Source organism: Bubalus kerabau, chromosome 9 (assembly GCF_029407905.1).
Source record: "Bubalus kerabau isolate K-KA32 ecotype Philippines breed swamp buffalo chromosome 9, PCC_UOA_SB_1v2, whole genome shotgun sequence".
Taxonomy (NCBI): domain Eukaryota; kingdom Metazoa; phylum Chordata; class Mammalia; order Artiodactyla; family Bovidae; genus Bubalus; species Bubalus kerabau.
In genome coordinates this window covers 76,030,164-76,102,252 of record NC_073632.1, presented here as the reverse complement: position 1 = coordinate 76,102,252, position 72,089 = coordinate 76,030,164, and the positions used below count along the sequence as shown (strand labels likewise).

Genomic DNA, 72,089 nt, shown 5'->3' with positions numbered 1-72,089 from the left:
AACTGTCAGGAATTAGTCATTGGACATTCAATTAAGTTAAACCATGAATTTATATACTGATTACCAAAGTGAGGCTACGATCAGTTGCCCACTTAGATGGTTTGTGTTGAATTCACATTTATTGTCAAGGGTTTTCTGTGTTGTCTATGCTGACATTCAGCCTTCCCTGCAAGGAAAGCCTGAAATCAAGAAGCACGTTGAGCCTTGATGTCTCACAGTATCTTTGAGGGTAGATCATACTGTGTAGATGATAAAAGTGAGCACAGAGAAATCAAGTAATCTTGCTCAAGGTTATAACAAAGCTAGAAAGCATGAGTGGACAAAATTGGAAAGCTAGTGCTTTATATTCCAGAACTCTCTGTGACTTCCTGTTATTGTTGTGACTCGTTTACTTCCTATGGTTTGTATGCTGCAGCGATTTGCAACAATCCAAGGAAGATAAATTGAAGGCCTATCTGTGCCAACCTCCAAATGTTTCAATTCAACCAGCATTTCCTGAGCCTAAATGGCAAATGTTAACTCTCATTGTTTTGTCCATTCTACTTAATCCTCCCTTATTCTTCTTCCTGATAACTGGAAATCTACCACTGGAAATTACACTTTAGATAAATGGTTAGCTCTCTGTTAAAATACAGACTTTTTTTTCCAAATCAGTATCTATTTTCCCCCCACCATATCAGTAATCTGTGCCTTAAAGTGAATTAGCTTGGCTGCATTTGTATAATGACGAGCAAGGGATGTCACAGGCCAGTAAAAAATGAAAAGGGAGGCTGTGGAAACATGTGCAGGGCTTCCTCACACAACACCCTGGCTTGATTCTCGGTTCAACTAGGGCTGTTTTGTCCCATAAAACAGTCCAGGAAAGGATGTGGGATGTGTACATGGTAGAACATCATGCACTTGTTAAAATGATATTTTCCAAAGAAAATTTAATGAAATGGTAGAATACTCCTAAAGAATCATTAGCTGAAAAAAACAGTGACAAAAATTTGTGTTACCACTTGATTGTAATTTTGTACCATATGTGTATATGTATGCATATATGTGAGTATGCATGTGAGTGTACATGAATGTGTGTGTCTGTGTGTGTGTGTGTGTGAATACTGATATGTTGGCTGAGTCAGAGATGAGATTATGTGAGCTTGGCCTGTGGCATTCAATCCACCACGACCTGGCAGAAGTCCTCTGTGAGTTTGGGGCAAACCAGTCTTCTGCCTTTCATAAAATCTGTCAAAACCAGGAGCTGTTGCTGATGAAATACAAACAAAAGAACTCCAAACTGTAAGAAGGGTGAAGATGAAAGGGCTCTGAGACCATCTATCTCCTTTCCATATCCCAGGGGTAAATGCGACGTTTCTTGTGGTGGCTTCCAGAAATGTATTCTCATGCAAGTATGGATCTCACCCTTATCGTTTTTTTTTTTAGATATATGGAATTACAGTCTTCTGAATCATTTTACTTTATACTCCATGTACTTTAGCTTTTCATATCAGTATTTGTTTTATTTCATAAAAATTTATGTAATGCTTTCTATGTGTCAAGCCATCATCTAGCACTTTGCAAACACTGAATCCTTTAATCCTCATAAAAACCTATGAGATGGGTACAGTTCTTGTGTCCACTTAACAGACAAACAAAGTGAGGCACACAGAGATTGTAATACATGCTGTAGTGGCGGAGCCAGGTTTTGAATGAAGGTATGGCTCCAGAGGCTGCACTGAGGTTTCAAAATCTATTTCTAATCACTAAGCTGAGCCTCTGTTTGGTATGTACAGACAGTATATACAAATCTTAGTATATACATGGGATTCCCTGGTAGTTCAGTCAGTAAAGACTCTGCCTGCAGTGCAGGAGACCCAGGTTTGATCCCTGGGTAGGGAAGATCCTCTGGAGAAGGAAATGGCAACCCACTCCACTATTCTTGCCTAGAAAATCCTATAGACAGAGGAGCCTGGCAGGCTGCAGTCCACGGAGTCGTAAGAGTTGGACATAACTTAGCAGTCAACTAAACCACCACCGGTGTATACATAGACATCATCTTTCTTAATACCTGAGTGATATTTCATTTCATGAACAACCATGATCCAATAAATCTATAAATCTGATCTACTATTTATAGGTACTTCGCTTGTTTTCAGTTTTATATTATAAAAAAGTTACCAAAAATTACATTTATCATCTATCTCTGTATAAACACACAAGATAGCCTCAGGATAAATGCTTGGCAGTGATGTTGCAAAATCAAAAGGCCAATTCTTTGAATATTTGATAAATAATGCCAAATTATCTCAGAAAAAATTGCTATCAACCATTCTCTTATTAAAAGTTATGAGAATGCTTATTTTCTTCACACCCAAATGCTCTGGCTTGCCAGTTTATCAACAGGGAAGGGAGGAAGCTGAGATTGGTTTCTATTTGTACTTGCATTTTAAAAATTAAAAATGAGGTTGGACACATTTCTATATGTTTATTGAACAGATAATATTTTTCCTTCTATGAACTTCCTTTTATGCATTTTATCCTTTGTGGTTTCTCCAGTGAGTTTTTTTCTTATTGATTATCAAGTGCTTTTTGTTTTTGAAGGCTATTAGCCTTTTTCTGTCATATGTAATACATATGTATTTCCCCAGGTTGGAGGAAATCAGTGTCAGCCAAGTGAATATTGTGGAATCAGTAGTCTGGACACTTCCAGCAACACAGTATCAAGATGTGCAGTAGTGAATGACACAATGAATAAGTCATGGTGTCCCCTAGCATGTGAAAGTACAGAGTCGAAGGCAGGGGCTCTGAATATGTGCAGCAAGGCATCATGCCCAACCCTCCTAGAAGTTTCCAGAAGGGTAATGTCACGAGATTCATCTCAGGAAAAGACTGAGCTTCCAGTTAATCAGGTACATTGAAAGAGGTTTAAGTACATTGAACTTAGAAGGATTTTCAATAAATGTAATACTTGTTCTAATGGTAGCTCAGGGCAAGGCATATACTTTCAAGTCAGTCCGCCTAGGCTGAAACCAGAGTTTAAATACTATTAGCTCTAGGCCAATTACATAATCTCTCTGGGTCTCAGTTTCCTCACTCATGGTTGGTGGGCAGAGGGTAGTACTCCTCGCCCAGGTGCGAGAATGATATGATAGTGTATGGGAACTGCCCAGGGCAGGACCTGTACCTCAGGAGTGTTGAGTAAAGGATGGCTCTACAGATGGCCACAGAGGAGGCCAAGCGGTCTATCTGATGCATATTCTTCATGGAGACAAGGTATTAAGGAGAATGACACGAAAAAACTAACAGCACGTATCTCTGGCTGGTGAAAAATGAACAGCACGTATCTCTGGCTGGTGAAAAATGAAAGTGTTAGTCACTCAGTTGTGTCTGACTCTTTGCAACCCTATGGACTGTAGCCCTCCAGGCTCCTCTGTCCATGGAATTCCCCAGGCAAGAATACTGCAGTGGGTTGCCATTTCCTCCTCCAGGGGATCTTCCCAACCCAGGGATCAAACCTGGGTCCCCCGCATTGCAGCAGATTCTTTGCCATCTGATCCACCTAGCTGGTAGGATTGTGGAAATTCTATGTTTTTCTCATTTGTCTGCATTTTCACTAGTGAACAAACATACACTTTTACCATTGACATAAAATATTACTTTTAATAACCTGTTCTCTCCCAGTAGACTTTGTTTATTAACCTCAACTAACTCTGATTCATACCAGTAGACTTTGTTTATTAACATCAACTAACTCTGATTCCTACCATGTTCCTCAGATCTATCAATCACATCTAGCTAGCTAGCTAGCTCTCCAGCCATGACCTTTCTACAAAGAATTCATTACATTCTAAAGTGAAAACAGGTCCAGGGGAGGAAAAAAGAGAACACAATGGAAAATACATTAAGTAGGTTCTAAGATCCAACAGAGCTGTTATATTTTGAGAACAACTTTGGCTCTGAGCTTCCAGGAAGACAAAGCAAAAAAAGGAAGAAAAAAAAAAAAAAGATCTCATTTCCTTTACAGAAGAAAAAAGTTCCCCAGGGAACTTTTCTAGTTGAAGAGGCAGTAGGAGATAAAGAAGGCAACATTTTCAGAAATGTCAGCTCATACTAGTATTTCTTGAAATGTCTCTCAGTAAGAAGTAAGGTAACAATGAAACCCAGTTAAGACAATCTGGGGACTTATCCGATGGCTCCTGGGCTTCCCTGGTGGCTCAAAAGGTAAAGCGTCTGCCTACCTTGTGGGAGACCCAGGTTGGAACCCTGGGTCGGGAAGGTCCTCTGGAGAAGGAAATGGCAACCCACTCCAGTACTCTTGCCTAGAAAATCCCATGGACTGAGAAGCCTGGTAGGCTACAGTCCATGGGGTCGCAAAGAGTCAGACACGACTGAGCGATTTCACTTACTTCACTTATCCGATGGCTCAGCGGTAAAGAATCTGCCTCCAATGCAGGAGATGTGGGTTTGATCCTTGGGTCAGGAACATCCCCTGGAGGAGAAAATGGCAACCCATTCCAGCAATCTTGCCTGGGAAATTCCATGGACAGAGGAGTCTGGCGGGCTACAGTCCATGGGGTGGCAAAAGAATCAGACATGACTTAGGGGCTGAACAACAAGACAATTTTGCAAGTCAGTAAAATAGCATGGTCCCAAAACATGGTTTTTGTAAAGTCAGAAATGATTAGAACTGGACTATATAGTGACATGGAGACACTGCTTGTCCTTCAAAGAAACCCACGTAATGAGCATTTTGCAACACCTTCACCATAATGTGTGCATCTTTCTACTGGTGAGGTATTGGCTTGAACCACAGAATTTATACATGTATGAATTATCTTGAGAACTAAATTATGTTTTCTACTTTTGTTTTGTTACACCACACCTAATACACTTGGCATTTATAACTCACTAACTGCTTTGATCCAGTGTCGTATATACATTCCTTTTCATCTTTAGCTGTTGATATATGAATTTCAAACACAATTTATTTTTAAATTTACTTTGGATAAAATCTATTTGGTGGTTTGAATCACATAAAGTTTTATGAGAAAATGTTACAAGTAAGGTCCTTTTATTGCATGAAATTCAGAAATGCTTTACTATCAAAAATTGGGACTGAGAGAGGCATCGGCGACCGCAGCGGTAGAAGCAGCAATTTATCTGTGTGCAGCCCCAAACGGAGAGGAAGATGCTAATTAAAGTGAAGACGCTGACCAGAAAGGAGATTGAGATTGACACTGAACCCACAGACAAGGTGGAACAAATCAAGGAGTGTGTGGAGGAGAAAGAGGGAATTCCCCCAGAGCAGCAGAGGCTCACCTACAGTGGTAGACAGATAAACGTCAAGAAGACATCAGCTGATTACAAGCTGTTAAGTGGTTCAGTCCTCCATCTGGTATTGGCTCTGAGAGGAGGGGGTGGTCTTCAGCAGTGGTGGACCCTGCTCCATTTTACCTCCTTGCCCTGTCACTCATAATGAGGCATCATATATCCTCTCACTCTGTGGGACTCTAGAGCCACTGCCCCTCCCCTGGCTGCCCAGTCTGTTGGTGGGAGACTGTGAGGACCCTAGGAAGCAGTGTTCCTGGCCCAAAGGGCCCTTGCTGGCTATTAGGTTTTAGTTTGCAGTCCTGTGTGCTTCCCTCTCTTATGGCTGCGTCCCTGATTCTCAATAAAATATTCTTTGGCCAAAAAAAAAAAAAAAAATTGGGATTGAAATGCTCCTTTTAACTTATATCATTTAATCACTTTGCATATTTAGAAAACACTTCAAATTGATGAGATGCTGTCCTCATCAGAATGCTTGATGTTCAAATTTAGTCATTGCTCTGATTTCCCTGCATTGTGTGTTTTAAATATGAAATTTAAAGTAATCCCCAGGTTTACTTAGGTATGATAAAAAGAGAGAGAAAAACACACAAAATCACCCCTTTTTACATGCAGGTTGAGGCAAATAATCATAAATTACAACTACTTCAGTAACTCACTTCAAAAATGTATTCTGAATAAAAATCTATTCTTAACTAACCAAGTTGGGGTAAGGAGGATTGATTTTTTTTTTTCCAGAAATGGTTTTGTTTCTTTACCTTGTTGATATACATCCAAGAAAAACTAAAAGATCACAAATGTGAGAGAGTGACAGATTTACCTTTTCAATTGCTAGTATAATTAGATAGATAGATAATGATAGAAGATAGGCAGAAAGAAGGAAAGAAAGAAAGAAAACAGATTTCTTTTGTGTCTATTTTATTAGTTGCCACTCTTTCATCAACTCAAACAATGGAGTTTTTTAACAGCTTATACTATGGTTTTCTTTTTTCCCAATTGGTCTTTAATCTGCTTCTAAGACTTAGAAAGAAAGTTACAGCAATGTACTATACCTAGTAAACTCTTATTATCTTCATTAGTGGCTTGTATTGTTTTAACATATTTCCCCTTGACATGGAAGACTATTCCACTATCAAAATATTAAAGCCTTTGCTGGGACCTATCTGAATTTATGTTGGCAGCTTATTATTTAATTTGACTTTTACCACATGAAAACTGAAGCAATGTAAGATATGGCATTAACTTTTGGATACTAATACATATTCTTTTTACATTTGTGAAAAGCCTTGCTTCTTAGTCTAAGTGCCCTCTGAGAACAACTGAAGGACCCTTTTAGGGTGAATCATGCTGTAATGAGGCTTCTCTTCTTTTCTGATAACTAATCTCCCTTAGAGGCTGACCCAAATGTAGTCACATAAAGATAAACTTCACTGTAGTAGAGTGTGTAGTCTAAACTATTATTAACAAAATAATGTGAATCAAAGTAATTTTTCAAAACTAAGTTACAAATTTTAGGCTCTTGTGAAATTTGAAGCACATTTTAAAAGCTAATTGAATAGTTATATTGTTAATGTAAGCAATTTTTTCAGTGTTTTTCTGAAAGCAGCTTTGAAACAAGAAGACAAAGATAAAATGATGCTCTAAGTAAAAAAGGTTATTCAGAAAATGAAGCAAATTTAACGACATAAACAAATCATTACTGCTAGTAAAGATAGCAAGCTAGACTAAATAGTGCTCAAATAGATGCAATAAAAACATTAGTCCAAATAATTTCTACACTAGATGAATTAAAGGGTCCTATGTAATAAATTTCTACCAAACTATGCTGAGTATACACTGTTGATGGCTAACAGTTAGTGGGTGCTTGTCAGATGACACACTCGAACAGTATCATTGAATTCTCACATGAACTCTTAGAAGTAGATTCTATTATAATTGTGTTTTATCAGTGAGGAGACTGACATACAGAGAGGATACAAAGTTACATGGTTATTAAGTGGTATACAGCCAGGATTTGAACCTATAATTAGGCATCATTGTCAAATATCTTAATCACCATATAGGCTGACCTGGCTCCTATCTATATTAATTAGTGGTATTTGCTTGTTATAAACATAAGTTACTACATGACAAGCTAAGTAACAGTGGACTAGAAAAGTTAAGGGAATTATCCCAAGTCTTTGGGTTACTTAGTAGCAAAGCCAAGGATCTCGGTTTCCCTGTTCAGTGTGTTTCTCAAACCTGTGCTGCCTCCCAGTTATATAATATGTGAAGAAAGCCAGAAAGTAAATTTAGAAAGATAATCTGTGGTCAGATGACCACAGAATAATTAAACATCATCAAAGTCATTCAACCATTTCAATTTACAGTGCCTGTCTAGGTGCTTCCTCCCAACCCCACCCCCACCCTCCAGTTTTCTATTCATCGGGGCATTTAAAAAAATCACAAGATATTGATCTAACTGAATTTCTTAGACATGTGAAATTCTGCCACAAGTTCTGAGTTATGGCCGTGAAGAAGACACAGTTCTAGCTCACTCGTGCATTATTTTATTAGAAGCTAGCTATTGTTTGGATCACAGATTTACAAGGTAGGAGCCTTCTGAGCTACTCACCTAACATCTTTTATTCATTTTAAATTAACCTAGAAATTAAAGGGAATTACTTTTATTAGAAAGAAAAATTGGTTGGTGATTATCTGAATAGTCACCAGCTTGCATTTTATTCTCAGGTCAAGGCTTGAGTTGCTTACATAACCTTCAGAAACTCAATAAATTTCTCCCAGTCTTAAGATAAAAATTATGAACCTTAATTTCATCCTGCTTTCTGCCACTTAACACTGTCCAGTAGTTCTCCTATCTGTACTGTGTTCCCCTTATCAGATGATATGGGATAAGCAGAGAAATCTGAGGAGGTGTGATTGCATTCAAGTGTGGGTGGACTTTTCCCTTTCTTTCCCAAATGCTGAGCCGTGGGTACTACCCCTGTAAGAAGCACTGAGGCACAGCTGCAAGGAATGGGGCTGAGGCCTTGGAAGGAGACCCACACGACTACACTGCTGGTTATCAGTCACATAATCTTCCCAGGAGAACGCTTTCAATACTCGACAGATGCCCAAAAATAATGTGCAAACCCACAAGCCTAGCAATTTCACTTTTAGCAACTCACCCTGGTGTCTCAGTGGTAAAGAATCTGGTAGAGACAGGGTTTCAATCACCAGGTCAGGAAGATCCCCTGAAGAAGGAAATAGAGACCTACTACAATATCCTTGCCTGGGAAATCCCATAGACAGAGGAGCCTGGTGGGCTACAGTCCATGGGGCTGCAAAAGAGTTGGACATGACTTAGTGACTAAACAACAATAACAACAATTCACCATATACAAAGATTTATTCACAATCATAAAAGAATCCAAACCACAGCATCACTTCAAATAGTGAAAAAGCAACAATTCCAAATTATATACAGTACAACCAAATCTGTATATGGTAAAAGTCTAGCAATAAAGTATTTGTTAAATACTTTAATGCCATGAAATATTTTATAGCCATTCTAAACACAGAATAACTGTTGGTACAAGAAAATGGCAATAAAGAGTTCACAAAATATGATCTCTATTTTTAAAAATTTTATATTAATACTCTGAAATGTAATAAAGATTATAGTTGAGAGGTGCAATTACTGGTAGATTTTACTTTTTTCTTTGTGAATTTTCATATTCCCTTAATTTTCCTAAATGAATTTGACATATTCCCCCAGTCTCATCTGTAAGTATTAACTCTTGAATTACCACTAAATTTGATTCATTTCTTATCTAGATTCCCCTCCTGGCCAGGTGCTGTGGCCATGACATCTGTCATAGGTAATGGTGACCCATCACTATTTCCTAGTCTCAGTTTGACCTATTTTTTGGGGTTTGGTTTTGGTTGCCATTGTTTTGTCAATATTCTCTTGGTAAGGTCAAGGGGAAGGCCTGATAGGATAAAACCTTTTTCCTTTCAGTCATTCTTGAGCATCTTACTCACTGCTGTGAGTTAAATGATTAATAACTTATTCAAAGCAAAGCTCTGATGTTACAGAAAAGAGAAATCTTTCTCAAATCAATTTTACTAATGTTATGTATGTCAGAGTATGTTATGTCACAAGGATAATCAGGCCTGTGAATGAATATTTATATAAACACTGACAAACAGAATGGTGTGTATAATATGATGACTTTCTCCAAATTCTCTTTCTTACATAATAAATGTGTCTCCAAAGTAAACAGGCATAAAGAAAAAATTGTGACCTTGTAGTTGAAAGGAGAAGAAACAAAAACCTTCTTATAAGATAAATATTCTATTTGTAAAGTTTTTGACTGAAAAGTTTATCTCACATTTGTACTAAACATTCAATGTCTATAGAAGGGTATAGGAGAGTTTTCCTGGAGGAAACTGTTTATCTGAACAGTTTAAGTTTTGTGTGGGCTCGGTTTCATGCAATCAGGTTTCACTTCCTGTAATAGATTGCTATTTTTTTTAACCCGTGATGAAGAAGCTATGTCAGTTTATATCACAACAACTTGTTCAAGCTAGCCAACTTTAATTAATAATTGGGTTAAAAATAACTTCAGATCATCCAGGAACGTCATTGCTATGTGGAAACATAAATATCTTGTGTAGGCACAAAACTTTCAGTATAAGTTTGCATATATTTAACTGTGCTCAAAAGCCATTCTGACTGAATTTCAGAAGAACACCATGGTGGAAATGCAAATACAGAGCTTATGGACTTACTTATGGAACACCTGTCTGCAATGTGGCCGTCTCCAATGCTATTATTGAATGGTTCTTTTCATAAATTTTGAATATGCTCAATTCTGTAACATAGCATCTATTATAAATCCAGTAGTAGTTTGGGCTCCTTTATTTCCAGGTAGTTCTCAAATGCTTCTGGTTTGGTAAAATTCAAAAGAACTTCACCAAACACCCCCTTACTCTCATCCATCTGGAGCTATTCATACCTTGAAGGGTAATGAAATCCTTCTACAGATCCTTGCTAAAATTTTAAGTGAGTTATCAGAGTGTTGCTTTATCTGCACTGCTTAAGTTCTGAGAAGCTGCAGAAGTTAGTTCTCAAACTTATTCTGCTTTGAAAGTATTGGAAAGATGATCTCCCTGGTGTTAGGCAAAGCAAAATTTGGAGAGATCTGGAAAATTTGGTTTATTCCAAACATATTCCATGAAGTTTCAGAGTGGGTCTACATTTGTTCAAACCTGTTCTCTCCTTCCTACAGTCAGCTTAGTTCACAGTCATCTGGACTTGATTTTCAGAGAAGAACCTGGAGATCAAAATGCAGCCGCACAACTTGTGTCAACCCGACGCTTTATAAGTTGTGTGTATGCATGTGGGGCATGTGTGTGCATGCACGTTTGTGTGTGTATGCTAGTGTGTGTCTTTAGATCAAAACTACACTATACATTAAAACTAGGGATTGTTCAAATCAAGTTTTAAGGCTCCTCCCCCTCCTCCCTAACTGTGGGTTTGCACTGGAAGGAACAGTGGAAAACTGTCAGGAAATAGATCTAAATGTTCCAAAACTTTTTTTGGAACTAATTTTTTTTTAAAGCAGCAATCTATGCAGAGTCATTCCTTTCTGTAATTTCTTGGTCAAAGCACCAATACATTTATTGGCCTAAGTTCTTTTAGAAAAGAGGATAATAAAAATCATTTTTTTACAGCTGCTTTCACAGGACTATGTATAGAGCAGTTATTCAAGACATTTCAGTAAAATGAATGTTTGGCTAAATGAATGAATGAAAGATGCTATCTAAAAGATATCTGGACTTCTTATGATTAGTACAATTTTGTATTCTTTTGTATAATTATGGTCCCTGGGCATCCTCTAAGCATATTATCTACCCCAAAAGCAAATATTTAATGAAATTTGCTTTAGCAAGCCTCCAAAATGGCCCACAACGATCCACATCCCTTGTTATCCACATCCTTGTGTCATTGTCTCTCATGAATTCAGACTGGCTGTGTGTTGCCAACAGAATATAGGAGCAACAGTGTGTGACTCTCAAGGGTGTCTGATCTCTTGACTCACTCACTCTGGGGGAAGCCAGGCACATATTATGAGGACACCAAAGCCGTACTCTGAAGAGGCCCCTATGGAGAGAACTGGAGCACCTGGTCAACTTGTCACACCTGTGAGGGAGCCACTTTGGAAGTAGGCCCTCAAGCCACAGTCAAACTTTCAGATGAATGTCACCCTAATCTGACTCCCATTACAAAAGAGTCCTAAGTGAGAACTAACCAACTGTGTCTTTCTTGAATTACTGACCTAGAATTTGTGAGCATAATAACTCATTATTTTATGCCATTAAATTTTGTGGTTATCTGTTATACTGTTGTAGTAACTGGAATAATATTTAAATACGCAGCTAATTTACAGATTTAGTTCTCACTTTTAAGAGTATAGAAAATCAATAGAAATTCTAAGATCAATTAAAAGACTAAATTTTAAAGACTTAAATCTTTCAATAATCTTCTATCAAATTTCTTGTCTTAGAAAAGTTTATATATTAAGTAAATTCAATTCTGGACCACTGAAGTTCTGGGCTGGCTTTTCTGGCCTTTAGCCCCTTGTTGGATTTATATCTTATTCCTCTTTGAAGACCTGCCCCTTTTACTATCAGTATCTACTGGTGCTCCTTGGTTTGGTGGATGACCTCTACTGAGTGAATGTATAAAGCTATTAGTGAATAATGTGTGATAAATATGCAAACCTATGAGCAGATTTTGGTTCCTAATATGTGTCAGGCACTGTGTTAAATGTTTCACATTTTATGTTCCATGTTTTCACTCTCATTACCCCTTTGTATATGTGCAGTCCTTTTTGTAGTATTTCATACCCACTTTACCTTTCTAATAACCCAATGTATTTCGTGACAATATTTGCTGACAAAGGGAGTTTGTCAGCGTTTAGAATCTCCTTGACATGATTTTCTTTTTAAGGATGTAATCAGCTTTTGGTTTGTGGAAAGAAAATCTGAGAACTACCCATTAACCAATGGCTTCCACTTACCCAAGAGACACAGACAGGTTCCTGCTCTCAAAGAGCTTCATGCTTATGAGAAACTTGACAATCAACAACCAAAAGGAAAATTAGTACAGAACAATGACTTCCAGGCAAGATGCAAAATAAGAGAGCTGGCTGCTTTAGAGGACAGATAGCCTGAGATCTGAAAAAAAAAAGCAGGGGGCGCAGTGAAGAGGAAAGGAAAACGTTACAGGCAGCGGGAGCAGAGCATTAAGGTATCCCCTTGGCATTTTGGGGACAAAATGAAGACCAATGGGCAGGAGAAGAGAACACAAGAATGGTGCAGGATGATGTCACAGAGGCAGACTGGCCCAATCAGCAAGGCCTTTGTGCAACAGAGTAAGAAATCAGTTTTATTTCTAAAAAACAATGAAAAGCCAATGAGGATTTTAAGCCAATGACATATTTCTAAAGGATCCTTCTGGCAGCTCTGTGGTATATGGGATACTCTATGGGGGCAGAACTCAAAGCAAGGGTTGTTAGGAGACTAATACAGCAAGATAGGGAGGGGTGATGGTGCCTTGACTATGGAGGCTGTAACAGGGTGGAAAAGAAGTGGATATATAAAAGGCATGCTTTGGAAGAAGATCACGAGGCACTTGCTGATGGATTGCATGTGGGGGTCTACTGCTGCCTGCCAAACCTCAGCTGTTCTGGCACAGTCACCTTTCTGGCCCATACAGCACTGTTTGTACAATCATTTAAATCTTCACTAACCTTTACCTTATTATCTTATAAAATAAAAATTGGAAAAAAATGAAAAAATGTTGGTGTTAGTGATAAAAAGCATGGATCTCTTTAATGTGACATCTTGAGACAGAGATGGATATCATTTGGCATGCTGAAAGCAACAAGTTTTAGCCTCAGTGGTTTCTCAATGAACTCTAAAGCAGTCAATGGTGTATTCGACACTGAAGAATACAAGAAAATTAAAGACTGAAGAAAATGGATTAATGTATTGTTGAATATTGTTTCTAAAGGAAAAGGTACACAGCTTCCCAGGTGGCTCGATGGTAAAGAATCCACCTGCAGGAGATGCCAGAGACACAGGTTTCATCTCTGGGTCGGGAAGACCCCCTGGAGAAGGAAATGACAACCCACTCCAGTATTCTTGCCTGGAGAATCCCATGGATAGAGGAGCTTGGTAGGCTATGTCCATGGGGTCGCAAAGAGTCAGAAATGACTGAGCAACTTCACTTTGATACCAGTCATGTTTTCATACTTTTAAATGTATTCAGCCTTTAGTAAATATCACATCTCATTTACTATCACATTATATATACTGTCGCCCAGATACATTTATTCAAATATTAAAACATATTGAGTTTCTGCCTTGTCCCAGACACCTTTCTATGTGCTTCAGTTACAGAAATGAATAAACTAGGTCAAATATAGTACTTTCCTTCAAGAAGCTTATAATCTATATGATAGAAACATAAGTAAACAGACAATCTCAATGAAAACTGACAAGAGCTGTGATGGGCAATATTCAGGTTGCCATAGGAACACACAGGTATAAGCACAAACTAATAAGAAGGTGGGCAACTTGGGGTGGGAGATAGTATTGGAAAATCCTGCTAGAGGAGGTGACTTCCAGGCTGAAACCTATGCTATGAAACTTATTGGTAAGAACTGGTCACTTTCCTAAGAATGAGCCCAGTCATTCATTCAGCAGACACACCTCAATGTAGCATCTTTTCTTCTCCTAATGTGGAACATGCCAGAAATGTTCTAACGTGATAAAGAGACAAAAATTGTATTCATTTTTAAAAACAGGCCCTGAAAAGAAAGTCAATTGTCAAGGCCAAAGATGGAGGTGCAGATGAAACAAACTGGTATAAAAAATCCAAGGCTTTCAGCCAAGACATAGAAATCTCTGATGTATTGAAAAGTGGCATGTTGGGGTTCACAAAGGTTCTACTCTATAAGGCAGCTGAGCTCCCCTGTTGAGTTCTACATGGAAACACATAAAAGCTGACTGCAAAACAGACTCAGCAAGTGCCAGAAATAGTAAAATGTACTGATTAGGTGAGAGAGATAAATCACTGAGTGTCTGAAAAGGTATACTGATGTCCATTTGTGGTTTTGCTTTTGTTTTGTGAGAAAATATGAACAGTATATTATGATGAACTTTGCATATTTTGACAGTCATGAAGGGCTCGGGCCTTCCTCTTTGGAAATTATCCCCTTCAGCTGGATACAATATTTTCTCTAAAGAAAGACTTACAGAAACCCAGAATTCATATCTTGGGTCTCTGTTACCGTCTTCTGAGCTAACTTTTGCATTGTGTCTCATTTACAAGTTCCCTTTCCCTACATATGATATGGTATTACTGGAGTTAAAAAGCCGGAGGGACTAAGTTTCAAGTATTTTAAATGTTATTTATACAACTAATTTAGTCTGCCTAAGTAATAATGTACACACCTAGCAGGATCTGCTCTGTAAATGACTCCCCAGTTCACCTTGGTTTCCACTTAAAAACGGCCCTTATTCCTAGCTTATTAGTCAGATAAAGTGAAGTGCTTATGTTAGATCTTATTATGCTCACAGGAGCCTTTCTTCTGAGGAGCTAGCACCTATCTGCAAGGTAAGAAAAAGTGAGTTTACTTACCGGGGATCAAGAGCAAGTCTGAAGAAAGTCAAGGTTTCTAACGTCCTTGCTTGTTTCTATAGAGTAAGTTCAAATTTTAAGTCCATGGATTAAATACTATATCCTTTTGGATCTCCATATCCATAAATGCTTCCCCTTCTTTAACTCTCTTTACAGCCATTTAGAAATTTATTTAGAAAATGTATGTCTTCATATAGTAGTTACTTTCTAAGCTATTACACAAATGTAATTATTGAATAGGATCTCATATGAGTCCTATATGAATGGGACATTAGTATTTGATCCTCTGGAAAAAGGCATGGGGAAAAAATGTTACATGAAGAACTTTTCTGAGGCTGAAAAAATACTTAGCACAATGAAAACCATAAAACTGAGATTTTAAATGTATTTTCCTCATAAACATTTTGTTAATGACTTTGTAAATGCTTATAAAGTAACTCAAAGCTTGTTTTGTCTTGTTAAAGTGCCAATGTCTGTACAGATCTGACTTTGTCTTACCTGATACTAACTAGAAACACCAGAGGCACTTACAGTGGTCTGAGCCCCAGACTTCGATCTTACTGACATGCTGTGTAAGAAAAATACCAAAACAAACAAACAAACCAAAAGCTAGTAATATAAATAGGCACCACTATGTGTTCTTCTTAAAATTATATTTTAGTTATTGTTGTTGTTGATCTTAATTTCCTTTAGGTGAGGAAGAAAAATGTCCAGCAAATAAAAGGTTCCCTCCCAGCCTCAGCTTGTGTTCAGGCTGTATCTGCAGGCCTAAAGCATTTGTAGCTTGCAAAACTATTGCTCCTACCTGATTGAGATTTGTTCTCAAACACCCAAGAGTTGGACAGTACTTAGCAACTAAACCACCACCACCCATATCCTGATCTCTTAAAAAGCTGGTGCTTATCTGCAGAGCTTACTAGCTGCTGTACAAGCAGTATTTCATGTCTTCATTAAATTACAATTAGGTCATTTTCTTTTTCATTTTTATTGTAGTACAGTTTATAAAAGTGAAAGAATTTGGCACTGTTTTGTGTCCACCAAAGCACCTCAGATTATTTCTCAAATGTTTTTGGTTGGATAAAATCTCAAAGGTATTTTGCCAAGTGCCCTTTTCTCCATGACTTCCAAATCCATGTAAATTTCAGGGAAAATTTAATCCGTATGTTTCTGATTCATTCACTCTTAACTCATCATAATGTTGTTTTCAAAAAACAATTTTATGTCCAAGAAACCCTAGGGGCATTTTTTTTTTTTTAATATTCTGTTTTTGGTCAAAATTTCCCCCTGTTGGAGCATGGAAGTTGTGCATTTTCAAGTATTAAGCATTCAACTTGAACTTCTCCCCACCCCTAGTTAACTTCAAATTATTCTTATAGGAGGTAAGTTCCAATCAGAACACAGAGAATGTGAAATGAGTGCACATTTCTGCCAGCAGCTGCCTTGCCAGAACCGAGGCTGACTCAATCAGCCAGAGCCTGCTGAACAAAGCCAAGTTCACCCCTTAAGTCTCAGGCGAACTTCCCTCTGCTGAGTCACCCCTTAAAGAGCTGCACCTGTGGGTCTGAACCTGCCATTTTGTAAAACGTGTGAGTTTAGGCAGATCTGAACCCTTTGGGAACAATGGAACATCACACTTGGTAACCACTATCTCTGGAAGTGGAAAAGGAAAAAGTCTTTCTGTGAATCATGTACTGTTTGTCTTCCACAGTGTTGTTTGTTTACTTCTTTACACACCATTGTAGGGGCATCAAGTCACACTATAGAGGACTTTAGGTTTCATGTGAAAAACATCAAAATATGTCAAGATGCCGAACACATTAACAAGTAAATAACAAACACATGTTTATGCATCGGCTTCTAGTTGAAGCAATCTGGTTGGCATTTTCTCAAAAGAGTTATTTAAATTTTAAATGGAACAACATCTCATTTAGATTTCTGCAAATATGCAAGGGCACAGAAGTAATTTATATGTACATGAAACTCTTCACTGAAGCACCTGGGTACTTGACAATAATTAAAATACAAAGTAGACTTATTAAGTTTTCCTTTTAACTTTCTACCTTTTGCTTCTTCATGGAGAGTGAAAGGAATTTTCTAGGGTAGACTGCCCCACTCCAGTACTCTTGCCTGGAAAATCCCATGGGCAGAGGACCCTGGTAGGCTGCAATCCATGGGGTCGAGAAGAGTCGGGCACGACTGACCGACTTCCCTTTCACTTTTCACTTTCATGCATTGGAGAAGGAAATGGCAACCCACTCCAATGTTCTTGCCTGGAGAATCCCAGGGACGGGGGAGCCTGGTGGGCTGCCGTCCATGGGGTCGCACAGAGTCGGACACGACTGAAGGGACTTAGCAGCAGCAGCAGCAGCAGCAGCCAAGTGGTCCTTTCTTCCTACTACCACATGCAACTTGTTCCTACATCTCTTTCTGCTGCATCCATCGAAAGCTATGCCTGATATTCCCTGATACACCCATCTATTTTCAAAATCAGTGTTTTTATTTCTTAAAGTATCAGTCCCTTTTCCCCGGCTGCCAGAGACTGAACATTTACTTCACTTTAATGTCAGCAATATAATTAAGGAAATCGACGATAGAGAGTATAAAAATGATGGAAAGTGCTATCAATCAGAAATTTCCACAACACAATTTCAACCATGACCTACGTATGGATAATTCCCACACTTATGTTGTTGACCTCAGACCCCCTTACTCCATCATCATTAATTGTCATTGAGGGACATGACTTACATAAATGGTTCTCAAAGTTTGGTACCTAGAAACCCTTGGGTTCATCTGCAACCTGTGGAATCAGAAACTCTAGGAGTGGGTCCCAGCAATTTGTGTTCTGTTAGCAAGACTGCCAGAAGATTCTGATGCTCACTGAAGTTTGAACTGGCCCTGAAACTTAATGTGTTAAACCCAACAGCTTGCTTCTCATTTCCTGTTTTCTTAACCTCACCATTTTTACTAATAGCATCACAATCACCTTCATTTGCTGCCATCAACATCTTGGAAGTCATTTTTATTTTTTCATTTTGCCTTCTTTTTCAGTCCTGTATCGTGAAAACAGCCCATTTTGTACCCAAGATATTTTTAAAAATCTATTCCTTCTCACTTATTCTAGGCCCACAAAAACCAAATCCCAAGCCTTCTCTAACAAGCCAAACGATACTCTCTCTGTAGTCTTTTATTCTATTCTGCTCTTAAAATGATTTTCCTTACATGATGATTTCATCTGTTAAACCACTACTCAAGAGCAATGCTATTTTATTTTGAACCAAAAATAATTATCTGTCTTTTCAGGCATCCACCAATAAGCGGCCTTCCACTGCCTTAGTCTCATTCATCAGTTTCTAGCAAAGCAGATCTCACTGGCTTGTTCTCACTGCCTTCTATTTTACATTTCTCTTATCTGGAATGCCCTTCCTCTCTTTCCACTCTGTGTTCTCTTCCTATCGGAAATCCAATTTGCATTCTTTGAATCAGGACTCTAACTTAATCATTCAATATTTATTTTTACCCTGTGATCATCATATTAAATTTGCCCTACGTGTACATTTCTTTTCCAGGCATTATTTCAAGCTGATAGAATGGATATACTCCCCATTCTTTCCTATAACCTCTTCAAGTTCTTCCACTGTGTAAGGCCCATTTCAGCTCCAGAACTGTGGACAACCGACTTACAAGTAGGTAAGTAAAGCAAAAGTGTTAGTTGCTCAGTTATGTCCAACTCTTTGTGACCCCAGGGACTATAGCCCACCAGGCTCCTCTGTCTATGGAATTCTCCAGGCAAGAATACTAGAGTCGGTAGCCATTCCCTTCTCCAGAGGATCTTCCCAACCCAGGGATCAAACCTGGGTCCCACACTGCAGGAAGATTCTTTACAATCTGAGCCACCAGGGAGGACTAAAGTGATATACTAAAACTCAAGTGTCCACATTTGCAGTTATTAGTAGCCCTGGCTTAAGCTCATGGGAAGGAATAAGAAAGCTGCCATCTAATAAGGGTTTAAATATACATAACTACTCACTTATGCCAACTGTTTCTGATTCTGTGCCATTACTGTTTAGACGTACTGTCCCTTATTGTGATTTTATCTTTCAAGACACAATTTATTACTTCATAAATCTGAAACAATGAAATCAGTGTGTACTTATAAGTGTAGACATATATCTTCTCTTTAATATGGACTCAAACCTAAAGAAAACTCCATTAAGGCTATAAACAGAAAAAAATTCACCTCAATTTTGATTGGTATTTCCATGGCTCCCTGAAATAAAATAGAGCCTGCTTGTTCTTAATATATTTTATGGTTTAGTGATATCCTGTAGAGTACTTTATTTTAATTTCAAAAAGGCAGTGAACAACAGATGTGGTAGAAGGCCATGAAAAGGAGAAATGGGTTTAAAAAAATCAGTTAAAACTAAAAATACACAGCATTGAGCTCCCAAAGCAAAGCCAACTGTAAAAGAGGAATAGAAAGCACTAGTGGGAACTGGTTTCATTCAGTCCTGGCACAGGAGGCAAAGAATTTTACTTTTTTACTTCTTACAGATAATTTGACTTTGTAAAAGAAGCATCTTTATTTTCATCTGCTGCTGCTAAGTCACTTCAGTTGTGTCCAACTCTGTGCAACCCCATAGACCGCAGCCCACCAGGCTCCCCCGTCCCTGGGATTCTCTAGGCAAGAACACTGGAGTGGGTTGCCATTTCCGTCTCCAATGCATGAAAGTCAAAAATGAAAGTGAAGTTGCTCAGTCGTGTCTGACCCTCAGCCACCCCATGGACTGCAGCCTACCAGGCTCCTCCATCCATGGGATTTTCCAGGCAAGAGTACTGGAGTGGGGTGCCATTGCCTTCTCCGTTATTTTCATCTGCTGCTACTGCTAAGTCACTTCAGTCGTGTCCAACTCTGTGCGACCCCATAGATGGCAGCCCACAAGGCTCCCTTGTCCCTGGGATTCTCCAGGCAAGAACGCTGGAGTGGGTTGCCATTTCCTTCTCCAATATCTTCATCACATCATTTTAAATTTTATTCTGAGTTCTATCATCAATACCAATCTTCAGATTATTATGATTACATTTGTATATGTCCACAATTTGTTGGCTATGAATCCCCAAATCTAAAATGTTCTGAAGGTTAATTATTTTTCTAACTCCTATGTGTGTGTTGGTCACTCAGTCCAACTCTTTGTGACCCCATGGACTGTAGCCCGCCACGCTCCTCTGTCCATGGAATTCTCCAGGCAAAATTACTGGAGTGGATTGTCATTTCCTTCTCCAGGGGATCTTCCCAAATCAGGATTTGGGCCCAGATCTCCTGAATTGCAGGCAGATTCTTTACTGCCTAAGCCACCTGACCTAAATTAATTTGGTGGCAAAACCTTACCTGAATTGACATAAAATTATTTACCATTTTTATGTATCTTTCTTGCAGTGAATATTCATACACTGCATTGTTTGCTGCTCAAACAATGCATTTGAATACAGAATGAAGTTCCAGTCCTCTTGGGAGTGTGATGTAATATATTATATGGATCCTATTATCTGTCTAAAATTCAAATTTTCTAAATTTGGAAACAATCTGGCTCCAGAGATTTAGGATTGGTGACTGTGGACCTGAACTCATTTTCTCTTCTGATTTTCTCTTCTGGTTTTCTCAGGAAGAGGTTGGAAATTATTTACTATTATCTTGAGAATATCTCTTTAATACCTTAGTTTTTTAATGTCTCCACTATGAAGGAAGTAGCTAAATTAGGTTTTAACAAAGGACTTTGGACTCAAGTTATACAAAAGGACCAAGAACATTTTAAAATATGATTGCAAGGAAAGTTCAAGAGGGAGGAGACATATGTATACCTATGGCTGATTCATGTTGATATTTGGCAGAAAACAAAATTCTGTAAAGCAATTATCCTCCAATTAAAAATAAATAAATTTTAAAAATATGATTGCATGTCAAGGGGCATAATTTTAAAATCCAAGAGTGTGAGGTTTTTCATATTTTATGTCTTAACTTTCATATGTGGGTGCTGAATAAAAAAAATAAATAAATATATGTGTACATGTACATATATACACGGGGCTTCCCAGGTGGCTCAGTGCTAAAAATTCTGCCTGCAATGCAGGAGATGTGGGATCTATCCCTGATTTGGGAAGAGTCCCTGGAGAAGGATATGGCAACCCACTCTAGTACTCTTGACTGGGAAATCCCATGGATAGAGAAGTCTAACCGGCTATAGTCCATGAGGTCGCGAAAGAATCAGACGTGACTTAGCAACTAAACAACAATGACAATACACACACACACACACACATATAGTAGGTACACATGCATATATTTTATCAATCTAATGGCAAACTTGAAAAGCAGAATTAAAGCTATTGAATGTGTATATAATGTTAAATTCTTACAATAGATAATATTAGTAGTTCAAATAAAAGATACTTATTGCTGCAAATGCAACCAACCACACACACACATCCACACACTCCATTCAATGTACTCTATGGGTCACTTAATTTTTTTAGTATAATTATACAAAGTTAGTACTTTTCAATGTTTTATCCAGTGGAATGATTGTAATAAAATTAGTATTGGCTCCCAATGTATAGTGCCAACTTCCTAAGGATTTGGGGTAGATACTATTGAATTAAATAATTCCAATGGAGTCTGAGTTGTACACAAAACACTGAATGTGTTGGGACTACAGCAAGTGAGCACTTTGCTCTTCACTGGGCTATGACTTCCTGCCCTCTTTAGGGAGAAAGGCTGGCCAGTTGCTATTACAAACAAGGCAAAGCTCAGAATTCAGTGAATCAACATTTAGTGAAGGTCCACCATGTGTCAAAATCTGAAGCAGACACTGGGAGCTGTTGCAAAATTACCAGCCAGCAAAAGAGCCTTTTTCAGAAGAACTCACAATATAATTACAGATGGAGGGCAACCACATAGTAAAGGAATTATCTAAGGCATATTAATAAAAGAGCATTGACAGTGTCATTAAAACCCATTATGAAAATCAAGCTTAAAACATTTTGAGAAGAAAAATATCAAATGCTGGGATTGCTAAAGACACTCTTTTCACCTTTACTAGAGACATACTTTAATGTATGGGGATATATATATATATATATATCTCAGTTGCAGGATCTTTAGCTGCAGGGTTTAGGATCTAATTCTGAGAGGGATTGAACTTGGGCCCCGTCTTTTGGGAGCTTGAAGTCTTAGCCACTGGACTACTAGGGAAGTCCCAGGGATACGTATTGCATAATGTGAGCTATATAGAGGCCGAGAAGATATAATGGGAAAAGAATTACAGAACACAGTTGAATTCCCATCTACAAGTGAGCACCAATCAAAAGATGGGGGGGAAGAAATGTGATAAATGCAGCATTCGTTCTAGAAAGACACAGAGTTCCCATCCTGACGGCATCCTGGCAGTCTTTGAAAACATTTTGTTGACTGTATAAAAGCCATTATTTTAGAACATGAGACTCCTTCCACTCCAAACAGAAAGTCATAATTTTTACACTGCTTTGTTATGATGGGAAAAGGACTAATGATTTCTTTCTCCATTTGTCTCTGATCTCTGTAAATGAAACAGAGAGGAGGTCATGCTTTAACATGAATGGCAGCAGCCTCCTTTAGAGACAACCTCAGGACTTCCTAACTGAAAAGCCAAGTCTCTAATTTAAGTAGGAGAAAGTAATTACTCTTCCAGCCAGGGAGAATGTTAAGTCCCTGCCTATTTGTAGCCCTGTCTAAAAACAATCGGCTCATCTTCCAAACTTGACCAAACTACAAATGGTATGAGAACTCGGTCGCCTAATAAGGATGTTCATTTTGGCACTCAGCAGCTTATGTATGGCTCACAGATGGCTTCTGTCTCGTTCTGTGTAATCCAATCATCCTGCACTACTGCGTCTCACAGTCTTAAGGAGTAATTTGCAAAGCTCGCTATAACAATTGTCTCTTCTTCCAGATGTCGAGGATGTAAGGAGGGTGGCTTTCACCACTGCTTTGCCATAGGATGTGTACATGGCTCTCCAGGTCAGAGTGGCACCCAGCAAGGTAAAGAGAAATGACTTCTTTGCATTGCCTCTGAGTTACTGCCTAGCCCGGGGATAAGCAAATATGTTCTATAAATGGCCTCTCTGTCTGTAGGCAACTTGTTTCACTTTTGGCTGGGTACCATGCAGAAAACATTCTGCAGTACTCCTTGCATTGTGTGCTAATGGTGGCAATATAGAGGCACCCGGGCCCAAGAAAAGATTAAAAAAACCCTCTAAATAGGGATTGTTTCAGAGGGATCATTTCACTCACAGGCAGACTTTCTAGTATTAACACCTGCACTTCTGCTATCATCTTCTGAAATCATGACAGTTTGTCCTCAGTCTTTTTTTGGCCGGGGGTGGTTTTTATTTTTCCAACTTCTAAAGGATGTACAAGATTTTAAAGGCAAAGTACTGAAACATTTTTAAGCTGTAGGTTTGTTAGTTTCTTTTCCCCTTGAGGCTGGTGTTAATAGCTGTGTTTTATTTCAGTATAAAAATATCCCTTTTTAAAAAATCAAAGTACCTAAAACAAGGAAATATGCAAAGCCTCAAAACAGCTGTGTAAATTCACGTAGGCTTCAGGGCTATAAACATTCAGCCTTAAGGGAATGACACTCTGGAAAGTCTGATTTTTATTTAAAATTTCAAGTATGATTATGAATTAGTGCTACATTCATTTTAGTAAAATATCAGTGCTGTATGTTCTTCCTTAAGTTTTTTCTGCTTACTGCCATCATCACAACATAGATCATCAGTAAGAAATGTTAAGCACGGCAACTAAGAAACATTTTCTAGGTCAGTAAAAACAGTATTTTAGGTGAAATATTTTTTAGAAATATTTTTAAGAAGATTTTAAATTGTTCATAATTTGTGTATAGTTTTGGCTTTGAACTGGCAGTTATAACTTCGCTTGAGAAATGAAAATTAGAAGACAATATCCTTCCCTTAAGTAGCTTAAAGAATGAAGACTCTATATTTAGTCTGGTCTTACACACACACACACACACACACACACACACACATACACATATACTCTTTCCAGTGGAAATATCTAGGTAACTCCTGCCAGGAGGAGGAGCTTTATAGAATCCCAGAGCTTTATATGTAGAATACCATCTTAGAAATTAAACCAGTAGTGAATATGTTTAAGGGAGAGTTGTTGAATATCTGAATTCTCATGATACATTCCTATAAATTATGAGTTAACTTTTCTTAAGTCCTTGCTCATTGTCAATATTATCAGCACAGGAATTACTGATATGCTCATAAATTAATAGTAATAGCAAAAGTGACCTTTGTCTAAAGAGAATTCCAAAACTCAACAGACATTTATGGAGTGCATGTAATGTGCCAGGCATTGGGCTAATTAAATCCCCCCTATCTCTACACTTTAAACGAGAGAAAAGCTGAGTCAAGGGAAAGAGTTATGGCCAAAGGCCATTTAATTAATTTGCTGTCTGGGGAAACAGCACAGGAACTGGGAAGAAAGCCCAGGTATGAGAACTGCTAAGTTGTTCAGGATACAGTGCATTGTTTTTCAGAACTCCAGTGGAAGGCTCATTTCAAAACTATATTCAACTAATGTAAAATTGCCATTCTAAAACAAATACCGCATATACAAATCTCAGAGGCACAACACATGCCTGCATTTCCTTATGGCTGTTGACCTCAATTGGAGAATTTCATCCCTACAGACATTTTCAGAGGGAACTACCATCAGCAGGGTCTGGTTCCTTTGTTATAATACCACAGGCAAGAGAGAAATTTCGTGACTTCTCTAGGACTTTTCCAAAGAACCAAACACCAGGCTTTCACATGGGAACAACATGTTACCTTGTGAGCATATAGAGCACCTAATGCTAGGAATCTTACTTGTCTTCTGAATACAAACCCCCCATCAGATTTCACCTATCTTTTACATACGAGTAGAACAAAACACAGAGACCAACTGGCCAAGGTTACATACTTGCCAGTGAGAAACCAGAAAAGAACCCTGGTATATTTGATCCTAGAGTCCACATTTTTAATAAACAGACACTTCCCACTGAAGTGGGCATTCATTGGTGTTTTTTTTTTCCCTTCTCTTCATTCATTATTATTCAAAATATATTTCTTGAACACTTACCAAGGGCTAAGCAATATTTTGTGGCTGAAGAATCAAATGTGGTTAGTGTCTCTGTCTTTGAGAGTCTAGAGAGAACAGTCATCTCCATAAATAAGTATGCTACAACACATGTGATCAAATCTGTAAGACATATGCACAATGCTGTGGATGTAAAGAAATAAGCAGGGATTGATTCTGTCCTTGAGTGGAGGGTGGAGTGTGAATATAATATGTGAGCGAGACTGGAAGAACATACAGATACTCACCATGAAAAGCTGTTAGTTGCTTGGAATATTCCAGTTTGTAGAATCATATGTCTTCCAATTTCCATAGAATAAATGGAGAAAGTTATTATAAAAGGACTAGGCCCGGTTTTTACAAAGCAACCCTCCTAAATCTGCAGAGCTAATATACTCTCAATTTACTTAAATTATTTCTGAGTATAGAAAAAGATGAAAAGCCACAAGATATTTTTATGAAACAAGAACTATATTGTCATCTAAACCTTATAAAGAAAGTGAAAGTGAAGTCGCTCAGTCCTGTCCGACTCCTTGCGACCCCATGGACAGTCCTACAAGGCTCCTCCGTCCATGGAATTTTCCAGTGGGTTGCCATTTCCTTCTCCAGGGGATCTTCCCGACCCAGGGATCGAACCCGGTCTCGTGCACTGGAGCCCAGTCTCGCGCACTGGAACCGGGTCTCGCGCACTGCAGGCAGACCCTTTACCATCTGAGCCACCTGGGAAGCCCAAACCTTATAAAGGTAGAAAAAAAATAAACTATAGATCAATCTCACTTATAAATATGGAAGTAAAAATCTAAATAACATACCAGCAAACAGAATCCAAGAACTCATCATAAAAGTTAAACAGCATGACCAAGTGATACTTATTCCCCAAGTCTAAGAGGAAAATTGTAGATCATCTTCATAGATGTTAAAGTGGCCTTTGACAAAAATTAACAACCATTTCTAATAATCAAAACACTGAATGAAATAGGAAATAAACTAATTCTTCTTTGATGTTAGCATATGATTATAACTAGACATACACACATGCAAGATGCAGACCCAGTAAGTTAGGAGAATACTAGAGGCATTCATATTAAGGTCAAGAACAAGACAAGGATACCCACTAACTTCACTATTATTTAAAAATATATTAAAGGTGTCTGAGGAGGGGGAATGCGGGGGGGCAGGGGGTGGCGAGGGCTGGGTGCGGCCAGTGCACTGCGTTGCTAGTGACCCGAGCCCTGGGCCGGGACTGCTTTCCAGGCATCTATTAGGGTTCAGGCAAGGAAGCAGGGAGAAGAAAACAGGACTTACCTCTGCGCCTTTAAGCAAGCCGCGACCCCCGCTTGAAAGCCGGCTCTTTCTGCTCCGCACCAACCCTCCTTCCTCCGGGTGCCTGGAGCCTTTCTTACACGTGGGAAACTGAGTCTTGGAGCGCAGGTCAGCCAGGTCACATCTGAAAGAAGGGGGAGTCCAAAAAGCTTGAAGGCCCCGCCCTGGTCCCGCCCAGTTCACAGGGTCAGCGGGCTATAGGGAGGGGGACACCAGTGAGTGGGTGGGCTACCAGTGAGTGGGTGGGCTTCAGGCAGCCAGCCACTGGGACGGCAGTCCAATTAGCCTCAGGGCTGGGTCGCCCTAGGGCTTTTATCCTCTTGCTCTCTCTGCCTTAGAGTTCAGGGTGTCCAGAGGTGAGTCATTCTTGGAGCATCGTGCGTCATCCACACCAGGTATTGTTTGGAGCACTTCTAATTTCTGGAACCCAGTAGGGTGAGGTAAGGAAGGGTTTCCAGGCGCAAGAACTAACATGTACACATGCTTGGATGTGGCAATGAACTAGGGACGTTATGTTTTGTGTTAATAATTGAAATATAGTTGCTTTACAATGCTGTGTTTTTACTGTACAACAACATGAATCAACCATATGTATGCATACATCCCCTCCCTCATGAGTCTCTCTCCCACTCCCCCATTTCACCCCTCTAGGTCATCACGGAGCACTGAGCTGGGTTCCCTGTGCTATACTGTAGCTTTCCACTAGCTGGCTATTTTTCATACCTGCGTGCTAAGTCGCTTCAGTCCTGTCCACTCTTTGCAACCCTATGCTCTTTGCAGCCCACCAGGCTCCTCTGTCCACAGGATTCTCCAGGCAAGAATACCAGAGTGGATTGCCATTTCCTACTCCAGGGGATCTTCCGGACCCAGGAATCAAACCACCCCCCCCCAACCCCTTCTTTTACATCTCCTGCATTGACAGGTGTGTTCTTTACCATTAGCACCACCTGGGAAAACCCAGTATTTCCTGGTGGCTCAGATTGTACGAATCTGAGTGCAATGCAGGAAACTCAGGTTTGATCCCTGGATTGGGATGATTCCCTGAAAAAGGAAATGGTAACCCACTCCAGTATCCTTACCTGGAAAATCCCATGGACAGAGGAGCCTGGTGGGCTGCAGTCCATGAGGTTGCAAAGAGTCTGGCACAACTGAGCAATTAACACATCCACTCCGGTATAATTACTATTTTTGTACTCATTAAAATTTTCTATCAATAAATAAATTAATAATAAATAAAAATATAGTGGAGACACTAGTCAATGCAGAATAAACAACAGAGCTCCAAGAATTGGAATAGAAGTGAAACTATCTCTGTTTACAGGTGGTATTGCAGTATATTTGGAAAAATCCAAGAGAGCTAATGAAAACACTAATATCATTTGTAAAATTCAGTAAAGTAATAGAATATTAAACTGAAATCAAATCATAAGCCTTTTTATACACAAACAATAGCTGATGACATGATGTAACAGAAGATAAAACTTCAGTTACATTAATAGCAAAAAAAGAATTCATTTAAGAATACCTAAAGAGAAAATGTGTAAAATCTATGTGAAGAAAAATTAAAGATTTTTGAAAGGAAAATCTGAACTAATTTGGAGATTTTTCTTGTTTTTAAATAGTATGAGTGAACATTATAAAACTATCATTTATTCCCATCTTATTAATGAATTTAGCATGATCATAATAAGAATAACTTCCAGATGTTCAAGCTGGATTTAGAAAAGGCAGAAGAACCAGAGATCAAATTGCCAACATCTGCTGGATCATGGAAAAAGCAAGAGAGTTCCAGAAAAACATCTATTTCTGCTTTATTGACTATACCAAAGCCTTTGACTGTGTGCATCACAATAAACTGTGAAAAATTCTGAAAGAGATGGGAATACCAGACCACCTGACCTGCCTCTTGAGAAACCTGTATGCAGGTCAGGAAGCAACAGTTCGAACTGGACATGGAACAACAGACTGGTTCCAAATAGGAAAAGGAGTACGTCAAGGCTGTATATTGTCACCCTGCTTATTTAACTTACATGCAGAGTACATCATGAGAAATGCCAGGCTGGAAGAAGCACAAGCTGGAATCAAGATTGCCGGAAGAAATATCAATAAGCTCAGATATGCAGATGATTCCACCCTTATGGCAGAAAGGGAAGAGGAGCTAAAAAGCCTCTTGATGAAAGTGAAAGAGGAGAGTGGAAAAGTTGGCTTAAAGCTCAACATTCAGAAAACTAAGATCATGGCATCTGGTCCCATCACTTCATGGCAGATAGATGGGAAAACAGTGGAAAGAGTGACTTTAACTTTTTGGGCTCCAGAATCACTGCAGATGGTGATTGCAGTCATGAAATTAAAAGACGCTTACTCCTTGGAAGGAAAGTTATGATCAACCTAGATAGCATAGTGAAAAGCAGAGATATTACTTTACCAACAAAGGTCCTTCTAGTCAAGGCTGTGGTTTTTCCAGTGGTCATGTATGGATGTGAGAGTTGGACTGTGAAGAAAGCTTAGCACTGAAGAATTTATACTTTTGAACTGTGGTGTTGGAGAAGACTCTTGAGAGTCCCTTGGACTGCAAGGAGGTCCAACCAGTCCATCCTAAAGGAGATCAGTTCTGAGTGTTCATTGGAAGGACTGATGGTGAAGCTGAAACTCCAATACTTTGGCTACCTCATACGAAGAGTTGACTCATTGGAAAAGACCCTGATGCTGGGAGAGATTGGGGGCAGGAGGAGAAGGTGACGACAGAGGATGAGATGGCTGGATGGCATCACTGACTCGATGGGCATGAGTTTGAGTGAACGCCAGGAGCTGGTGATGGACAGGGAGGCCTGGCGTGCTGCGATTCATGGGGTCACAGAGTCGGACATGACTAAGTGGCTGAACTGAACTGAATAAGAATAACAAAAATTTACTTTATGGAGCTGTTCAAGTAAATTTTTGAAGTTTATATGGAAAAAGAAACATAAAAATAGCCATGAGACTTCTAAAAAATGGACAATGAAGGAGGACTTTTAAAACATACTACAAGACTTCTGTAATTAAAACAGTGTGATATTGATTCTTGAATATACAGAAAGAGAAAGTAGTGGGAGAGAATAGAAAGCTCACAAGTAGATGAAAAATCATATGGAAATATAGTAATGAAAAAGATAATATCTCATTGGAATGTCAGATTGTGAGGGAAAGCAAAGGAGTACAAAGAAAATGATGGGGATACATAAGATGAACATAGGAGATATCTTGTAGGTGCTCATATTTGGGACAATTTTAGCATCAAGAAAAAGTCATGATATTAATGTATTTTGGTATATTGAATATAAAAAAGAGCATGTTATCAACAATGGACAAATAAATAATATATATAGAAGTTCAAAAAAAAAAAGAAGTTCAGTGGTAAGAAGGGAAACCTCTTTACAGGTGAGCATATACTAATATGTAGAAGAAAAATTAAGATGAGAAAATCACCATTTTGTAACACCAGTGTCAATAATTGATTCAGATGAGGTGTATCAGTGGTTGTGAAAAGCTAGTGGGTAAAAAATTTTGAGGAAACAGGACGTTCACATAATCTTAATTAAGTACCACCTCACAGATTACTTATCAACTACAAAAGATAAACAGTGCAGTTAAAATAAGGAGATCTGGTAGACATTACCTTCATCAAGTGATCAAATTGACCACCACTAATAATGAAGCAAGATAATATTATGTATCTCCTCATGAGATACTCGGGGAAATGCACAATGTCACCTGTGTAGAATTCTTCCCCAAAACTCTAATCATGAGGAAACTATCAGGCAAATTTAGAATATGACGCTAAAGAGATATGACAACCAAATGTAGTGTATAAATTTAACTGATTCTAGTTTCTTTAGATTATAAGGACAATTGGAGAAGTTTCAGTGTGGAGTCTATATGAATAACATTTTATATCTGTGTAAAATTTCTTGTGTATGATAATAGTTTTGTGTTTATATATTATTAGAAAGTATCCTTGCTCTTGTGAGAGTTTGGGGAAAAAACACTTAAATTCTTTGAAAATGTTATTTCCACTTTCTTCCATTGAGAAATAAATGTTAGGATTTCATTTACCCTTGCATATTAAACCTAGTCATCTTTTTTGCAAAGTTTTTTATAGTTAAGTTTTAAGCCATTTAAAGGGGGAAAATGTGACTATTAATGTAAAAAAGATTTATTTTAGAAATATGTTTTGTGTGAAACACAAAATACTTTGGTATAATACAGTTTTAAATCAATGTTACTCTACATCCCAGTCGATGTTGTTTAGCATGTGATGTATCCCCATGAGGAATCCTCACTTGAAGAGGTTGACATGCAGCTGAAAAATTGCTATTGAAACCAATACCAAAGACTTTGTTAATGAATATAAATACAAGATATTTTTTTCTACTGAGTGTTGTCAAAATATGCAAGATTGAGCAGGCCTCAAAATCCTTGCCTTATCAGAATCCAGGAAGCTCAGTAACCTAATACCATCAGAGAAATACCCAAGATCTAGAACTCCATGTTCTTGTGTTGCACCCCCACTTCCTGGAGGAATTTGTCAATTGATCTGGCCGGTGTAGGGGGTAATCTGGCTTCAGGGTGTCACTGTGACTGCCTCAGAGTCAACATGACAAACTCAAAGTGTTTGTTTGAAGTGCTAAGAGACAGTGGAACTTCCCCAAGTTTTCAAAACCGGTTGTATAAATATTTTTTTGTTTGCTAATAAATGTCAGTATATTTGGCACAGTAGAACTTGCTATTGAGTAGGACTTGCTATTATTGTAATATACCAAAATCTGGCCTTTTTCCTTCATTAGAAATTTTTGAAATACAGAAAAGGAAAACAGAATACCCATGATTTTCACATCTATAGACAAACACCATTAAGACATTCATGTTTTCTATCAGATTTATAATTTGTAGGTACTGAATTGAGGATATGGTATAGACCTAAAGCCCCCACTGACTTCCAATCTCTGGAAGCTACAGATGTTGACTAAAGGAATTGATAGCAATTAAACGGTTGTTGAGTAGCAGTTTAACTTAGGTTTGTTTGATTCATGAATTATGGGTGATTTTCATTTTTTTGCTTCATGTTTTTGTTTTACAAGGTTTCCACAATGACTATTAGGTTGACACTCAGATTTGTTTATACTTTTATCTTTTGTACTAAGTACTTTGGGGACTGAATTAATGAATATATATTATTTAAATCTCTAAAATTTAGAAAATCAAAGAGGCAACTGGGGCCTCTTTAGCACATTAGAACTTTTTGAACTTTAGAAGCTAGGAAAGAAATTAAGAAGACCTGAATTGACTGAAAACTACTAACCAGTACAGGAAAACAAAAGAATTTATTTTGTCTTCCCCTACCCCCTGGAACTACCTCAATCTAATAACCAACACTATCATATAGTTTTTAAAAAGTCTATATACAGCCCTGTTTTCCAGATGTTTGTCTTACTAATAGTTTAACAGCAGACCTGCTATTAAATACAGGTCTGTATCTGCTGTTAAATACAAATACACAGACCTCCTGGTTACTCTGCCACTTTCTGGGAAGTATTCTAGGTACTGTCCCTATTCAGTTCAGTTCGGTTCAGTCGCTCAGTCATGTCTGACTCCTCACTACCCATGGACTGCAGCACGCCAGGTCTCCTTGTCCATCACCAACTCCTGGAGTTTACTCAAACTCATCTCCATTGAGCCGGTGATGCCATCCAACTATCTCATCCACTGTCATCCCCTTCTCCTCCTGCCTTCAATCTTTCCCAGCATCAGGGTCTTTTCCAATGAGTCAGCTCTTCGCAGCAGGTGGCCAGAGTATTGGAGTTTCAGCTTCAACATCCGTCCTCCTAATGAATACTCAGGACTGATCTCCTTTAGGATGGACTGGTTGGATCACCTTGCAGTCCAAGGGACTCTCAAGAGTCTTCTCCAACAATTGATGCTTCTCCAAAAGCATCAATTCTTCAGCGCTCAGCTTTCTTTATAGTCCAACTCTCACATCCATACATGACTACTGGAAAAACCATAGCCTTGACTAGACGGACCTTTGTTGGCAAAGTCTCTGCTTTTTAATATGCTGTCTAGGTTGGTCGTAACTTTCCTTCCAAGGAGTAAGCGTCTTTTAATTTCATGGCTGCAGTCACCATCTGCAGTGATTTTAGAGCCCAAAAAGTTAAAGTCACTGTTTCCACTGTTTCCCCATCTATTTGCCATGAAGTGATGGGACCAGATGCCATGATTTTAGTTTTGTGAATGTTGAGCTTTAAGCCAACTTTTTCACTCTCCTCTTTCACTTTCACCAAGAGACTCTTTAGCTCTTCTTCGCTTTCTGCCATAAGGGTGGTGTCATCTGCATATCTGAGGTTATTGATGTTTCTCCTGGTAATCTTGATTCCAGCTTGTGCTTCATCCAGCCCAGCATTTCACATGATGTACTCTGCATATAAGTTAAATAAGCAGGGTGCATATGGACTCTACATATAAGTTAAATACAGCCTTGACATACTCCTTTCCCAATTTGGAACCAGTCTGTTGTTCCATGTCCAGTTCTAACTGTTGCTTCCTGACCTGCATACAGGTTTCTCAAGAGGCAGGTCAGTGGTCTGGTATTCCCATTTCTTTCAGAATTTTCCACAGTTTATTTTGATCCACACAGTCAAAGGCTTTGGCATAGTCAGTAAAACAGAAGTAGATGTTTTTCTGGAACTCTCTTGCTTTTTCAATGATGCAATGGATGTTGGCAATTTGATCTCTGGTTCTTCTGCCTTTTCTAAATCCAGCTTGAACATCTGGAAACTCACAGTTCACATATTACTGGAGATCAGGGGAGAAATAACTCCAGAAAGAATGAATAGACAGAGCCAAAGCAAAAACAACACCCAGTTGTGGATGTGACTGGTGATAGAAGCAAGGTCCAATGCTGTAAAGAGCAATGTTGCATAGGAACCTGGAATGTTAGGTCCATGAATCAAGGCAAATTGGAAGTGGTCAAACAGGAGATGGCAAGAGTGAACATTGACATTTTAGGAATCAGTGAACTAAAATGGACTGGAATGGGGGAATTTAACTCAGATGACCATTATATCTACTACTGTGGGCAAGAATCCCTTAGAACAAAAATCTGAAATGCAGTACTTGGATGCAATCTCAAAAACAACAGAATGATCTCTGTTCATTTCCAAGGCAAACCATTCAATATTATGGTAATCCAAGTCTATGCCCCGACCAGTAATGCTGAAGAAGCTGAAGTTGAATGGTTCTATGAAGACCTACAAGACCGTTTGGAACTAACACCCAAAAAAGATGTCCTTTTCATTATAGGGGTCTGGAATGCAGAAGTGGGAAGTCAAGAAACACCTGGAGTAACAGGCAGATTTGGCCTTGGAGTACAGAATAAAGCAGGGCAAAGGCTAATAGAGTTTTGCCAAGAAAACGCACTGGTCCCTATTCATGTGGTACCTTTTACATGGGTTGCCATGCTTTGTATGAGGTGAACTCTATACCTGGACACCCCTATTTGATTTGGAGAAGTTCATTTTCTGCAAAGACAGCCATTCACAGCCCAGCCAGCTGTTCATCAGCACCTTTAGATAACACTCTATCCAACCAGAGTGCCGCCATATACCAGATAGTGATTGGCTTCTCTAATCAGTTTCTCACTTTCACTCTGTCTCTCTCTCCCTCTCTTTTTTTTTTTTTTTTTTGCATGAGAGGGAGTTAATTAGTTGAGAGAAGAGTCAAAAGAAAGGACAGAGATGAACAGAGACAAGAAGAGTTTAGTCCTAAAGATATAGTGGGTTTGCAGGGTCATTGTTTGCTTATCTTCTGAGTTGCTGCTGGTCCTAAATGGTGACAAAGTATAGTCGAGCAACTATTACAGTGGTTTTTTTGATTCTGAAATTTTTTCAGTTATCACCATGATAGCTCTGTTCCCTACAACTAGAAAAAGAGCCTAATTAACATATTTAAATTTGAAATATAATTTAAAATACTAGTCCCACAAATAATATTTATACAGCTTGTAGTATCTGCCATAGTCGTTGACAAGATGAGTAGGTCGATGCTTTTTTTTTTTTAGCTCTTCTAGTGGGATGGAGATAATCACTTATCTACAAATTTTAAATGCTCTTAAATGGCACCAGTATAATTGTTGTCGTTCAGTCTCTAAATCTTGTTGACTCTTTTCAACCCATGGACTGCAGCATGCTGGACATGATGAACAGCATTCCCTGTTCATCACCACTCCTAGAGCTTGCTCAAATTCATGTCCGTTGAGTCTGTGATGCCATCCAACTATCTCATCCTCTGTCTCTCCCCCTTCTCCTCCTGCCCTCAATCTTTCCCAGCATCAGTCTTTTCCAGTAAATGAGCTCTTTGCACCAGGTTGCCAAAGTACTGGAGCCTCAGACCTTCCAGTGAATATTCAGGGTTGATTTCCTTTAGAATTGACTGATAGAGTTGCCTTCAAGATTAGGAATTCTTGATCTGAGATCCACAGTGGGCTTCTGAGATTCTGGACAGTACTGAATTTGCACACGTTTTGTTGTGTGTATCCTTGAGCATATCTATTTTTCCACATAGTTGATAGTTTACATTAGCTATTCCACAAGACGGTTAAGTACAAAAGGCTTAAAAACCTCACTGCCTAATTTTACAGATAAAAATATCACTCAGAGTAATTTACCCACAATCTAGCAATCTGTAACTACTAGAGACTAGGTTTCTTTCATTCTTTCATTAAAAATTCATAAAATACAGTAAAAAAGAAAAAGAAGAAATGCTTTTAACATGTAAGGACAAACACCATTAAGAATTTTCTATTTCTTACCAGCAGTATACATTTGGGTTCAGAATAACACCTTTGAAAGTACATATTGATATATTGCTTTCTAATAGACTTGCACTAAATTCCACTCACATCTCCAATCTAGAATAGTGAATATTTTGTCACCAGAACAAGCTATTCTTTTTTTAAAAAAGAAGATATTTTGGCTAACTTGGTAAGAGTTCAATAGTGTTTCATTGTAGTGTGTGTTTATTATTAGTGAAGTAAAAGATTTTATTTATTTTTTTATTTGTTGGAAATATGTCGCTTGTCTGTCTTGTCCATTTACATCAAGAACCCAGTTTTCTTAGCTGTCCATGCAATCTTGTTAAGAAATCCTACCTCAGGAAAAAACTATAGGAGAAAGCAAGGCTTCTGTTTAGCTCCTGGATTTGTTCTTGCATTCTCAGTAGATCTTTGCTTTGCAATCATCTGAGAGGTTTGTTAAAATGTGAGCACCTGGGTCCTACCCAATGTCTACAGAATTCAAATATCTAGGTATGGGATGTGAGAAATTTGTACTTTTAACATGCGAACACTTCATATTTCTTAAGAATAATAAAATTTGAGGACTGCTTAAAGGACAAGTAGGCTGATATTAAATATAAAGTGTGTGTACCATTATACTTCTTACTAAAAGTCTCTTTCTTTATTAAACCCAGGTTATCTCTCTTCTATGAGGTAATTTTGCCTTTATAAAGTTTAATTTCTGCTTCAGGGTTAATAAACTTGGTATAAAATTACAGATCTACCAGTGACCAGCTTTGTAAATATCCTTAATTTCTATGAACTTCTCTTTATCTATAAAGAGGTGATTATAATCCTAGCTCATGTGTTTATTTTGAAGGGTGAGCTAATCTACACAAGTATACTGTAAACGGTCATATAAATGCTGGATATATTTTCTTGTTCTAATTGTTTATCGTATGGTAATTTTGGCTGCCTCACTTCCTTTGTAATGCCAGGAAGTCTGAAACAGCTTTGGGCACAGTATCAACACTCGATAATTATCTACTGATTGATTACCATCTCGAGGTACATCAAAGACTGCTTTAATATGAGGTGGTGTTCATTGTGGTCTGGGTTCTGACTAATCATAATGGATACTCCTTTAACAATTCCTGTGCAGTCTGAAAGTCAGCCATGCTTCTATTAACCCTAAGACTGTAATGAGTCATTCAGTTCATTTCACTGAGTACCTACTATGTGCCAGGAACCACAGCAGACACGGAAAGTACAATAGTGAGCACAATGGACAAATCCCTTCCCTCCCAGTCCCTTCTAGGTGAAATGGGTATCATAGAGGAATTACACATGGTATCTTTTAGCAGTTCCTTGAAGAAATTCCATACATGTGGAAGACATCCCATCAGACTGTTATCAGACAATAAAAGAAATTCAACACACAAAAACAGTGAAATGTAGCTATCATTTCCAGTAGGATGGAATTAGTGGGAGCTATTCCTTTTTGAATTATGCCCAGTCAAACCAGGATATGATCCGGCAAGACAGTAGTGAGTTATGCAGTTGAAGTTCTCAGGCTCCACTGAAGCTCTGAGTCCTCAGGGAGCCACCTGCACAAACTCATACTCTGTCTTAGTCCCAGTCTAGTCTTTACGAAGGAAATGGTCCTGGTTTGGCCAGACTCTGAAACCTCAAATGAATAGAACTTTCCTCTATTCTTTTATAGTGAGCACAGTTCTTCCTTAATTTCAACTCATTAAAAAAAATGTTTTATTGTTTAGGACAGAGGAAGGAAGTCTGGCATCCAAATATCTTAATCATAAAAGATGATACAGACTAGCTGTAGCAGACAGTTTTAAAAAAAAACACACAAACATATTTATCATATCCTACATTTGCACACTTTAAAGACTTGTGAACTTATATTCTCTCAAAATAATTTTGCAGTTTTTCACAAACACAAAAGGGGAGATGTTTTTTAATGAAGAAATTGCATTATTAATCTGTATGTGAACATGATAAATCTCCAGTTACAAATCAATTACTACCCACATTCACACTAATGAGGGTTATGTTAGGGACAAAGCAAAGTGTTAGAGAGCACCCAACAAAGGATAATAAGCCAGGGAAAACTTCTCAGAGGAAGTGAGGTCTCAGATGCAACCTGACAAAATGAGTGAGAGTTAGCTTTCCAAAGAGAGAAGGAGTTAATTTTATATTAGGGGACATCATTGAATGTTCCCAGGAATAGAAAGTACTTAAGGTGTATGGATGTGAGAGCTGGATTGTGAAGAAAGCTGAGCGCCGAAGAATTGATGCTTTTGAACTGTGGTGTTGGAGAAGACTCTTGAGAATCCCTTGGACTGCAAGGAGATCCAACCAGTCCATTCTAAAGGAGATAACTCCTGGGTGGTCATTGGAAGGACTGATGTTAAAGCTGAAACTGCAATACTTTGGCCACCTCATGCGAAGAGTTGACTCATTGGAAAAGACCCTGATGCTGGGAGGGATGGGGGGCAGGAGAAGGGGACGACAGAGGATGAGATGGCTGGATAGCATCACCGACTCGATGGACATGGGTTTGAGTGAACTCCGGGAGATGGTGATGGACAGGGAGGCCTGGTGTGCTGTGATTCATGGGATCGCAAAGAATCGGACATGACTGAGTGACTGAACTGAACTGAACTGAACTGAAGGATGGCTAGAGTGCCAAAGAGGAGGTAAACAGCAGGAAATACCAGAATCTAAAAAGGTGACCTTCACATAGGTACAAGGTAATATTGAGAAACATGTGTGTGTGTGTGTGTGAGAGAGAGAGAGAAAACTGAAGAATTAGGCTTGCTGTTCCAGGAATGCACCCCAAAGGAACATACAATGTTTTTAGCTAAATGCCTCCTCATTGCCTTGGAGAGTCCAGCAGAACAATATACCCGCCAGTCCTTGGGGCTTTGCTGAGTCTATGGAACTACCCAGTGACCCTCTTCTTCCATCTCAATAGTCCATATTACATGTTTATAACCTCCCTGAAAACGTGGTGTTCTAGATCCCAGAGGGACACACAAGGCAAAGTGGCAGCATTTGTTTTCTTATAAGCCATGCCGTGTGGGGCTACCCAAGACGGGCGGTCATGGTGGAGAGGTCTGACAGAATGTGGCCCACTGGAGAAGGGAATGGCAGACCACTTCAGTATTCTTGCCTTGAGAACCCCATGAACAGTATGAAAAGGCAAAATGATAGGATACTGAAAGAGGAACTCCCCAGGTCGGTAGGTGCCCAATATGTTACTGGAGATCAGTGGAGAAATAACTCCATAAAGAACGAAGGGATGGAGCCAAGGTGAAAACAACACCCAGTTGTGGATGGGACTGGTGATAGAAGGAAGGTTTGATGCTGTAAGGAGCAATATTGCCTAGGAACCTGGAATGTTAGGTCCATGAATCAAGGCAAATTGGACGTGGTCGAACAGGGGATGGCAAGAGTGAACATTGATATTTTAGGAATCAGCGAACTAAGATGGACTGGGATGGGGGAATTTAACTCAGATGACCATTATATCTACTACTGTGGGCAAGAATCCATTGGAAGAAGTGGAGTAGCCATCATAGTCAACAAAAGAGTCCAAAATGCGGTACTTGGATGCAATCTTAAAAATGACAGAATGATCTCTGTTCATTTCCAAGGCAAACCATTCAATATCACGGTAATCCAAGTCTATGCCCCAATCAGTAATACTGAATAAGCTGAAGTTGAGCAGTTCTATGAAGACCTACAAGACCTTCTAGAACTAAAACCCCCAAAAGATCTCTTTTTCATTATAGGGGACTGGAATGCAAAAGTAGGAAGTCAAGAAACACCTGGAGTAACAGGCAAATTTGGCCTTGGAGCACAGAATGAAGCAGGGCAAAGGCTAATATTTAGAGTTCTGCCAAAAGAATGTACTGGTCATAGCAAACACCCGCTTCCAACAACACAAGAGAAGACTCTACACATGGACATCACCAGATGGTCAACACCGAAATCAGATTGATTATATTCTTTGCAGCCAAAGATGGAGAAGCTCTATACAGTCAGCAAAAACAAGACGGGGAGCTGACTGTGGCTCAGATCATGAACTCCTTATTGCCAAATTCAGACTGAAATTGAAGAAAGTGGGGAAAACCACTAGACCATTCAGGTATGACCTAATTCAAATCCCTTATGACTATACAGTGGAAGTGAGAAATAGATTTAAGGGACTAGATCTGATAGACAGACTGCCTGATGAACTATGGATGGAGGTTCATGACATTGTACAGGAGACAGGAATCAAGACCATCACCATGGAAAAGAAATATAAAAAAGCAAAATGGCTGTCTGAGGAGGCCTTAAAAATAGCTGTGAAAAGAAGAGAAGTGAAAAGCAAAGGAGAAAAGGAAAGATACACCCATCTGAATGCAGAGTTCCAAAGAATAGCAAGGAGAGATAAGAAAGCCTTCCTCAGCGATCAATGCAAAGAAATAGAGGAAAACAACAGAATGAGAAAGACTAGAGATCTCTTCAAGAAAATTAGAGATACCAAGAGAACATTTCATGCAAAGATGGGTTCAATAAAGGACAGAAATGATATGGACCTAACAGAAGCAGAAGATATTAAGAAGAGGTGGCAAGAATACACAGAAGAACTGTACAAAAAAGATCTTCATGATCCAGATAATCACGATGGTGTGATCACTCACACTCATCTAGAGCCAGACATCCTGGAATATGAAGTCAAGTAGGCCTTAGAAAGCATCACTACAAACAAAGCTAGTGGAGGTGACGGAATTCTAGTTGAGCTATTTCAAATCCTGAAAGATGATGGTGTGAAAATGCTGCACTCAATATGCCAGCAAATTTGGAAGACTCAGCAGTGGCCACAGGCCTGGAAAAGGTCAGTTTTCATTCCAATCCCAAAGAAAGGCAAGGCCAAAGAATGCTCAAACTACTGCACAATTGTACTCATCTCACACGCTAGTAAAGTAATGCTCAAAATTCTCCTAGCCAGTCTTCAGCACTACGTAAACCGTGAACTTCCAGATGTTCAAGCTGGTTTTAGAAAAGGCAGAGGAACCAGAGATCAAATTGCCAACATCCGCTGGATCATCGAAAAAGCAAGAGAGTTCCAGAAAAACATCTATTTCTGCTTTATTGACTATGCTAAAGCCTTTGACTGTGTGGATCACAAGAAACTGTGGAAAATTCTTCAAGAGATGGGAATACCAGACCACCTGACCTGCCTCTTGAGAAACCTGTATGCAGGTCAGGAAGCAACAGTTCAAACTGGACATGGAACAACAGACTGGTTCCAAATAGGAAAAGGAGTACATCAAGGCTGTATATTGTCACCCTGCTTATTTAACTTATATGCAGAGTACGTCATAAGAAACACTGGGCTGGATGAAGCACAAGCTGGCATCAAGATTGTCGGGAGAAATATCAATAACCTCAGATACGTAGATGACACCACCCTTATGGCAGAAAGTGAAGAAGAACTAAAAAGAGCCTGTTGATGAAAATGAAAGAGGAGAGTGAAGAAGTTGGCCTAAAACTCAACATTCAGAAAACTAAGATCATGGCATCTGGTCCCATCCCTTCATGGCAAATAGATGGGGAAACAGTGGAAACAGTGATAGGCTTTATTTTCTTGGGCTCCAAGATCACTGCAGATGGTGACTGCAGCCATGAAATTAAAAGACTCATGCTCCTTGGAAGGAAAGTTATGACCAACCTAGACAGCATATTAAAAAGCAGAGACATTACTTTGCCAACAAAGGTCTGTCTAGCCAAGGCTATGGTTTTTCCAGTGGTCATGTATGGATGTGAGAGTTGGACTATAAAAACCTGAGCGCCGAAGAATTGATGCTTTTGAACTGTGGTGTTGGAGAAGACTCTTGAGAGTCCCTTGGACTGCAAGGTGATCCAACCTGTCCATCTTAAAGGAGATCAGTCCTGGGTATTCATTGGAAGGACTGATGTTGAAGCTGAAACTCCAATACTTTGGCCACCTAATGTGAAGAGCTGACTCATTTGAAAGGACCCTGATGCTGGGAAAGATTGAGGGCAGGAGGAGAAGGGGACAACAAAGGATGAGATGGTTGGATGGCATCACCGACTCAATGGACATGGGTTTGGATAGACTCTGGCAGTTGGTGTATGATAGGGAAGCCTGGCAAGCTGTGGTTCATGGGATCACAAAGAGTTGGACATGACTGAGTGACTGTACTGAGCTGAAAATATGGATAAGACATCATATTGGGCAGTGTTTTTGTGAGGAGTAAAGAAAATGAGGTGTTTGCAAAGTTGCTAGCTCAGCCCTGGTATGTGTAAGTATTAAACAAGGTGAACCCCCCTACCCCAGCCCTACGAAACAGGGATGTTCCTCAAATTTTTATTAAAAAAATTATATTTTTACAGTTTGTTAAGATGTTCACCAGTTACATAAACTTATTGAGAACTTTTTACAAAATTATTATGGAAAAATAAGCATATGGTAATGCAAATAGAAAAATAGAATGAAGTTATCAACTCAGTTCAATCTTATTACATCTACATAGCCAGCTATTCTCCCAAGTTTTTACTCTGAGGCTAACTCAAAAATCTTATTATTTCATCTGCAAGTATTTCCATATGTATATTTAAAAATAAGGACTCAAAAATAGTCATCATACCACCATAATACCTTAAAATATTAACAATAATTCTTTCAGTTTGGTTCAGTTCAGTCACTTAGTCGTGTCTGACTCTTTGTGACCCCATGAATTGCAGAACGCCAGCCCTCTAGCATTATCAAATATCCAGTCAAGTTTAAATAGCCAAAACTCTCATAAATGTATTTCATAGTTTGATTCAGGATCCAAATATATATTCTAAAAGAATAAATTAACATTTTGGTGCTAACTATGTACTGAGACTGCTACAAATTCTGACTCTTATATATTGAATTTTTCTAAAGTACAGTAATAATATTTGTATCAGAATGAAATTTTGTGTTCAGTCATTTGGGCAGCATTTTTAAGTGTCTTTCCTTTGGTAATTCAATACCATTTTTTTTTTCTAACTCACCTCTGCCACTAAATAAAGGTTTGACCTTTGGCCATTCACTCAACCTATCCAAATCTCAGTTTCTATAATTTTAAAAAGAAACTGTTGAACTAGGATTGATTATTCAGCATGCTTTTCTTCCAAGCCTACCAGGTTGAAGGCAGGACAGCCCAGGGTGAAGAGAGTTCAAACATCCAGCAGATCTGGACTGGAGCCCTGCCACATACAGGCCATGTGAGCTGCGATAAGTTTAACCTCTCTCTGCCTCAGTTTCTAAATCTGTGAAGTACAGTTGATAGTTACCCAGATTAATGATGGAGTGGTATGGGGAAGGTGGATAAAATGAGAATATATGGGTACAGTGCTTGGCACATAGTAATCCCACAGTAAATAGTAAGTGTAGTTAGACTCTCAAGAGTTTGGGGCAGGGTTAAGAGGATGAGGCTGGAAGGAAAGGGAGTGGTTAGAGCGGTATTGTCTAATATAGTACCCGCTGGCTACACAAGGCTATAAGCACTTGAAATATGAGTAGGCCAAATTGAGATGTGTTATTAGTAAAATTCACCCTGGGATTCTAAGATGTACTGTGAACAAGCAAGAAATACCACAATAATAACTTCTAATATTTACTATATGTTGAAATTTTATGTTGGATATATTGGGTTAAATAAAATATTATCAAAATTAGTTTTTCTTTCTTTACTTTTATGAAAGTGGTTCATAGAGAAATTTAGATGACATACATGTGGCTTGCATTATAAATATCTATTTATAGATTATTATATTACTTATTTATAGAAATTTATTGGACAGAATTAGGTTAGATCAAATGACCCTCTCCCTTAAGCCCCCACAACTTGTTGATTCTATTTCTTCACTGGCCCTCACATTTGTCTTCTCCATCTCCACTGCTGGTCAAGAGTATTAGAAACCCCTTTATTTTGTTCTTTGCATTTTTAATCAAGATATAATTGGCATATAACATTGTGTTAGTTTAAGGTGCACAGAAAGTTGATTTGATATATTTATATACTGCAGTATGATTACCTAGCACATTAGCTAACACCTCTATCATATCACAAAGTTAGCATTTCTTTCAATGCTTTCCTTACTTAATAGCCCCTCTCCAGTCTACACTGTGCTCAGTTGCTAAGTCATGTCTGACTCTTTGTGACCCCATGGACTGTGTAGCCCACCAGGCACCTCTGTCCATGGGATTTCCCAAGCAAGAATACTGGAGTGGGTTGCCATTTCCAGCCTACTATTCTTAAATCTTTCACAGTCTTCCCTTCAGAGACACTGGAAATTTTATCAAAGCATAAAGTTCCCTTCATGATCTTTTTTAAAAAATTTATTTATTTTAATTGGAGGCTAATTACTTTACAATTTTGTAGTGGTTGTTGCCATGCATTGACATGAATCAGCCATGGGTGTACATGTATTCCCCATCCTCTTTAAACTCTCTGACCACCTCTGCCCCCCACCACCCAGCACATCTTTGCAGGTACTTCTTTTGCCTTGAGCAGAACCCTGACCTCCATCACAGCATAATGGTTAAGAGTTAGCAGAATTTGAATCACAGCTCTGCAATTTACTGACAAGCTTTGAAAAACTAACTAGACTTCTTTGAGCCTCATTGTTCTTCTCTCTAATAATAATAGACTTGGACTAAATGAATAGACTTATCTTTTTGAATTTGTATGAGGATTAAATGAGATAATGCAAGCATGAGATAATCCATGTGTGCTGCTCAGTTGCTTCAGTCAGTTGCTTGTCCAGCTCTTTGCAACCTAATGGACTCTAGCCCACCTCTGTCTGTGGGATTCTCCAGGCAAGAATACTGGAGTGGGTTGCCATTCCCTCCTCCAGGGAATCTTCCCAACCCAGGAATCAAACCCCATGTCTCTTGCGTCTCCTGCATTGGCAGGTGGGTTCTTTACCACTAGCGCCACCTGGAAAGCTTGAGATAATGCATAGACAGTGCCAAGTACACAGTTTTTTTGTTTTTTTTAAGTCCCTTAGTCGTGTCCGACTCTTTGAGACCCTGTGGACTGTATAGTCCATGGAATTCTCCAGACCAGAATACTGGAGTGGGTAGCCTTTCCCTTCTTCAAGGGATCTTCTCGAACCAGGGATCGAACCCAGGTCTCCCGCATTGCAGGCGGATTCTTTACCAGCTGAGTCACAAGGTAAGCCTGAGAATACTGGAGTGGGCAGCCTATCCCTTCTCCAGGGGGTCTTCCTGACCCAGGAATCGAACCAGGGTCTCCTACATTACAGGCAGATTTTTTACCAACTGAGCTATGAGGGAAGTACACAGTTAACCTACAGTGAATGTTAGTGTTGAATGTTTACCCCTGGAAAAATGTTCCTTGTCACTCCACTCTCCACAAACCCCTGTGTCTCCCTCGGATTTCCATAGCACTCTGTGTGTGTATGCGTGCTAAGTTGCTTCAGTTGTGTCAGACTCTTTGCAACACTTTAGACTGTAGCCTGTCAGCCGCCTCTGTCCATGGGATTCTCTAGGCAAGAATTCTGGAATGAGTTGCCATGCCCTCCTCCAGAGGATCCTCCTGACCCAGGGATTGAACTCAGATTTCCAGCATTCAGGTGGTTTCTTTACTGCTGAGCCGCAAGGGAAACCCCATAGCACTGTGTACACTCCTCAATGCCAGCTTTTCTGTCTGTATTATAGCCATCCACCAGTCTTGCCTCTAGATCAGTAGTCTTCAAAGCTTGGTCTTAGAAGCATCAGTGCTAGCATCCCCTGGAAACTTGTTAGAAATGCAAATTCCTGGAGTCCACCCTAGAACTACTGAATAAAAAAGTCTGGGGGTAGGGCCCAGAAATCTGTTTTAACAGGGCCTCAATGTGAGTTCTGATATTCATACATTTGATGAACACTGCTACCCTGGGTATTTATGCCTGGGACCACATCCAATTCATCTTCAATGCCACCCAGCCCAGTGACTATTTGTCAAATGAAAAAAATGGATGAATGAATCCTGATGAGAGTGTGGGGCCATTGAAGGATAGCCAGTACGGGAATGTCATGGTCCGATTGCCTTTTAGAAAGTTACTTTTGTAGGCTGTATAGAGAAAAGATTATGGGCAGAAATTACTAGAGGCAACAGAATTTGTTTATAGGAAAATTATGATTTGAAAATCTAGATTTATTATGCAGGCAGGAAAAATAGTTATTTACAAAAAGAGTGCCTTGTTTTTCAATATATTCCATACAAAACAGTTTTAAAATGTGTATTATACCATTCTATTGATAAGTAGCGTTTTATAAATTTGTTGGGGAAGTAGGTATACCTATATGTTATAAATTTGTCAATAAATGTGTTCTCTCACAAATTATGATTTCATTAAAAAGTAGTTCCAGATATCTTACACATTTTTAGCATTTGTGGGTTTTCAAAGTATGAAGCACAATCCTCTGTTTGGATTATGAAAGCAAAATTCTATAGCAAATAAGTATATTTAAAAATTAAAATGTTACTTAAATTTCAGTATTAACATAGAAATAAGAAAAGTTTCATGTTTGACTACATATTAATATAGAGACTACATATTATTTCTTTTTTGGATGGAAATTGAGTAAACAATCATCTAGAAATATTTCAACTAGAAGTTATTAATGCTCAAATTAAAAGAAAAGCAAATTTATATTAATGTATAGAATAAATAGTAAAGCAAATCCAAAGATATATGACCTTTCAGAAAATTGTAAGACTGCAGAATCCCCGAAGTTGCTCCCTATCATAATACTCATATTCCATCAGCAGATCCTCATCCCAACAACTGGGCAGGAATTGATCCAACTTAAATGTGGAAACAGTATCTGGACCTTAAACTCAGGTGAAGCTTTCATATTTTCTCTTGACCTCTAAGTCATCTTCTCTACAAATGAGACAAAGTAGAGACATCCATCACTTTGCCAACAAGGGTCCATATAGTCAGAGATATGGTTTTTCCGTTAATCATGTGCCAATGTGAGAGCTAGACCATAAAGAAGGCTGAGCACCAAAGAAGTGATGCTTTTGAACAGTGGTGCTGAAGAATACTCTTGAGAGTTCCTTGGTCTGCAAGAAGATCAAACCAGTCAATCCTAAAGGAAATCAGTCCTGAATATTCACTGGAAGGACTGATCCTGAAGCTCCAATACTTTAGCCACCTGATGCAAAAAGCTCACTCATTAGAAAAGACCCTGATGCTGGGAAAGATTGAGGGAAGGAAGAGAAGGGGGCAACAGAGGATGAAATGGTTGGATGGCATCACTGACTCAATGGACATAAGTTTGAGCAAACTCAAGTAGAAAGTGAAGGACAGGGAAGCCTGCTGAAGTCCATGGAGTCACAAAGTGTCACACATGACTTAGTGAATGAATACACACAAAAGAAGGGTCATGAAGGAAGAAAGAACAGGAGACAAAGAATGGGAAATATTGAAGAGCAAAGGGAGGTTGAGAACAATGGGCAGAAAGAGAAGGGATTTGATGAGCAAAGGGAAGTCTACAGGCAAAGGGTAGGAGAGGCCAAGAATGACATGGGGTGGGGAGAGAGAGAGGTAGGGTTCTGAAGGTCTCAAAACCCTGGAGTCTCATATGAACCCTGGGTTTCATATGGCCCTCTTAGGCCTGAGAGGTCACCTAGTTTTAGTAGTTGAAAGAAGTGAGTTGTTAGTAAATCTATAAATTTAATCAATTCAGCCAGTTGGTTGTGATGGGCTCTGTGCTGCCGTCTCTTCTTGCCTCTACAGGAGGGCTCCTTCTGTACCCAGCCGATTAAAAGACTCGGTCAAGTTGGTGGATCAGTTATTCAGAGAAAAGAGCCATCCTAAAGTGTTAAAGTGTTGAGTAAACAAGATGACTTCTTAAAAGATTCCAAAGGAAAAGAACACACCAAAAAAATCCCATATGAAATGCTAACATTTTTACTATATTCACAAGAATATATTTTAAAAGATCAATAATGAGGTCTTCTAAACATTTTCAATTGCTCATTGGCTTTTCAAATGTTTATCCGTATGAGCTGCCTATTTATATACCTTGTCCCTTTTTCATTGGTTTGTCTGTCTCTTTTATATTCAAATGTGTTTAAATATTGCAGATATCAATACTTTGCCTGTGATATATGTTGCAAATGTTTTCTCCTGTTATAGTTCTTGACATTTAAACCTTAAATCCATCTGAAGTTTATTTTGGTGTTTCATACAAGACTGCAATCTAATGAGATTTTTTTTTTTTTAATCTAGAAGTTAGACAATTTTCACAACACTATTTGTTGAATAATCCATCTGTTCCTCATTCATCTACAGTGCTTCCTTCTTAAGTCTCACAGGTGGTAAAATCCTTCTCAGGACCATCTATTGTGTTTTAGCCAATTGCTCTGTAAATTCTAGCACAGGAATTTAACTATTGTTATATAATTTTTTTGTTTATACTTTTCAAAATTTCTTAGCCTTTCTTGTATTTTCCTATCATGGCAGCTGAGATTTAGAATCATTTCATCAGGTAAAAACATAAATACTGACACATTATTGTAAAACATAAATTTTTTAAAATTTATGTAATTATGTAAAAACATAAATATTGTTGTGGTAGATGATGGATAGGTAGTGTGGATTTATGTACTGCATTAATCCTTGGGGCAGATATGTACTACGCCAGCTTCTCTAGTCGGCAACATTTTTATTGTGTAGTTTGAAGTCCTTCCACCCCATAGGTCTCCAGGCGAAACAAGGCTAGCCAACGTGATCTAGCAGTCATTCATTGTCTTTTGCTTGTTAGACTCCTTACCAACAACCATGTGAAAAAGCCCAGGCTCTTGGAGCTCACCCCTGTGTTCTCTGCAGGTTGTTTGGCAGAACCTTCTCATATGTGTCATCCTTTTCTACACTGTGTACTACGTGGTTCTGGGCATGTGCTGTTTGATGCTCAGGTAAGTATAACATCACCTTCAAACAATTCAAAAGTTCGGATCCAACACTAAAGAAGTTCACATAGTATACTCAACCTGTCTTTATAGAATAAAGGGTGCAGATTTTTTCCCATGGTATATTTTCTTCGTCTTTTCTTAAAAGTGAAAGTAAGCAAACGTGTCACCTTTGAAAATGATACAAGTAGCAATCATGAAATGAATAGAACCAGGCAGGATTGTTCCTCTTATGAGGATGATCATAGAAAGAAAGTGAAGTTATTACTCCCTGGGCTGGTGTTGCATCAGAGATCAGAGGGCATTTGAACTAGAAGGGAATTTAGATATAATCTACATCCAATTTAAATATTTTCTGTTACATACTGGAAATAGCTTTAGACTGAGAGTCAGGAGATCTGCATTCCAGCCCAGGTTCTCACTCACTTCCTGAATCATCCTGACTAAGCCCGAGAGCTTCTCTTCCTTCAGTTATCTTCGTTTGTCAAGTGAAGGTAATAATCCAAAAGAGAATTATCATGAGAACCAAGTAATACATGTATTTTTAAAGATATTTTTAAGTGTGAGGCTCTTTTTTTTAGGTAATTTTTCTTTGTATTGTTAGGGTTGGATTTTATCTTTACAGATTTGCTTGCCAATACATTGATTTCCTTGAAATACATTATGTATAGCTACAAAGAATTTCCTAGAAATTGATTGTTTATACAATTGAATTTTATTGTGTAAGCAGGGAATTGGGACTTTTCAATTTCAGTGTGCAAATCAATGCCCAGAAATGATTATATTGACTTTTGCAGTGGGAATGAGGCTATAAAGCTTGCTTGCAGGCAAGCCCCCTGAGGAGGAGTCTGGTATGTTCACACACAGCTTCAGCTATTGCCCGGGACTGGAGGTGGTGAGGCAGTGCCTAGAGCACTGAAGGTCTTAGAATAGTCAGAGTTCTGTGAGCATGGGATTCCAAGGGTTTGTAATGTGAATCAGAGGTGAGGAATTTGAAGTAACTTAAAGCCCCAGGAGGCAGGTAATTGATTGACCAGTTGCACACAACTACAAACTTGGGCATGGTAGGAGATGCAGAGTTTATAGTCAGATTTAATTTTCATTTTTTTTTTCATTTTAAATCATTTTACTTTTGTATTGATATATAGTTGGTTTACAATGTTGTGTTAGTTTCTGGTGTATAACAAAGTGATTCAGATTTTTTTTCCCATATAGATAATTACAAGATATTGAATATAGTTCCCTGTGCTATACAGTAGGTCCTTGTTGTTTATTTTATATGTAGTAGCATGTATCTGTTAATCCCAAGCTCCTAATTTATCCCTCTCCAACCCTTTCCCCTCTAGTAACTGTAACTTTGTCTTCTATGTCTACTATGAAAATGTAGACTCATCTTATGTCTAATGTGAGTGTAGACTCAGATTTTAGAACAGGAAGGGACCTCAGAGATTAATTGCTTCAATGTACAGGTAAGAAATGAAAGCTCAGCGAGGTTAAGCAACTGCCCAAGTTCACAGTTAACCGCATCCTCAGAATTAGAGCTGGGCTCCGTTGCTTCCCAGCATATGCCCTCATCACAGTATGAGGTTTTGCAGCCACATTTGATGGAAGGGACCTCCAAGACTACAGCTGAGACCTCAAATACAATGAAGTCCACTTGAAGAACAGACTTCCTTGGACAAAGAAGACAGTGTGGGTAAAGAAGATATTTGGCTTCCATTCAAGTCAGCCAGTTTTCAAATGTGCCACAAAGTGATTAAAGCTGACTTGTCCTTGTATGGGAACACTTGACGTGCAAAATGTTAATGTGCAACCTTATGAACTACCTCCTCCAGAGTAAACTATTTTCATTTGTAACATCCTCAGGGTGTATGAGTTGGATGTCCTGGCACCATTTGATTTCAAAACAAATCCTTCATGGCTCAACACAAATTATAAAGGTAACTGGCTTTAGTTTCCAATCTTTGTTAATTAGTGAACTAAATACCTCCAAAAATCAAAATAGTTTTTGTTGTAGAAACATTTTAAAAATATCAAGCCTTCTTCTCAGCCATCTGTATCCTATATCTGACTCCCAAAATGTGGAAAAGTGCCATCAATTTTTTTTAAAATGACTATTGCTAAAAGATGGAATAGGATGAAATAAGAGGATAGTTTTCCTAAATGAATTTTTATTTTAGTGATATTATGGATAAAATTTTGTGCATTAAATATTTTTCAAAGAAAAGGCAGAAAAATGGCTTAATGGGATGATGTAGAAAGATATTTGTGACATATGAAATGGAAAATTAAGACTACAAAAGAGTTTTTATAGTATAATTATTCATTTTTGTAGAATAGAGTAAAATACATCATGTCAGTGGTAAGAAATCTGGAGAATTATGCAACAAACTGTTATCTCCCAGCTGGAATGACAGAGGACTTTCATTTTCTGCTTTGTACATTTCTGCTTAGTTTGATTTTCTTCCTTCCCAAAAATAGTGTATAACTTGTTGCAAAGGAAAAATGATAAGAAAGAATATAGTAGGAAAAATTTTTTTATCTCTTTTAAACTTACTATTTTTGTTGAAATAATTATTCTTAACATTCGGTTAAATTTCTTCCCACATTAAAAAAAAATTAATTGTGGATTCTTCAAAGAGTCCAGTTCTTTAGAAAACCACTGGACATCTTTTCTTGGAACGAATATGCAAATATACAAAAATTGCCTGAAGCCAAATGTGACTTGTATAGGAAACTTGGTCAGCTAGAACTACTGAATTTAAACTAAAAGTTTCAGAACAGCCTCTTCAAATGGGTAACCTTTTTTCGTGCCATTATTGATTCAATTTGGGATAGACAAAGATATCTTAGGACAAGAAACTTTCATTCTAATGAGATACAAGTTCTAACATTCTATCTTAATTTCCACTTCACACATTTCCCTGTTGAAGATTGAATCAACTTTTTCTTCCAAGCTGACCCACAAATGATAAAGAAATAGTCACAAGCAAGAGTTATATATGGGTTGTGTGTTTGGGGTAGAGAAAGAGATTTAAAATCCAACTGTTATTTAATTCTTGCGTTTGAGATGGTTAGTGATAGATAGGACAATGACACAGGCTTATTGGAGAAAGCTGTGTTTTGACATAGCAGAGATTAGAGAAAATCCTCAGAATGCCATGCACAGTCAACGTTGTTCTCTCAAAAAACAACTAACGTTTGTACAAAGATATCAATAAACCCTTAGCCTATTAGATCTTTAGTTTGGGGCTTGGAGAGATAAGTGTCATAACTCTTGAAAGTTATTGCTTTGAGAATCCAGACTTGTTTAATCTCAGAGATAAAATGTAAGAGTAATCTCAAAGCTTTGAGCATGTATTGAGGGTCAGGCTCTTGTCTGTTTCAACAGTTTTGTTACCTAGGAGATCAGGCTTAGCAAGGACACTGAAAAGTGTGAGTCCAATTGAGACATTTGACTACTAACATCTTTCCCCTGCATCATAGATATTGGATTATAAGCTGTTTTCATTTTAAAATAAAATCCTCTCAACAGTTTTTGAGATAGATATGATAGTAATCCATTTCCCAATTTATCAAGGAATAATTAGACTGACCTAGAGGTTATAATCCTACTCAAGGTCATAGCACTCTTAAGCTATAAGGTGAGAGTAGAACACTGGTATCCTGACTTCAAATTTTGTATGACTTCCTTTAAATCATGCTGTCTCATATCATAGACAAAGCACAATCCTCCTCTATCAATATATGTAAATACAGTTTGTTCAAGACTGAAATCACTGTCTCTAAGCAGCTGCAAGTTAACTTGTAAAATCTGTAAATACTGATAAAAGAAGCATTTCTATTTCCTTATAGTAACATGGAGGCTCCGTGAGCCACTAGTGAAGGCAGAAATGGAGATGTGATGGGAAAAGCTAATGGCAATACGATACTACCGTATAGCTCCTTCTACAGCCTTGAGTCCTGGAGATCAGGACTTGCTATAATTGTAATTCCATACAACAGAAAAGGAGCTAGTAGGAGTTCTCCATTCAATTTCAGAAATCTGTTGAGTTGAATGAAGTAGAATTGAAGAGAATAAGTGTGAGGTCTTTTGAAAGGCTAGCACCTGAGACTTGCTTACTTATTTCATGTTTTGCTGACCCACTAGGCAAGGGCTGGCATGTCTGTTAATAAATTACTTCTGCACAATAACAGATCATGTGACTATTTTAATTTTAGCTTTGAAAGTAAAAAAAAAAAAGTAAAATAGCCTGACTGGACTGATCAATTCGTTAATTATTTGTATGAGCATACCTATCATATTCTGTGTTTTAAAAGAAAGGTAACTTTTATGGAAATTGATATCATTACAAAGGAACCTTGGTGGTATGTCACATGTATTTTCATTTTAAAGTTTGATGACTCTCATCTTTGGAACCACCAAAATCTTTAGATCTACATCAAGGAAAAAGGCAAAGGTTGACTCTTCACATATTCAAGGCTTTTAGAGATTTATGGTACTGACCTAGGAATAACTAGCTCTTTATGTATGTTCAGGGAAAGCACTCTGAAAAAGCATTCTGGAGTTAGAAAAGTACCTCCATCCACACAAGTCATTTATGAGACATTCTTTCATCCATGGTTATCCATTATGTTTCCCAGATGACTATCTGAACATACCCTTTTATTACAAAGACACAAAGGAATTCATTTCCAAGTTAGGCAATAACTGGTACTAAAGAAACATTATTGTTCAATAAACTATTAACATTTTTTTTCTGAAAATCCAGAGCTGAATTTTTCATTAGTTTTTAATATATCTTCAAATGAGATTTGAAATCTAGTTACAGATTTGTTACATTGTAACTTTTCTTTATTGTATTTTACCTTCTAAAATGCTAAATATAAAGAATATAAAACAGAAATTATGTACTGTTATTTCTCTATAAGTCCAACAATTATTAAGAGATGGAATATTTTTAAAGTTCTTATTCAAATTTGAGGAATGTTAAGAGATGGAATGTTAAAAAAAAAAAAGAGATGGAATGTTAAAAGTTTCTTACAAAATTTTTTTTGCAGAATAAATTGTGGTAGTCCTGTTACTAATTGTGTTTTAGAATTATTAATTGCTCTAATTCCCAATAATTCTATTCTTCCTTTTATTTGCAGTTCTTTTAGTCTCAACAGAGGTCACCTACTTTGTTTGTGGATTACTTTTCGTTCTGGTAGTGGAAGAGTGGGTTTGGGATTATGGTATTTCAGTAACTATCCTTCATGTTGCCATCACTTCAACTGGTAAGCAAACTAAAATAAAGGAAACAAAATGTATTCAATCTGGATATTGTACCTAAATCGATACATAAGAGTAAAACTTTGTTGTATGCACAGTGTCCTCTGATGGAGAAATAATAAAAACTGATGATGAAAGTTCATCACCTCCCTCACTCCTTCTCCCCCATCAAGTTCCTCTACCATTTATTCAGAGAGGTTTTGATTAGATACATTGTCCAGTTCAACAATGTATTGAAATGTTCAGTTCAGTTCAGTTGCTCAGTTGTGTCTGACTCTCTGCGACCCCATGAATCGCAGCACACCAGGCCTCCCTGTCCATCACCATCTCCCTGAGTTCACTCAAACTCATGTCCATCGAGTCGGTGATGCCATCCAGCCATCTCATCCTCTGTCGTCCCCTTCTCCTCCTGCCCCCAATCTCTCCCAGCATCAGGGTCTTTTCCAGTGAGTCAACTCTTCACATGAGGTGGCCAAAGTACTGGAGTTTTAGCTTCAGCATCAGTCCTTTCAATGAACACCCAGGACTGATCTCCTTTAGGATGGACTGGTTGGACCTCCTTGCAGTCCAAGGAACTCTCAAGAGTCTTCTCCAACACCACAGTTCAAAAGCGTCAATTCTTCGGCACTCAGATTTCTTCACAGTCCAACTCTCACATCCATACATGACCGCTGGAACAACCATAGCCTTGACTAGATGGACCTTTGTTGGCAAAGTAATCTCTGCTTTTGAATATGCTATCTAGGTTGGTCATAACTTTACTTCCAGGCAGTAAGTGTCTTTTAATTTCATGGATGCAATCACCACCTGCAGTGATTTTGGAGCCCCCCAAAATAAAGTCTGACACTGTTTCCACTGTTTCCCCATCTATCTGCCATCATGGGACCAGATGCCATGATCTTAGTTTTCTGAATGTTGAGCTTTAAGCCAACTTTTCCACTCTCCTCTTTCACTTTCATCAAGAGGCTTTTTAGTTCCTCTTCACTTTCTGCCATAAGGGTGGTGTCATCTGCATATCTGAGGTTATTGACATTTCTCCTGGTAATCTTGATTCCAGCTTGTGCTTCTTCCAGCCCGTTTCTCATGATGTACTCTGCATATAAGTTAAATAAACAAGGTGACAATATACAGCCTTGATGTACTCCTTTTCCTATTTGGAACCAGTCTGTTGTTCCATGTCCAGTTCTAACTGTTGCTTCCTGACCTGCATACAGGTTTCTCAAGAGGCAGGTCAGGTGGTCTGGTATTCCCATCTCTTGAAGAATTTTCCACAGTTTCTTGTGATCCACACAGTCAAAGGCTTTGGCTTAGTCAATAAAGCAGAAATAGATGTTTTTCTGGAACTCGCTTGCTTTTTCGATGATCCAGCAGATGTTGGCAATTTGATCTCTGGTTCCTCTGCCTTTTCTAAAACCAGCCTGAACATCTGGAAATTCATGGTTCACGTATTGCTGAAGCCTGGCTAGGAGAATTTTGAGCATTACCTTACTATGTGTAAGATGAGTGCAATTGTGCAGTAGTTTGAGCATTCTTTGGCCTTGCCTTTCTTTGGGATTGGAATGAAAACTGACCTTTTCCAGGCCTGTGGCCACTGCTGAGTCTTCCAAATTTGCTGGCATATTGAGTGCAGCATTTTCACAGCATCATCTTTCAGGATTTGAAATAGCTCAACTGGAATTCCATCACCTCCACTAGCTTTGTTTGTAGTGATGCTTTCTAAGGCCCACTTGACTTCACATTCCAGGATGTCTGGCTCTAGGTAAGTGATCACACCATCGTGATTATCTGGGTTGTGAAGATCTTTTTTGTACAGTTCTCCTGTGTATTCTTGCCACCTCTTCTTAATATCTTCTGCTTCTGTTAAGTTCGCACCGTTTCTGTCTTTTATCGAGCCCATCTTTGCATGAAATATTCCCGTGGTATCTCTAATTTTCTTGAAGAGATCTCTAGTCTTCCCCATTCTGTTGTTTTCCTCTATTTCTTTGCATTGATCACTGGGGAAGGCATTCTTGTCTCTCCTTGTTATTCTTCGGAGCTCTGCATTCAAATGGGTGTATCTTTCCTTTTGTCCTTTGCTTTTCACTTCTCTTCTTTTCACAGCTACTTTTAAGGCCTCCTCAGAAAGCCATTTTGCTTTTTTGCATTTCTTTTTCATGGGGATGGTCTTGATCCCTGTCTCCTGTGCAATGTCACGAACCTCCGTCCATAGTTCATCAGGCACTCTGTCTCTCAGATCTAGTCCCTTAAATCTACTTCTCACTTCCACTGTATAATCATAAGGGATTTGATTTAGGTTATATCTGAATGGTCTAGTGGTTTTCCCTACTTTCTTCAATTTAAGTTTGAATTTGGCAATAAAGAGTTCATGATCTGAGCCACAGTCAGCTCCCCGTCTTGTTTTTGCTGACTGTATAGAGCTTCTCCATTTTTGGCTGCAAAGAATATAATCAATCTGATTTTGGTGTTGACCATCTGGTGATGTCCATGTGTAGAGTCTTCTCTTGTGTTGTTGGAAGAGGGTATTGAAAGGTAGCAGTTTCCTATTATCTCCCATTCAACTTTTTATCAGTTACTCCCATTCAACTTGTTATCAGTTGTAAAGGGTTTGCTGCTGTTAGAATTCTTTCCTTCCAAATCCTTTCTTGAAGCAGATATTGGCCAAAGACTGGGAGCTAGGGCCTGAGGAAATCTGTACTTGCAGGCTTGCAAACTTCCTAATAATTATTTTAACAAAAATATGACTTCCCCTGTGGCTCAAGGATAAAGAATCTGCTTGCCAATGCAGGAGACGCAGGTTCAGTCCCTAGGTAGGGAAGATCTCCTGGAGGAGGAAATGGCAACCTGCTCCAGTATTCTTGCCTAGGAAGTCCCAAGGGCATAGGAGCCTGGTGGGCTACAGCCCATGGGGTCTCAAGAGTCAAACACATCTTATTGACTAAACCACTACCACCATCAGGTTCTAAGACTAAAGGGTTTTTATTTCTACCTGTGAGCTTTGGAGTTTGAATAAAACAGATTCAAATTCCAGTCCTAACTTTCTGTCAGATGTTTGTCTGAGGCAAGATATAACATCATTTATATTGTTAGACATAATTGCCTCATCTACAAATTGGGTGGTATCTTGTGAAGCTTGTGTTAGAGAAGTTGTCTGACATGGTGTTTGGCCTATAATTACTGAGTAAAGGTAATTTTATCCATTCCTTCATCCATTTATTCAAGGTTTACTCTTCCCTTGTAACTTTTTATTTCTTACTGCCTTCCATTATTAAAGAGAAACACATTAGTAAAAGCATGAGTGGTAATCAACCACAAGTTATAATTCAATGTTATTATTATTTATTAACTGCTGCAGTCCGTGGGGTTGCTAAGAGTCAGATATGACTGAGTGACTTCACTTTCACTTTTCACTTTCATGCATTGGAGAAGGAAATGGCACCCCACTCCAGTGTTCTTGCCTGGAGAATCCCAGGGATGGGGGAGTCTGTTGGGCTGCCGTCTATGGGGTCACACAGAGTCGGATACGACTGAAGCAACTTAGCAGCAGTAGTAGTAGTAATATGTTTAGTTGCTCAGTCATGACTGACTCTTTGTGATCCCATCAACTGTAGTCCACCAGGCTCTTCTGTCCATGGAATTTCCCAGGCAAGAATACTGGAGTGGGTTGCCATTTCCTTCTCCAAGTTATCTTCCTGGCCCAGGGATCAAACCCATGCATCCTTCATTGAAGGTGGATTATTTACCACTGAGCCACATAAATGATTCCCAACTCTAATTACATGAGAATAACCAGTTTTGATGTGAAGTTATCCTCACTGAAATCCCTCAAACTGTTGCCTAAATCCAGAAGAAAAGATGCACTGAAGGATGCTTGACTTCATGCTCCTGATTCAACAGGCCTTCATATTGAAGGAAGAGAGCACTGGAATTCCCACAGGTCCCAAGAGGACTTAGGAGTTAACTCTTGTTTTCTCTGGAATCCATGGGCTGTCCTCTTGCTGCAGGAGATTCTGTTTAACTACTATGTAACTACTTAAATATCACTCATATTTTCAGTGCTCTGATCTATCAATGGGTATAATCAGTCTCCGACTTACGAACGCACAATTTCAAAATGAATTGCTATGTCTCAGCCTCAGTGCTATTAGAAAATGCCAGTACATCAATCTCCTAGCATCAGTTTCCTCAGATACAAACTCTTTTAGTAACTTGGAGGGCCAGTTAAGCCCATCTCAAATTCTCTATTTTACTTTGGGGCTTAAGTATTCCTGGAAGACAGTCATAGGATATTTGCAAGAAAGATTTTGGAGCACATGGTGGCTCAGTCTTTAGGGTCTCAGCCTTCAGACAATAGGTTTTCTGGATCCAGAAAAGTTACAAGTTAATCATCCAACACATGGCACGTAGAAAACACTTTAAAAATATTGCTCAATAGATCTTTCAGCGGAAAGTCACCCAGAACTCCAGAGAGCAAGGCACTGAGGATTCAAAACAGTTTTAGGATCATTTCTGCTGCATATTACTTCAAGTCGACTGTGTGAATTTGACCTGAGAATCTGACAGATCATGACATCGTTCCTAGGAGAGGAGTTTCAAATACTTAACTTAACAAATGACCTTTTTAGACAATGACTTAAGTACCACTTTGGCGCTACTTGATTTCATGAATATAGACAAGATTTCTCTTTGTTATGAAGATATGATTTGACCAAACAAGTATTTCTTCATGATTGTATTTCAGAAATGAACAAGGCCTTTTTCTTTTCTATTGCAGTTATGCTGGAATTCCCCTTGACATCACATTGGTGGGCTGCCTTAGGTATATATATAGAGAGAGAGATTAGATATATATTATATACATATATATTATACATATATATGATACTTATTTAATAAATATATATTTATAAATAAACTAGTGGCATAAAAATATATTTATGGAGGTCAGATAATTGGACCAGAAGATTACTCAATGGTTTTATCATTCTAAAATTATAGAGGATAAAACATTGGATATATATTTGTGACATATTCTTTTAGTTATCTTTCCCCATGAATGATAATATAGTCTTTATAGTAGTACAGAAGAAGGAAAACTATTTTATCTCATTAATTTTTTTATCCACCAATTGAACAACTGAATTCATCAGTCACATATGTAGTAAGAAAATTAGCCAAGTAAAAGTAGACTTCTCTAAAGCTTTTTCTTTAAGCCAGACACTGGCCTCAAAATATTTTTAGATTTTCTCTTTTCAGTAAGCTTGGCAATAGTTGTTATCTAATTGTCATGTTTATCAATGAGAAATGCAAATGCAGCACTTTACCACATTCTTTCTCCTAAAGTTATCTACTTTTAGTACCAATATTATTTATATTATTTACTAACCCTCTTCCCTCAAGTTTAATTCTCTGCTTACCTTGCATATCCATAATTCTCCAATATTGTTTAGTGCATACAGAAAACACTTGTAGAAAGTAGATGTTTTATTTTGCATAAACCTTCCCAAGATGTCAATTTTTAATAAATCAGAAAATATGATACCAAAAGAAATACTTTAATGAGCCCAAGTGGAAATCATCTTGTCTCTATGGAAAATAAGAACTTCTCTCTGGGGATTTTATTCACAATACTATAAAATTTATTGAGGCCTAGCCAACTTAGTCACATATGAAATGCAACCCTAATGACAAGGAAAGTCAACTTTGGCATAATGAAAGAACTAATAGAATTTGCTAAAATGATTGGGTAATGATTTCAGTTTCAATAATCAAGTTTGGATTCCTCAAAGGACAGTTGCCCAATGATGTCCAAGGTAGCCTTCTTTGGTTTTTCTTTGCATTAACAATTTAAAAGTAAGAGAATAGTGGTTAAACATCTTGGAAATTCTATCTTGTGGTCTCACACTGGATGTGTGTCTTTGTGTGGGGAAGTTGTGTGGTCCTGCCAGGCCTCTGATTCACAAAGGGCTCTTACCTCAGGGACTTTTACTTTTCCTGGGAGTTATGGAGTTACTGCCTTGCAAGGAACAACAGATTTATGGAAGCCCTGTAAGGCTAGCTAGATTCATATTTTAAAACAAACAAGAATCATCAGGCCAATGAAATCAGAGCTAAAGGCATTTTCATAAAACCAAATAGCTCAGGTAAGTGGAATTCTTGTGTTCAAAATCTTTTCTATACTCAAAAATAGTTTCCACATTAGTAAGCACATTTTTCTTTTACAATTAGAGGGGGGAAATACCTTATAAAGAATATTTTAAAATAGCAACAACACAAACAAATTGCAGGTCACATGAGCTAAAAGAATTGAGAACTGTAAATTCCTTGGCATGTGCTTTGACTGTGTTGCCTTTGAATTTCTGAGTTTTAAGAGCTCCTTACCATTAATTTGTCAGAACCACGCACCTATTCCCTGAAGGAAGTTTTGAATTTCAATAATTTACCAGCACAGAATACATACCTACTCTCTTTTAGCTGAATCTATAAACTCCTCTATTGCAAATGCTGTGTCAGTTTCAGGAACATTATTTTAGTCATGATGATTGTTCTTATTCATAATCTCACCAATGAATTATTCATTATTAGTAGTTAACCAAAACTTCCTTTCATTACTTGCAGGATTCGGCTTAATTTCAATGATATGTGGAGGCCAGACTTTAGCATACTGTTTGTTCAAAGATAATTTTATCTATCCAGATCTGGATGATTTCTAACAGAGCAGCCAATTCTATGTTATTACATACATGGTATCCAGGCTAGATTGTATTTTTTCTTCATACCTATATTCAAGGTTGAATTTATTCTAGATACTTTTTAACTGTAAAAAGACTAGATGCTTTTTAACTGTAAAAAGAAACAAGAGAAATTAATGGAGAGCAAAAGAATCCTAGTAAAGAATTCATGAGCAAAATATGCAAAGTCATAAATACAGTGTTTCCTAAAGTGTATTCCATAGAACCCTAGTTCCAAACAATGTTAATGATGCCTTGTAAAGAAAAGTTGCATGTTTAAGTATTTTAGTAAAGCAGATTTATTTATTTTGGACTTCTTAGACTCTTTAACATGCTATTGTGAATACAGTATCACTACGTAGTAGTTGATAACGTCATGTGCTGTTTCTCAAACATATTCGACCAGAGACACAGTTGAGAAAATGCTGATATGTCATGTGGAAACTATAACATAGAAAAAGGCAGATTTGAAATTACTGCAAATCCCTGTAACCAGAATTAGATTTTTATTATTGTCCCACAGTATCTGTTAGAGTATTTCTTATGAGAATATTGCCTTTTAAAAAACGTTAGTGCCTACATCTTTCTTTAGATCATGGTGTTTTAACATAATACTTCTCAAAATTTAACATGTATTTGAATCACCTGGCGATCTTGTTACACTGTGGATTTTGGTTTAGAAGGGCTGGAGTGGAGCATGAAATTCTGTATTCCTAACAATTACTGGGAAATGCCTGTGCTGCCAGTCCACGGACCCCACTTTAAGAAGAAAGGTCTCAGCGGTTTGAACGATGTATTTTTTAAGGTTGTCTAGCTCTGTACTGTCATCCTATGGTTTTTATATCATGGTTAGTCAATAAATGCTTGTTGAATTGTATTAAAACTGAGCTGAGTTAAATTTATATATCTAAAATTTATATGTTTAAGACATATTTATATGTCAAATATTTCCCCCTTTTTAGTACAACTAAAGATGTCCATATACAAAAGAAATGCACAGCATGGTTACAATTAAAATGTAAGCATGGTTACAATTAAAATGTAAGCATAGGAAAAATGATAGGAAAGTGACAACTCTCCTTGTCCCCCAACCCCCACCCCCAACACACACACTCCCACAGAAACATCTTGGGAAACAATTAGAAGCTATCTCTAGAATTTTTTCCGATTGATCTTTTTATCCTAAAAGTCTATTTCTTCCTTAAAGACATGCATTCAACCTCTAAGAAATGTCATGCTAATTGTATATATTCCAGATAATCTTCCAAAAACTGCTTTGTGCTGATCAGTTATTTGTTAAATAATTTAAGCTTCTTGTGCACATGTAAGTATGAAAATAATGATAGTCTCCCTTTCTTCTGTCTCACATTTACTGACTCACACAAATTTTTGTTTTCCATCCACTATTCCCATTCTTCCTATTAATTTCCTTCAAAATGTTTGGTTATAGAAGTATCAAAATCTGTAATTCATTTAAATCAGTCAAGGGGCTGTAAATTTCATCCTTAAAGTAAGGTAGGATACAGTAGCTAGGAAAGGGTAAGCGTTATGATCTTTGATTCTTTGGTTAAAACCCCACTGACAGCACAAAGAAAACTGTATTGTCAGTGATACATAAAACTGAATCTTGCTCTGTGAAAAATGCAAATATTGAACAAACCATAAATACACTGATGAAAAAGACTGCCCCTATATTAACTCACACTTGGAAGAAATTTACAGAAACATTAAAGCTGCCTAAGTAAATTTGATAATTAAAAAAGATTTGGTTGATTAAGTACTTTTTAATATAATGAATATTGTTACACTAGTAAATTAGAATAAGAATCTCTCTAGACTCAGAGGACCTTAAAATCTTGTCATTCTGTAGTATAGCTTAATTAGCATGTTTATTTCTAGGATTAGGAACCCATCTGCTCAGGTAATTACCATTATGTTAATCTTTCTCTTTTTTTTTTATCCTGATCACAAGTTTCTTCTTTTTTTGGTTTTCTTCTTTTACTCAGTAAAATAATTATTATTGTCTATTAGATGACACTACCTAATACACAAAAATTTTAAATACAATTGGGATGCATATTTTAGTTTAAAAATACTATACATCTGACATATATTCACTTTGGTTTTTATTGCTATATATATATATATAATTTAATTTTATATATTTTTTTTCTCAAAGGTCAAGAGTCATGCCCATTTAATTTACTTTTCTGGTATTCCATATAGAATCATAAGTTGGTAGAATCCTATCCTATATTTTGATGCATACTTTTCAGGCAAGATTGATACTATGTTCATAGTTTAAAGAATGATAATATTTTTGTATTATGTATAACCATTTCCTAAATATGCTTTGAAGTTATTATACCCCACAGTGTTTTCTTATAAATTAATTTTCACATTTTAAAATAACATTTTACTTAAAAGAATTATTTCTTAAGTGAATGAACCTATCTTTACTTGTGTTGATTGTGATCCTAAAATATATATGAGGACTATTTTCACATTGTAGTCTAAAGATTAAACTTTCTATCTAAAATGTTATGGGTTTTGCTCAACTGATTTACCTTACTAGCTGAATTGATAAATTCGAAAGTTGTTTGGTATCCCTCTAAAGCTGCAGAGATCATCCTATAGAAGTGAGAAGATGTATACTTTGTGACAGAGGATTTTATAGCAAATCTTAAGGAAAAAATAAATGCACTTCCTAAAGTTGTTGCTTTATAAACTTTGTATACCTCAATCGCCACGTAAAATAATATATAACAAAAGCATACATAGATCCTTTTAGTAAAAATTGTCAGGAAAAGGAGGAAATGCAACTTGGTTCACATGAAGATAATATGTTCTATAGATTTCTACTGCAGAAAAGGTCTCATAAAATATGTAAAAAATTTGGGAGTATTCCACGTTTTGATAGAGGACAATAAAGTATTTCCAAGTATGACGCCTCACTTACCTTAGCTCTTCCTTTTCAATTTGCCTTTATTCTTTCTAAATTTTTCCAATGGTTTAGTAAAATGGTCTCTAAGCAAATCATTTTTAAAAAGAGTTAATTACCATCTGACTTTCTTCTTGGTGAAGAATATTCACCCTGCCACATATGCTCAATACTTCAAACAGGAAGGAACTGAAAATATTATCCAATAACTTAAATGACAGCTGCACAAAATATCAGCTTATTAATCTAGCCCATATTCATGAAGCTGGTATCATATTTGATCATCACAATAATATATTTAACTGTGTTCTTAATGGCTGTATATATCTCTATAATATAAATACAATACAACTTATTTAGCCATTTCCTTTTAACTGATGCTTACGTTTTGTATAATTTTTTCTCATGGTAAGTAGGCAGACATTAGACAGCTCCTTGAATTCTCAGATAAAATGGATCACCAGAAGTGAAATTATTAGACCATATGGCATGAATATCTTTTAATTATTGAAAAATATTTCTAAATTGCTATTTACAATGTTTGAACCAACGTGTTCACCCAACAAAAGTATGAGTACCAATTTTACCATACCCCTCTCACATTAAGAACTGTCATTTTTACACTATTAACAAGCATCTAATAAAATGATAATTTTACAATGCATATCAACTCCTAGGCACTAGGGATGTGCAAGTATCACGTAGGTAAAGCATCATACCTAGTAGTTGTTAATCTTTAAACAGCTTTGTTGGGTAGATGGTAGGGCATTAAAGGAGAACTTTAAACTATTTGAAGGCAGGGATATGGTTTTGTTCAATGCTATATAACCAGCTCCTAGAACAGTGTCTGGGTTGTGTCATGCATATCAGAGGCACAATTAAATGCGGAGGAAAAGCGAATACATTTTTTTCATGCTTCAGATCTGTTGACTGCTGCTGCTGCTGCTGCTAAGTCGCTTCAGTCGTGTCCGACTCTGTGCGACCCCATAGACGGCAGCCCACCAGGCTCCCCCGTCCCTGGGATTCTCCAGGCAAGAACACTGGAGTGGGTTGACATTTCCTTCTCCAATGCATAAAATGAGAAGTGAAAGTGAAGTCTCTCAGTGGTGTCCGACTCCGAGCGACCCCATGGACTGCAGCCTACCAGGCTCCTCCGTCCATGGGATTTTCCAGGCAAGAGTACTGGAGTGGGGTGCCATCGCTTTCTCCAGAGCTGTTGGCCACAATCCTTCAAATTAGTTGCACATTGGAAAACTCCCCGGCACACCTGGGAAGGGATTGATTGTTTTACTAATCCAGTCAAAAGGAAAAGAGAAGCATAGATTGCTCTCTGAACAAAGAAGGTACCCAGTAACAAGGGAGTAAAATGTTTAACTGAATATAAGTGGACACGCTGTACCTTCATTGTACTTATGTTGAGAGTGGACTCAGAAAAAACAAAACAAAACACATTTTTACCTCTTAAAGCACTGTGAGTACTGCATATTTTATACAAGCTTTTTGGAGGCGATGAGAAGAGGGTTGCATTGCACTCACTACAGCACACTTACTTGTCTCCTCACTAGACATCCTGGCTTCCTTCTGTAGCTGCTGTCAATGGCCAGGTCCCTGTTCCCTTCTTCACTTTGCTGCTGCTGCTGCTGCTGTTAAGTCGCTTCAGTCATGTCCAACTCTGTGCAACCCCATAGATGGCAGCCCACCAGGCTCCCCCGTCCCTGGGATTCTCCAGGCAAGAACACTGGAGTGGGTTGCCATTTCCTTCTCCAATGCATGAAAGTGAAAAGTGAAAGTGAAGTTGCTCAGTCGTGTGCGACTCTTAGTGACCCCATGGACTGCAGCCCACCAGGCTCCTCCATCCATGGGATTTTCCAGGCAAGAGTACTGGAGTGGGGTGCCATTGCCTTCTCCACACTTTGTCTCTACACAACCTCTAAAAACACTGTATGTTCCCAGCAAATCAGATTCTGCAGCTAATATATACTAGTAATATAAACAAAGTTCTTATCATTGGGACTTCCCTGATGATCCAGTGGTTAAGATTTTGCCTTCCAGTGGAGGGGGTGCAGGTTTGATCCCTGGTCGGGGAGCTGAGATTCCACATGCCTCAGGGCCAAAAAAGCAAAACATAAAATAGAACCAGTATTGTAGCAAATTCAATACAATCTTTAAAAATGGTCCATTAAAAAATATTTTAAAAAACTATTAAAAAATAGTTATCATTGCCTGAAGGAAAACCATTCTTTGTTTTCCAATTATGTCACTTCAGTGTATCACCTTAACCTATCCCAAATGACTTTCCAAAATATTTACCCCACCAAAAGTAATCTAGTCTCTTCTCAGCGCCAAATTTTGCTACTGAAATGGAAATACTTTTTTGTGTGTGTTCTGGAGTATCTCTATCCAACAGAACTTTCTGCAGTGGTGGAAGTGTTCCATTTATCAGTACTGTCCTGTAGAGTAGCCACTACCTACGTATGCCTCCTGTACTCTTGAAGGGTAGATACCATGACTGAGGAACTGAATTTTAATTTAATTTTAATTAGTTTAAATTTAAAACCAGTGGCTACTGTATTAGACAAGATGGGAGCATCTCCTCATTTATCAAGGAAAAAATGGTTTCACCTGTAGGTGTTTTAACTCAACCCATTAGGCTGAGTTTGAGGCTGAGTTACTTAGGGCAAAAAGATCCATCTTTAAGGAAAGGGAAAAGTGCATAGAAAACCCAGAGATTGTCATGCCAGCTATGATGCATAAAGACCATGTGTACATTGTCTAGTAATGTACAAGGTGGGGCTTCACTTGTGGCTCAGCTGGTAAAGAATCCACCTGCAATGTGAGAGACCTGGGTTCAATTCCTAGGTTGGGAAGATCCATTGGAGAAGGGAAAGGCTACCCATTCCAGTTTTCTGGCCTGGAGAATTCACTGTAAATTCACTGTACAGTCCATGGAATTAATTTAAGGGCTTCCCTGATAGCTCAGTTGGTAAAGAATCCACCTGCAATGCAGGAGACCCTGGTTCAATTCCTGGGTCAGGAAGATCCCCTGGAGAAGGGATAGGCTGCCCACTACAGTATTTTTGGGTTTTCCTTGTGGCTCAGCTGGTAAAGAATCCACCTGCAATGTGGGAGACCTGGGTTCCATCTCTGGGTTGGGAAGATCTCCTGGAGAAGGGAAAGGCTACCTACTCCAGTATTTTGGCCTGGAGAATTCCATGGACTGTATAATCCATGGGGTCACAAAGAGTCGGACACAACTGAGCGACTTTCACTTTCACTTGTACAATGTGTTGGTATCTGGAGAAGGGAATGCAGCCCACTCCAGTATTCTTGCCTGGAGAATCCCATGGACAGAGGAGACTGGTGTGCTACAGACCATGGTATCACAAAGAGTCTGACACAACTGAGCGACTAACAAATAACAAATAAGCTAATTGGCAAACACTGAGGCAACTAGTGGCATGACTGATTATATTGCAGATACTACATTTTGGGGACTTGTCAAAGGTGCTTTGAGATTAGAAAATTTCCAATTGAAAGTGCATATGACAATACTAAATGTTGTTAAGGATGAAGAGAAAAGAGATTGCTCAAACACTGCTGATTCAGTAGGTACAACCTCTTTGGAAGTATCTATGACGTATGCCTGTGGAAGATACAGGAGCCCCACATGTCAACTTCCACAGGGGTATCCTAGAGAAACTCCTGCAGGAGGACAAAATGTGAACTGCAACATTGTTTATAATAAGGTAAATTGAAGAAACATAAATGTCCATCAATGAGCATTGATTTTTTTAAAATTATTATTAGGTAAAATACTATGTAGCACTTTAAAGAAACTAATAGGAATTTAATAAGTGAACGTGATAGATCTCAAAAATGTTTGTGAAAATAATAAAAGTACATGTTGATTCTCTTGTGTAGATTTTTAACGTGCACACAAATATTGCTGCATATTATGTATGGGTGCATCTATATATGGCAGGAATGGTGCTGTGATTCATATCAAATTCTTGATACCAATTGCCTGGACATATGGTTATAGTGTCTAGAAGTGGAATACAAAGAGAAAGATCAGTTTAAGTGTTCAGCATGTTATTTTGAGCCAAAGGCAGGATCTTCAAGTGGAAATATCCCTTTGGAAATCGGCTAACATGTTTGTGAAGCTAAAGTTAATGACTGATCAAACTATCATAATAAAAAGACAATTTGCAGATGTCTATCATAATGTGAAAATTTAAAGAAGTTATCAAGTCATTGAAGATTATAATTCTTAGGTTTTTCAGTTCCAAATGTAGAAAACATCATAATATAAATAAGATAAATTATATATAATATATTTTAAAATAAACATAGCTGAGATTTACTTTCTGAAATGTGATCATCATCACACAATTCTTTATTGCTGTGAAGATTAATGAGCTGTTGACCAATGTACTTTTTTCTATGAAGTCAGTCTCAAACACACTTCCAATTTTTATAGGACATTTTTGTATAATAAGGAGTTGTAATAATTTTTAAACTCAGCTGTTTTTCATACTACTTATAAAATCCAAACAATCTGATTTGGTAATTATATGGAAGTTGAACGCACTATGTTCATTTTTCTTTTTACTGAGAAAGTGGTGCAAAGTTTTGATTTTGTCATTTGGACTGGTAATGTAAATTCATTTCATAGTTATTTTTAAAAAGTTATTTATTTTTAATTGAAGGATAATTGCTTTACAGTATTGTGTTGTTTTCTACCAACCATCAACATGAATCAGCCATAGTTTTACCTTTACTAACTGATGTGTTTCCTACAAATGAGTCCTGCTAGTCACAAGGGAAATGGTCTCTGAGAAATACTGGACTAACACATAATGGATGCTCAAAAACAATTTTTTGAATTGAGTGAATGAATGGTCACTTGTAGAAAACTACTAGAAAAATAAATCCAAGACCGTATTAATGGTAATTCAATTCTATAATATTTCTGTATGAATAACTGAGTATCAGTGGCATTGTAGTTGCTCAGTGAGTACTGAATGAATAAATGAATAGATACACTATGATTATAGTTTTCACAAAAGTTCAGCCTACCTCTTTACTACCAATGAAGTACGTCAGGTATATAAAGCACTATACAAATTATATCAGTGAGAACCTTTGATTGAAAATGACAGAAACTCATCTTAAGAATAAAGACATTTATTGATTTATGTGTTTGAAAAATCCAAGATAATGTGACTTCAAGTGAGGTATGAAATGACAGCTCAAGATTTTGTTTGTTTCTTTCTATTTTCCAATCTGTCTCCTTGTTTAGGTTCATTCTTGGCAGGTTTCCCCTTAGGTGTTTCTTGTTTGATTGCTCATATTCCTTGTTAGATCCAGTGGGAAAGAGCAAGGATGTTTCTTTCTCAGAAGCCTCCAGTCTTATTAGCTCACTCTGGGTCCTGAGCCAGTCACTGTGGCCAGGACAATGGGATGCACTGATTGGCTAAAGGCAATCTGAGCACTTCCTGTCTAGAGGGTAGGAGGGTGGAAAGAGAGTGTCAGCTTCTCTTGAAACTCACAAGCTACTTGAAGGAAGCAGAACACAAGAATGAAATTCTGTCAGTAAGAAGTCAAGACTGCAAATGTGTACTCTACCTATTAAAAGGAGCCACCATTTGTACAGATAAAGAAAACATAAATGAAATAGTGAATGGACAATATGGTATATAAAACAACACTATACATTGGTAATAATTGTTTAATTATATAATACACAAAAATAATAGAGGAACAGAGAAAGTACAAAAGAAACAAAAATTTATTGTGGCTTTGTATCATCAGAAAATTCCCCAACTATTTAGCAACTGTTTCAGGTCCTATGCTGGGCTGTCTCACTTCTTATGAAGTCACTGCCCTCCCTGACCTTATGATGCACATAACACCCATCTATATTCGCCAAAAAAAATAAGATTAACAAGTAAACATGTCAACTGTGTGTCATGAATGTATATCACAAAATTAGTAAATTTTAAAATCGTAAGCTTTAAATCTTAACTTATGCTCTTTGCTTTATCTGGAATATTTACTTCAGTACATTTTCAGTAAAATCCTATTCCTTATTTGAAACTAAAGGATAATTTTTATGAAATCTTCTTATGTATCTATCCTCTTCCCAATACAGGCTGATTTATTTACCCATTCTGCCCCACATTTTGTTTTTACCTGTGTGCTGTGCTTAGTCACTCAGTCCTGTCCAAGTCTTTGTGATCCCATGATCTGTAGCCCACCAGGCTCCTCTGTCCATGGGGTTTCTCCAGCCAAGACTACTGGAGTGGGTTGCCATGCCCTCCTCTAGGGGATCTTCCCAACCCAGGGACTGAACCCAGGTCTCCCCCATTGCAGGTGGATTCTTTACTGTCGGAGCCACCAGGGAAGCCCATGAATACTGGGTGGGTAGTCTATCCCTTCTCCAGGGGATCTTCCTGACCCAGGAACCAAACCAGGGTCTCCTGCATTGTAAGAGGATTCTTTACCAGCTGAGCTACCAGGGAAGCCCTTGTTCTTATCTAAATTGTAATAATTAGCATATAACTAGTGATGTGCCGTTTGTAAAGCATTTTCAAATCCATCAACTCAATTGATTGCACAACTTCCTGGGAAGGACATATTATAACTATTTCATTTTATGCTAGAGAGCTGAAAATCACTATCTAAGCTCCAGATATCACATGTCCCCAATGCTCCACTGTTAACATGTTATAGAGCACTGAAAATGAAGGAAAATATTGTAATAGTTTATGAAGCAAGCATAACAATAGTCTTGATCAAGACAGTACAAAAAGAGAAAATTGCAACTCAATGTCACTTATGAGTACTGATACAAAGTTGTAAATATTAGCAAAAGCAATCTATTCCACTTTTTATAAAATACAGTATGACCAAGTAAGATTTATTTCCAGAATGCAAGGTTATTTCAAAAATAGAAAAATTCAGCTCCTTTGCCACCCCATCGACTGTAGCCCACCAGGCTCCTCTGCCTATAGGATATCCCAGGCAAGAATACTGGAGTGGGTTGCCATTTCCTACTCTGGGGGATCTTCCTGACCCAGGGATCAAACCCATGTCTCTTTCATCTCCTGCATTGGCAGGCAGATTCGTTACCACTGTGCTGCCTGGGAAGCCCTCATTACTATATTATGTCATGTTAGAAACTGTAAGAAGAAAAATTGTATACATGATTATCTCCATAAATGCTGGAAAATGTCCTTGAAAAAGATCAGCACCCCTTCCTGATAAAAACACTTAAGATTATAATAACTGGTACTTTCTTAACAAGACAATATTACGTTCCTTAGTTCTAAAGCCAATATCTTACTTAATGGCAAGGCACTAAAGCAAAGTCGACCATCATTTCCATTACCATCAACACTGTACTGGCAATGTCAACCAAGCAACTAAACAGAAGAAACTAGAGGCATAATCAGTGGAAAAGAATAAATAGAATTATCTCTAGGTGCAGATGTTATGATCTTATACCTGGAAAACCCTAGAGAATCAACAATAAAACTCAATCAGAGAAGTTACCCTTGTAGCAGGCCATAAAACTAACATAGGAACCAATGGCAGTTACAAAATGATAACAGAGAACACAATGGTATAGAAAATCCCATCTGCATTAGCAGCAAAGAAGATAAAGGCGTGGCCATGATGGCCAAGTAGGGAGACCCTGAGCTCACCTCCTCCCAGGCACACCAAAACTGCAACTATTTACAGAGCGACCATTGATGAGAACAACCTGAAGACTAGCAGAGAACGTCTTCTACAGGTAAAGATATAAAGAAGGAACTTCAATGACATGGGTATGAGGGGCAGAGATGTATACCAAGTCAAGACCCATATCCCCAGATGGCTGACCCAAAATGGAAGGATAATTACAATCGCAGAGTTTCTCCCCAAGGAACAAGGAGTCTTAGCCTCACATCAAGTTCCCCACCCTGGGAGTCCTGCACTGGAAAGGTGAACCCCCAGAGCATTTGGCTTTGAAGGCCAGAGGGGCTTACTTTCAGGAGAACCAGAGAGGTATAAGAAATGGGACTCACACAATCATCTCACACATTCTAAGACCTAGGGCAGATGCGATAATTTAGGAGGAGGCTGGGTTAGACCCACTTGCTGATATTGGAGACCTTCTTGGAGAGGCCAGAGGCAACTGGAGCTCACCCTGGGGACAGAAACAATGGTGGCAGCCATGTGGGGGAGCTTGTTCTGCCTCAAGAACATTGATGCTGGTAAGCATAATTTTGGAATCCTCCTTCTAGCTTATTAGCACCAGGTTCTAGCCCTGCCCACCGGCCAGTCAGCAACAGTTTGGGAATGTGCCAGGCCAAGCAGCCAGCTGGACGGGGACACAGCCTACCTATCAGCAGACCAGCTGCCCTATTATTTCCTGAGCCCCCAGCCATCCCAGGACATGGCCCCACCCACCATAGGGCCGAGGACTCAGTCCCACCTACTTGTGGGCTGGCATTAGCCCCGGGATCCTGCTGCCGGTATTTGGGATCCAGCCCTAGCCACAATCAGGCTGAAGCCAGCTCTTGGAATTCCAGAGCTTACAGCCAGAGACCCCAGGACTCAGATAACCCTCTGTAGGCTGACACTGGGCCTAGGACCCAGCTTCACCCAACAGTGGGTGGGCACCAGTTCTGGAGCCATAGAGACCCACAATCAGCCATTTTTCTATAAGTCTGATATGTCAAAATAGAGAAAAGTTATTTAAAAAGAGAGAGAGAGAGATGGAGAATTAGAGGATTTAAGCGACTTTTCCAAAGTCATATTAAAGAGGCAAAGAAGCTATCTAGGCCTCAAAC

At 38.2% G+C, this 72,089-nt stretch overlaps 2 protein-coding genes across 2 annotated transcripts; both read left to right on the top strand.

The window, feature by feature from the left end:
- The first annotated feature begins 4,745 nt into the window (after positions 1–4,745).
- LOC129659899 (NEDD8-like) lies at positions 4,746–5,458 on the top strand. The gene has a single exon (XM_055591427.1). It carries the CDS (start codon positions 5,171–5,173, stop codon positions 5,456–5,458), a length of 288 nt encoding a protein of 95 aa, XP_055447402.1. The 5' UTR covers positions 4,746–5,170.
- A 13,115-nt stretch (positions 5,459–18,573) lies between these two features.
- Positions 18,574–71,871, top strand: TMEM244 (transmembrane protein 244). Its single transcript, XM_055591426.1, has 7 exons — positions 18,574–18,694; positions 22,990–23,078; positions 48,229–48,314; positions 50,175–50,248; positions 53,460–53,585; positions 58,352–58,396; positions 71,549–71,871. The coding sequence occupies exons 2-7, from the start codon at positions 23,046–23,048 to the stop codon at positions 71,869–71,871; spliced, it is 687 nt and encodes a 228-aa protein (XP_055447401.1). The 5' UTR covers positions 18,574–18,694; positions 22,990–23,045.
- The last annotated feature ends 218 nt before the right edge of the window (positions 71,872–72,089 follow it).

Bases quoted from the DNA above. Each gene is read 5' to 3' on its own strand.
- LOC129659899 (XM_055591427.1), top strand. From the start codon at position 5,171: ATGCTAATTAAAGTGAAGACGCTGACCAGAAAGGAGATTGAGATTGAC.
- TMEM244 (XM_055591426.1), top strand. From the start codon at position 23,046: ATGGCTCTCCAGGTCAGAGTGGCACCCAGCAAG. The intron at 53,586-58,351 runs GTAAGCAAACTA...TTTCTATTGCAG, and splicing joins TGTTGCCATCACTTCAACTG to TTATGCTGGAATTCCCCTTG. The intron at 58,397-71,548 runs GTATATATATAG...CTAGCTTATTAG, and splicing joins ACATTGGTGGGCTGCCTTAG to CACCAGGTTCTAGCCCTGCC.